The sequence below is a fragment of the Pistacia vera genome, unplaced genomic scaffold, assembly GCF_008641045.1.
Source record: "Pistacia vera cultivar Batoury unplaced genomic scaffold, PisVer_v2 Contig550, whole genome shotgun sequence".
Taxonomy (NCBI): domain Eukaryota; kingdom Viridiplantae; phylum Streptophyta; class Magnoliopsida; order Sapindales; family Anacardiaceae; genus Pistacia; species Pistacia vera.
This window is the reverse complement of record NW_022196391.1, coordinates 592,839-663,811: the sequence shown is the minus strand read 5'-3', so window position 1 is coordinate 663,811 and position 70,973 is coordinate 592,839. Positions and strand designations below refer to the sequence as shown.

The 70,973-nt window shown below is 34.9% G+C and overlaps 7 protein-coding genes and 2 long non-coding RNA genes across 12 annotated transcripts in view; 3 read left to right on the top strand and 6 right to left on the bottom strand.

The window, feature by feature from the left end:
* The window catches only part of LOC116107942, a 475-nt gene extending 127 nt beyond the window's left edge, over positions 1–348 (top strand). Inside the window, exons 2-3 of the long non-coding RNA XR_004124567.1 lie at positions 76–145; positions 246–348. This is a non-coding gene — a long non-coding RNA (uncharacterized LOC116107942). The remainder of the gene's footprint in view (positions 1–75; positions 146–245) is intronic.
* Positions 349–13,667: 13,319 nt separating this feature from the next.
* On the bottom strand, positions 13,668–16,067 carry LOC116107990 (gibberellin 2-beta-dioxygenase 8-like). Its single transcript, XM_031394273.1, has 3 exons — positions 15,595–16,067; positions 14,019–14,340; positions 13,668–13,898 (listed from the first exon to the last, which is right to left on the bottom strand). Exons 1-3 carry the CDS (start codon positions 16,065–16,067, stop codon positions 13,668–13,670), a joined length of 1,026 nt encoding a protein of 341 aa, XP_031250133.1.
* Positions 16,068–23,438: 7,371 nt separating this feature from the next.
* On the top strand, positions 23,439–24,188 carry LOC116107970 (protein NDR1-like). Its single transcript, XM_031394256.1, has one exon. It carries the CDS (start codon positions 23,499–23,501, stop codon positions 24,120–24,122), a length of 624 nt encoding a protein of 207 aa, XP_031250116.1. The 5' UTR covers positions 23,439–23,498; the 3' UTR covers positions 24,123–24,188.
* Positions 24,189–24,294: 106 nt separating this feature from the next.
* Positions 24,295–29,192, bottom strand: LOC116107971 (putative multidrug resistance protein). Its single transcript, XM_031394257.1, has 7 exons — positions 29,007–29,192; positions 28,725–28,779; positions 28,412–28,599; positions 27,740–28,197; positions 27,105–27,645; positions 24,896–26,847; positions 24,295–24,817 (listed from the first exon to the last, which is right to left on the bottom strand). Exons 1-7 carry the CDS (start codon positions 29,190–29,192, stop codon positions 24,445–24,447), a joined length of 3,753 nt encoding a protein of 1,250 aa, XP_031250117.1. The 3' UTR covers positions 24,295–24,444.
* Positions 29,193–31,671: 2,479 nt separating this feature from the next.
* On the bottom strand, positions 31,672–39,342 carry LOC116107996 (protein EMBRYO SAC DEVELOPMENT ARREST 30). 2 transcript variants are annotated; one of them, XM_031394281.1, is made up of 11 exons: positions 39,016–39,342; positions 38,697–38,915; positions 38,504–38,588; positions 37,582–37,652; positions 37,413–37,501; positions 37,067–37,310; positions 35,291–35,403; positions 34,856–34,946; positions 34,440–34,568; positions 33,704–34,254; positions 31,672–32,342 (listed from the first exon to the last, which is right to left on the bottom strand). In XM_031394281.1, exons 2-11 carry the CDS (start codon positions 38,865–38,867, stop codon positions 31,901–31,903), a joined length of 1,986 nt encoding a protein of 661 aa, XP_031250141.1. In that variant the 5' UTR covers positions 38,868–38,915; positions 39,016–39,342; the 3' UTR covers positions 31,672–31,900. The 2 variants fall into 2 exon arrangements, with proteins under 2 accessions (XP_031250141.1, XP_031250142.1); XM_031394282.1 differs by having other exon boundaries at positions 38,697–38,910.
* Positions 39,343–40,526: 1,184 nt separating this feature from the next.
* On the bottom strand, positions 40,527–44,912 carry LOC116108002 (probable glycosyltransferase At5g03795). 2 transcript variants are annotated; one of them, XM_031394292.1, is made up of 4 exons: positions 44,827–44,912; positions 43,431–43,613; positions 41,661–42,231; positions 40,527–41,155 (listed from the first exon to the last, which is right to left on the bottom strand). In XM_031394292.1, exons 3-4 carry the CDS (start codon positions 42,164–42,166, stop codon positions 40,669–40,671), a joined length of 993 nt encoding a protein of 330 aa, XP_031250152.1. In that variant the 5' UTR covers positions 42,167–42,231; positions 43,431–43,613; positions 44,827–44,912; the 3' UTR covers positions 40,527–40,668. The 2 variants fall into 2 exon arrangements, with proteins under 2 accessions (XP_031250152.1, XP_031250153.1); XM_031394293.1 differs by having other exon boundaries at positions 43,431–43,541; positions 44,827–44,849.
* Positions 44,468–47,839, bottom strand: LOC116108001 (probable glycosyltransferase At5g03795). 2 transcript variants are annotated; one of them, XM_031394290.1, is made up of 3 exons: positions 47,428–47,839; positions 46,272–46,839; positions 44,468–45,202 (listed from the first exon to the last, which is right to left on the bottom strand). In XM_031394290.1, the coding sequence occupies exons 1-3, from the start codon at positions 47,825–47,827 to the stop codon at positions 44,698–44,700; spliced, it is 1,473 nt and encodes a 490-aa protein (XP_031250150.1). In that variant the 5' UTR covers positions 47,828–47,839; the 3' UTR covers positions 44,468–44,697. The 2 variants fall into 2 exon arrangements, with proteins under 2 accessions (XP_031250150.1, XP_031250151.1); XM_031394291.1 differs by having other exon boundaries at positions 47,398–47,526.
* Positions 47,840–51,966: 4,127 nt separating this feature from the next.
* LOC116108006 lies at positions 51,967–60,118 on the top strand. Its single transcript, XR_004124575.1, has 3 exons — positions 51,967–52,141; positions 53,748–53,835; positions 60,005–60,118. It is a non-coding gene; the product is annotated as an uncharacterized LOC116108006 (long non-coding RNA).
* Positions 59,781–61,497, bottom strand: LOC116108005 (transcription repressor MYB5-like). The gene is made up of 2 exons (XM_031394294.1): positions 61,048–61,497; positions 59,781–60,628 (listed from the first exon to the last, which is right to left on the bottom strand). The coding sequence occupies exons 1-2, from the start codon at positions 61,326–61,328 to the stop codon at positions 60,007–60,009; spliced, it is 903 nt and encodes a 300-aa protein (XP_031250154.1). The 5' UTR covers positions 61,329–61,497; the 3' UTR covers positions 59,781–60,006.
* Positions 61,498–70,973: the final 9,476 nt, after the last annotated feature.

Here is a 70,973-nt window from a genome sequence, read left to right as displayed (position 1 = left end):
TCTTTATTTTAATATTTATTTTTAAAGTTGAAAAACAAAACATTAAACAAATTGAAGGAAAATTCTTGTTTTCAGTTTAGATCTTAACATGGCGCCTGTTGGTCCTCGATCCGGTGATGCTATCTTCGCCAACATGGAACGCGTGGTAACCGTTTGATTTAATTACTGTGTAATCTCTAAAATTTTTATTTGTGAAATTGGGTTTGTTGAATTGAATTGTTCGTTCTTTGAAATTCGTTGTGTAGAATGCTGAGCTTTTTACCTTAACTTATGGCGCCACCGTGCGTCAGTTACTCACGGATCTGGAAGAGGTCGACGAAGTTAACAAACAGCTCGATCAAATGTACGCTTCTCAATTTACTTCCATNAGAGAGAGAGAGAGAGAGAGAGAGAGAGAGAGAGAGAGAGAGAGAGAGAGAGAGAGAGAGAGAGTTAGTTCATATCTCCACAAAGGTTGGAAATTGGACGACACCTATATTGATATAACAGTTCATATCTCCACAAAGGTTGGAAATTGGACGACACCTATATTGATATAACATCTTTGTGGTCAGAGTTAGTATTCTTTCCTTTCAAATGGCATGCTTGCTTCTGATTGTGCGCGTGGACTTGAGTCGGCAAGAAATGGCAAGAAACAAAATGAAAATTGTTGATGCTTGATTTTGGACACCAACTATTCGCACGTGCAAAGTATTAAGCGAACTTAGAAATTGCACGTGAATGGGAAAATGAAATAAATAAATGAGAGATGATTTTTAAAGTGGTTCGGATGCTCAAAGTAAATCCTACGTCCACTATCTTTTTTATAAATAAAAGATTACAATCAAGTCACAAGTACCGATCAGAGAAATAGAAATACAGAGAGGGAGAGTGAGTGTTTTTTGTTATCAGAATAATGAGAGGGGAGCTCTCTATTTATAGTAAGAGGTTTCTGGGTAATGATTACAGGTCTGCTAGCGGGCAAATATCATATAGTTCCTACCCTACTTCCCATTGGCTGGCTGCATGGAAGATGTCCTTAAATTGCCCAAGGCTTGGGCAAGTGGGTGACTCCTAGCCACTTACTAGCTAGGTCTTTACTTGCCAAGTTAATGACAGCCTTACTCCTTTTGTCCTTAGATGACGTGGCAGTGCTTGGACAACATAATGCCTTCCTAAACTATAATTGGTCCTTGCTGACATAAGCCTACGTCAACCTTGATTTTTTAGGCTTAACAGAAGCCCCCCAGTTTTTAAGGTTCAAGGCTTGAACTTTAAGAACTTCATGATTTGACTCATCCCGAGGATCGCTTGCTTGAACTGCAAGTGGAGAATGGCTGAAATAACACGAAGTTCACGATTTTAGTCGACCATCAAACTAAGTGGAGGTCATGATGTGGGACATGGCAAACTGCACAAGCGACCTGAGATGATTGTCCCCTAAAGGTTCAGCAACCTAGGGTCGGATCTTGCTCAGTGCTATACCAACGTGCTTCAATCTTTGCCCATTGCTCGCAACCTGAAAACACTTAGAATATTTTCGCCGAAAATCGAAATTCACTTCGCTTCGAGCTCAATACATAGAGAAGAGTGTTTCATTCGAACGACCTCTTTAGATGTTATCCATTGTGCTTGACAGTTGGCCTAGTCAATAAAGTAAGATTTATCTGATAGACGTGTCTTGCACAATAAATATCAGCCATGAGTATTAAATGTAAGCCATGTTGAAACGACATTCTCTTTTAAAACAATAAATGCGGATGAGGGCGCATTTAATGCGGTGAAGATAACCAAGCCGACGTTTGGTGTCTCCAACAAAGGAAAACGTTGATTGATTTTCACGAAGCGTGAAGGTTACTCTTCACAAGGATTAGCGACACGTGATCGCATCCAACGGCTAGGAACGCATCTCGCCCAAACGTCGCTTGCAAAGGAAACCAAATGTCGCCTTCTTCCCTATAAAACCCTAAGCCCACTTCATGATTTTCATGGAACTCAAATCTTCAGAGAAAAAAATAGAGTTTTAGCACTCAAAAAACCAGTTCATCCTTCTTCCAGTTGATGTGCACTCGCCGTTACAACAGAACGTTCATCCCCAGCAACCAAGAGGTAAGGAAAATTCTTCCCTTTTTTCTTTTCATTCCTGTTAAAATTCAGTTCTTTCACAGCAATGGTGGGTTTGAACGCCTGGTAAACTTTATATGATGCACATTCTTGGGTAGTGTTCAAAAAGGAACGCTCTTAAGAATCGAAAAACTAGGGCACATATCTTTGAGAACTCATTCTCAAGGACGTTTAGGGTTTTTAGAGGCTAACGGAGGAAAATTAGGGTTTTTCTTACTCTTTCAAGTCATCGTACGAAACACTATGTATCGAGACTAGGTCACCTATATATGTCGCACCTTTTCAGACTTTTAGAGCAGTGGATGCTTTGGAGATGAGAGCAACTGCAGGAACAAGCTGCAGTCCCCGAGCACCTCCGTGGGTCTCGCATAGGCGGTGCTATTAGCAGCCACTACAGATGAGATTCAAAACGTGGTAGAGCAGTTTGCAATCAACATAAACATCTACCAGCATAGGTCGCACACTGCTTAGAACCTTGCAAAGGGAATGGCTGCAATCTCAGAAGCAATCTTCAAATGCAATGTGACGATACCTTTTCACCCTTTTATTAGATCAATCCTCGACCACTTCGAGGTTGCGCCATTCTAACTGACACCCAATGCGTATATGATAGCGATTACTATGTATATCGCATGCCACGAACACGAGTTCGGTGAACATTGGAACTCACATGGGCTTACTACTTAAAGAAAAGCAAGGACAATAATTCCTTCTACCTCTCGAAGCAATCTACAATTGAGGGAGGGATATTTGGTTACCCCAATAACGTTGAGGCTTATGACACTAAATATTTCTTCTTTGAGTATGATGGCGTTTGTAAATTTAGGGAGCCAAGTAGGTTTTTTTCTTTTATTTTCCAAACTGACTATCATTTTCTTTAAATCTCTTTTGGTAGTTAAGACTAACGGAATTTTTCTTTTTCGCAGAGAACAAGACAACCAAGTTGTTGGCTCTAGCAGATTTCAGCCGTATCGAGGCATTTGGTTGTTTACTCAATCAGAGTCGCGACGCAAGACTGCTCGTAACCACTGCCAACCTGTGAAAGTACGGATTTTTTAACCCCGAGGCATCTTTGGAAGCTCCAGCCCGTAAGTATTTTCGCATCCAGAAGAACTTTTAGCCTTGTACCAAAGATGACCCTTTTTTTAACACATTTTCATAGCGTGTAGTGACCATGCCACCAAGGGTTTTGAAGCCATCGACAAAGGTTGGGGGGTTTGTATTCCCCCAGGTCAACATGACTAAGCTAGCTGAATTGACCTCCGATGCCATCCCCACATGAGGGATACAGATTGGTGCCGAAAGACAACCACCCACGGAGCTACGCAAAGAAGCTCATCAGCCTATGGCTGCTCATGCCACGAAACAAAAAGTCATAGGCCATAAGACCAAGAAGATGAAGCAACTGACCGCCGAGGAGGAAACGGAGTCAAAGCTAGAGGGCTTTGGGGTGCTGTTGGAAAGAACTCAACCCTACCCTGTCACCTGCTTGGGAGTGCCCCCAATAGGCCCCTTAGCACTTTGGCGGCCCCCGGGAGCTCACGCAAGGGAGTGTGAGCGACCATGGCGGCCCAAAAGAGAGCGGGCAAGCAACAGGTCGAGGATGTACCTACCCCCTCAGGACCAAACCCGTTCGTGTTGGATTCCCTAGGGCAATTGCCGAAGCACTTGCAGCCGGTAATGTACTCCCTACTGGAATGCTAGCTTACCACGACCTTCTAGGAGTTTATGGCTTCCTGACCTACCAACCTAGTGGCTACTGCGCTCCAATTGCACAATCAGGTAAAACGGTAAGCTTTCTTCGAGAACTTTCTTAGCTTTTTATGATTTTGAGAAAAGGAAACTAACTTTTGTCTTTTTTCCCATGCAGTCCCTACTCGCCCTTATTGTGGCCCAATAGAAGATCGATATGGACTATGTTGGCAAACTCCACAAGCTGAAAGAGGAGAATGCCAAGCTAAAGCAAGACTTCGCGGCCATGGATGTAGAGGCTAAAGCGGCTCGCATCCAGGCAGATCAGTACTTGGCAGAGAGGGATTCTACACTTCGGGCTACTGACTTTCACCACGAGCTGAAGGAGGAGAATGCCAAGCTAAAGCAGGACCTTGCAACCATGAGTGTAGGGGCTAAAGCAGCTCGTATCTAGGCAGATTAGTACTTGGCAGAGAGGGATTCTACATTTCGGGCTACCAACTTTTGTCGAGCTCAAAAAGAGAGATAGGAACAACAAGGAGCTCTAACAAAAGATGGCAAGACTCATCAAGAAGCTGAGCGAGAGAAAGAGAGAAAGAGCTAAAGGTGAGCACCGATCTGCGAGGGCGGCGAAGGAGAATCGGGCTTAGTTGTGGGAGAATTCTGAGAAGAAGAAAAGGGTGATAGAGGCAGACCTCGAGCTGTCTTAGGGGCGAGTTGCTTAATTGACCGAGTAGATGAAGCAACAAAACCTTGAGCTCGAGAGGAAGGCTACTCACTGGGCGATACAGGCTATTTACAGCTTACAGCCGAGGAACCCAGATCTTCCAGACGAGTACTAGTCCATTCTTATCTCCATGCTTCAGCTTGAAGAGGCCGAGTAGCAGGAGGAACAGGAGCCTCCTCCGAAAGATGATCAGCTGAACATTCTCGAAGATCGAGCGGACGATCATCCAAAGGATCGGGAGGTCGCTTTCGAGGGGCCTAGAAATAAAGACCAATGATCACTCTCTTTTCTGTTCTTGTAGGTCTCCCAGCTTTTAACTTTTGTAACTCCTTGTCACCTCTTATACATATTTTCTCAATATATAAAAGGAACTTTTAGTCACTTGTGATAATACTTTTATAACTTAATCACTTCACAAAATAAATATAACTTATCTGACCATTGAACTTGCAAAATATTATAAAGAACAAGATTATTAACAAAAAGACTTGAGATCACGACACAAGTTTTTCTTCAAGAAGAAGCGGAACAATCTTATTCACAATACTTACAAGAAGAAAAATTTTACAAGTAAAAAGAAATTATCAAAGCTGTAAGCGAGTTCGGAATTACTAATAATAGGGGCGAAGATGCTCATCATTCCAAGCTCGCGGCACTTCGGAGTCGTTAAGCCTCTTAAGGTGATACGTCACAAGTCGTATTACCTTTGCGATGTGGTATGGACCTTCCCAGTTGGGTCCCAATATCTCCACACTTGGTTCTCTTATGCCAAGAATGACTTCTTTCAAAGCTAGGTCGCCAACTTGAAAGTCTTTTCACCTGACCTTCGAGTTGAAGAATCTTTTTGCCCGCTACTGGTATGAAGTTATCCTTAATCGAGCTTTGTTGTGGTGCTCTTCAACCAAGTCCAAACTTGCACATAAGAGTGCTTCATTGTCTACCTCATTGAAAAACTCCCTACAAAGTGAACCAGATCCTACTTCCACTAGAATCATCGCCTTGCAGCCATACGTTAGCGAGAATGATGTTTTTAAAGTAGAGGTTCTCGGAGTTGTACTATGTGCCCATAGGACTTCTGGGAAGTCATTAGCGCAATTCTTGGCCTTCAATATGTGTTTAATGGTCTTGTTGACAGCTTCAACCTGACCATTGGCTTGTGATCTTGCTACTGAGGCAAACTTTTTATGAATCCCCAGCTCGTCGCAAAACTGCTTGAATTCCTTATTATCGAACTACTTCCCATTATCAAAAATAAGTGTATGAGAAATCCCATAGTAGCACACTATATTCTTGATGACAAAGTCTTTGAGCTTCTTGGTAGTGATCGTGGCTAAAGACTCAGCTTTGACCCACTTAGTGAAATAATCCACTGTGATCGTTGTATACTTAATGCCCACTCTATCGATTGGCATGGGCCCAATGAGATCAATTTCTCACATAAAAAATGGCCAGGGATTGGTCATTATCGTCAGCTGGTGGGAAGAAGCTCACAGAACATTCGCAAATCTCTGGCACTTATCACACTTTTTCAAAAAGTTGAATGTCCTCGTGAATTAGAGGCCAATAATATCTATAACGGACAATTTTATTGGCGAGATATTGTGCAGCAGTATGATTACCACAGATCCCTTCATGTATCTCCCTCATGATGTAGTCTGCTTCACCATCGGTTACACATCAGAAGAGAGGAGTGCTAAACCCTTGCTTGTACAGCTGATTTCCGATAAGTGTGTAACGAGTAGCTCTAGTTCACATGATTCTTTCCTCAATTTTATCACTGGGTAGAGTCTCCTCTCAGAGATACTGAATAATTAAAATCATCCAAGAAGTAGATTCGGTCGTAGCTACAGCTTGCTCAGGCGAGCTAATGCTGAGAACATCGATGTACCGAACTGGAATGTTGTCCGAGACATCAAAGTCCAGCAAGCAAGCTATTTTTGCTAAAGCATCCGCAACAGAGTTACTATCTCTCAGGATTTGATTGATCATATAATGCTTGGAAGGCTCGAGCGCGACCTTAGCTTTCCTTAGATAGCTGATCATGTTCTCTTTTTTAGCTTGATATTCTCCCATAATCTGATTAACAACCAGCTGGGAGTCACTATAGATGTCGATCATTTTCTACCTCATTGCTCTTGCTAGTGGTAGACCAGTAAGTAGAGCTTCATATTCAACCTCATTATCTGTAGTTTTGAATCCGAACAGAAGGATTCCATGAATCCGAGTCTTTTTGAGGCTAAGGAGTAGAAGACTAGCTTCGACTCTTCTTTTGTTTAAAAACCCATCAACATAGAAGCTCCTAGTTGATAAGTCCTGAACAGTTTCCTAAACAACCTTGCCGGCTGGTTGTTCAGGTTCTTGATCTGGTCGAAGCCTTCGGCTTATGAAAAACTTGCCTGAGTGGGTAGTTGGTCAAAACATGGATGGTATGAGCATGGAAATAAGGTTGCAACTTCCTGGAAGAGATCAACAAGGCATATGCTAATTGTTCCATCTCCGGATACTGCGTCTTGGCATCTAATAATCGCTTGCTCGTGTAATACATTGGCCACTGAACTTTGTCATCTTCCTGGATGAGAGTAGCGCTAACCACATACTGAGAGATGGACAAGTAGATAAATAAGATTTCCTTGGGAAAAGGTCTGGATAGAAAATGTGGCCTTCCGAGATGTTCTTTTATGCTTTGGAAGGCTAGCTCACATTCTGGAGTCCACTCAAACTTCTTGTTGGCCTTAAGTATATTAAAGAACGACAAGAAACGATCTATTGCTCTCGATATGAAGCGACTGAGAGTTGTTATCTTCCCATTCAAGCTCTAAACTTACTTTCGGTTTGCGGGATTTTTCATATCTAAGAGAGCTTGGATCTTTTCTGGGTTGATCTAAATCCCACAGTGGCTAACCATATATCCCAGGAATTTCCTTGAGGATACTCCGAACAAACACTTTAGAGGATTAAGCTTCATTCTGTATCTTCAAAGTACATCAAACATCTCAGCAAGATATGCTATGTGATCTAAAGTGGCATGCGACTCAACCAGCATGTTATCAACATAGACTTCCATCGATTTTTCAATTTGCTCAGAAAACATACAGTTAACCAAACGCTGTTAGGTTGCCCCAGTGTTCTTCAGACAGAAGGGCATGACCTTATAACAATACAATCCCCGATTTGTAATGAACAAAGTATGCTCCTCGTTAGGCTCATACATCAAGATCTGATTATACCCTGAGTAGGCATCCATGAAGCTCAACAGCTCGTGCCTAGAAGTGGCATTGACAAGTTGATCAATCCTAGGCAAAGGGAAACTGTCCTTCGAACAAGATTTGTTGAGATCAAAGAAATCAACGCAAGTTCGCCGCTCGCCGTTGGGTTTCTTCACCAAAACTAGATTGGCAACCCAACTCGGATAATGAGCTTCTCGAATGAACCCGTTTGAGAGGAGCTTATCCACCTCAACTTTAAGAGTAGCATAGCGCTTCGGATCCATGGCTCTTCTCTTCTGGCGAATTGGCTTGACTGCACTGTCAATGTTAAGCGCATGACATATTATACTCGGGCTGATCCCAACCATATCAGCATGAGTCCATGCAAAAACATCGATATTCTATCTAAGGAAGTTCGTTAAATCTGCGGCGAGCTGAGGGCTGAGATTACTTCTGATTCTCAACACTCGCGTCGGCTCATTCTAATCGACAAATACCTCAGACAGAGACTCAACCGACCCACTGTAGGAATACTCCTCCTGAACACGAGGATTAATGCAATCTTCCACTAGACCCAGTTATGGTTCGATCCTACTAATCATGATTGCATACTCGGGAATGCCTATCGGCTTTCCTTTCCCTTTGCATACTATCTGCACTGCTCTCACATAACAACCGCTAGATTCGATCTGAGACCCTTTCATATCCCCACACCCCGTTAGAGTGGGAAACTTTATTTTCATATGATAAATGGAGGTGACAACCTTGAAACTTCGTAGTAGAGGTCATCCCCAAATGCCATTAAAAACGGATGGATAGTCTACCACTAAGAATTCCGTCATCTTGATCACTTTGTTTGTCTCACCCAAAGTGACGGGAAGTGCAATCGTTCCCTTAGAAATCAGATGATCCCTAATAAAACCATAGATAAAGATAGGGGCAGGCTTCAAATCTGCCTTGTCCAATTGCATCTCCTCAAAAGTTCGCTGAAATAGGATGTTCACAACACTGCCATTTTCCACCACCATCCTGTGGACTTCACACTGACCTATTTCAGGTGCGATGACGAGTGCATCCTCATGGGGATGATGCAATCGTACCACATCTTTCTCTGAGAAGGTAATCTCTTATTCTCTGCAAACCTTTGCAGGTTGCGACACCGTGCTCATAACTCTCACAGGCTCATGGCGAGCTTCCTAAGCATACCTTTCTTAGGCACCTCGAGAATCTCCAGTGAGGTGTGGTCCTCCAAAGATGATCCCTATGAAGTAGAGACCCTTAAGACCACGGTGTTTCTTCCTCTGTTCCTTTTGATGCTTCTCCTGAACGGGGGTCGAACCATTAACATACTCTATGAAGTACCCCTACTCGATGAGGTCTTCAATTGCTTACTTGAGAGCCTGACACTTATCGGTGTGGTGCTCATTATTCTGATGATTATGGCAATATTTCTTGTTATTTCTTGCTGAAGGGGGATTGTTCATGAATGCTAGCTCTCCGAGCAGGCTGGCTTCTTCTGACTTATCCAGAATAGTCAATACTAATGCGTTCAGAGGAGTATACTGATTCTTATCACGATCGTGATGAGGAACCTAGGCATACGATTTCTTGGGCTCAAACTGCTGTTTCTTCCCCTTCCGCTGATCGTCATTAGCCTATCTATGATCAGCTCTTCTACTACCCTCCCCCTAGTTAGGAGCACTGGTCAAAGGACCAGGGTCATGGTGATTGAAAGCAGCCATAGAATTCTTTATTCAAAGGTACTTCTCCGAAAGGTCGTAGAAGCGGGTGAGGAAAATGTCATCCTTGGATTGCAGCTTTTTCCATAGGTCGATCTGCGGGTGAACTCTCGCAATAATGAGAGTCCAAATAGATTCTTCAGGTATGTTAGCCACCTTGTGTAGCTCCTTGTAGAACCTATCAATGTAGGATTAGAGGGATTCATTCTTCTATTGTCGTATGTTGCTTAGATAGCTCAATGGCATTGAGAACTTCCTATTTGTTGGAAGTGTCTCAAGAATAACAAGTTTATCTGCTACCAAGAGTTAATAGATCCTGACGGAAGCGATCTAAATCAGCACTTGGCATGGGCAGTCAAGGTCACTGCCAAACAACGACATTTTGGTCAAGTTGGAAACTTGGTAAAGCTCCATGAGGTTGTTAAACTCATAGAGGTGATCTTGCGGATCAGAGTTTCCATCGAATGCTCACATATCTGGCATTCTAAACATTAACGGGAGAGGTGTAACTAACACTGCTGAAGAAAAGGGAGACGCCTCAGCGACCTGCCCACGCTCATTTTGCTGAGCTCTAAGCTAATACAAAGCTCGATGTAACTCTTCAATCTGAGGCAGCAGAGCTACCTAAGGATCATTTTCCGCAACGTGGGTTCGACCCTCACGTTTATGGTTGAGGAAAGACAGTAGATTGGACTCTTCCTCACCTTGATCGGAGGCTCCGACATATCTTGACACATGCTGATAGAGCCTTCTGAAGGCAATGAATGATTTGGGGAGTTATTCTGACCTCTTAAGTGGTCAAAACCAACCCGTGGGTGTTAGGAGTTTCTCTGCCTTGCACTCTTGTGGGGGTGCCCATACGATGTGGCGTGGGACAGTTCAGGATACGACATATCGCCAAGTCTCAAAGCACAAGTATTCTACCTGCTTCACGACCAGTATTTGCTGGTCCCTTGGAGCCCTTCGGCCCATTATCTGCCACCTGTTTTACCTTGCCTTTACACATTGTAGTGCACGCGGCATAGGCCTTCACCCATTTCCGCACTTTAACGCAACCTACAAACATTTTTGGCAATGGCACCACCTTCTAGGACTCGGGTGGTACGACCTGATCCAAACGGTCTAACCTTTGGTTAACCATTTGGAGAGCATTATTGAACCTCTTCAAGTAATCCATCATAGCTGAGTCGAGCTGTGAGCTCAAAGGAATGTATGTCGCGGTACTATGCTAAATCAGGGGCACTTCAGGAGAAGTGTCATCTTGTACTCGGGGGACCTCTCGTTGTTGGGGCTAGCTCGCTCGGTTTCAAAACCACAAGCCATTTGCTAGTGAACAGAATCGATTAATCAAAGATTCCTGATGAAAAGTGGATATTAAATCCAAACTGTTGATGTTGATTTTGGACACCAACTATTTGCACGTGCAAAGTGCTAAGCGGACTTAGAAATTGCACGTGAATGGGAAAATGAAATAAATAAATAGGAGATGATTTTTAAAATGGTTCGGATGCTCAAAGCAAATCCTACGTCCACTGTCTTTTTTATGAATAAAAGATTACAATCAGGTCGCAAGTAGCGATCAAAGAAATAGAAATACAAAGAGGGAGAGTGAGTGTTTTTTTTTATTAGAATTAGAATCAGAAAAATGAGAGGGAAGCTCTCTATTTATAGTAAGAGGTTTCTAGGTAATGATTACGGGTCTGCTAGCGGGCAGGTGTCGTACATTTCCTACCATGCTTCCCATTTGTTGGTTGCACGGAAAATATCCTTAAATCCATAGGACTTGGGCAGGTGGGTGACTCCCAGCCACTCACTATCTAGGTCTTTACCTGGCAAGTTGATGATAGTCTTACTCCTTCTATCCTTGGATGACATGGCAACGCCTGGACGGCATAATGTCTTCTTGAACAATGATTGGTCATCACTAACATAAGACTGCATTAGCCCTGATTTTTTAGGCATAACAAAAATGTTAATACAATTTTACAGCCATTATGTCATATATTAATTCAAAACCTGTATATTTAGACACAAAATACATCAATTGCTAGCCATAGTTTGGAGTTAATTTGTCAAATGCATATTATGATCATGACATGTCAAGTACGAGCTTTGGTTCCCTTATTATTATTATTATTATTATTATTATTATTATTATTATTATTTTGTAATACTATACTTTGTAACATGGTTATGAACTGTCGTTTTTTTAATCACATTTTAGGTTCAATATTAGGCGAACCAATGATCCACTACAGGAATACCTATCTGTGGAGAGGCCATAGCCAACGTCAGAAGCAGGCATCGGTATGGCTGCACTTTGCTAACGCCGAGGCGGCGTCGGTATATCCCAACTGCTAGCTAAAGGCAAAGCTTTTTGAAGTCCAATATCAATTATTCCCAATCATTTACTAAACATTTGATTATTCGTGTTATGCATATGATATTCCCTACGGTTCTACAATTTGATATCCAACACAATATGTTCATGGCTATTATATAAAGCATTTAATTTTAGCCTATAATTATTAGTTAATATGAGATACCAAGAGCCTAATTTTTGACGTAAAACATTTAACATATGAATTCCTTGAGAAAGCTGAGCGTCAGAAGCCCAAACGCATTGTCCAAAGGTCATAAATCTTAAATAGGTATGTTAACTTAAAACAGTCATACTTTTTTTGCGAGAAGAGTTACGGGACCCGTAAAATATCAACAGAAAGTTTGTTTCTAGCTTGACGTCGTGCCAACCCTTTACCTCAATTGAGGATCATTTTCGAGCCAAAATCCATTGTTTCGGCATGTTTTATGGCCGTTTAAATTTTCTGCATGGTTTTTCTATTATATTTAGAGTTTTTTTCTTATTTTATAATTAGTCAACATTTAAGATTTCTTCATTTAATTAATTTTCATGTTTAATTAGGATTTTATTTTCTTATTTAATTGGGAGTCTTGTTAGGTTAGCTGTCACCGCTCTATATAAGCATATTATTCGTTTCTTTTGAAGATATAGATTGAATTTTCAGATTTTCCTTCAACTTCTTGAATTAAGTGTTTTGCAATTGAGACTTATTTATCAATCTTAAAGGCATAGTCAAGTGCTAGTATCAATCCTAAAGACATAATCGAGTACTAATGTTATTTTACGCTAATCGCTGCGTCAATTTCCCACATGACAAGCATCCAAAGAATATTATACATAATATTTCAATTCAGTAACCGCTTAACATATATGTGTGGCCTGCTTAATTTTATGAAGAAGCCATAATGCCAGACAAGTTGCATATGCGTGCCTTTAGCTTAAAGATTGATCTTCATTAATTGCAATTAAGTGTTAAACATAGTATTTGCTTCAGCTCAATAGATTTCTATATATAGATTGAGATCCATCGACAGTTCACTCATAATTTTGCACCATTAAAAAAGAAACATATATGTACACACTGATCACCTCTTTGAACCTCCCACACTTCTCTTATCCTCCACCATCAATCTATCTCAGTGCTGTCATTTATCACTAAGACCAAATATTACTAGACACACGGTGATCATATTATATAGAGCAAACGACATATTCTCACCTGAGGTTTAGCGAAATCCCAAGTTAATACCACTAACACATTCCTAACTTTTTACTGTGACATAGCACATGTTAGCTCGCTAAAGTGTGTTGGCACTTTCTTTGGCCGACAAGGGTTATGTTAACAAAAAGCGACTCACGTTAATAATGTCTAAGTTGGTGTCTTTTTAGCTTTTTTTGACTGATTCTGAAGTCTAAAATTACTTCCGAGACCATCATTAGACTCTCCACAACCTCCTCTAGAAAACTTATACTTTCACTTGCCAACCTCATTCACCGTTTTCGACCACCTTTAATTGTCACTAATAGTGTTAAGGGTGAGAATCTGGAATAAATGCAATCAGGGATATCAACTTGGGATTTCACTAAACCTCCTATGAGAATATGTCATTTACTCTATTATATATTATCTAAGGTGACCAAATATGTTTTCTATCAGTAATGTTCTGTCGTCGCTAGCTAGCTCTTTCACCATTACTCCATGCCCTAAAATTAAATAATTTCGGGATTAAACTCATATGAACAGAAACATATTTGTATATATACAAATATGTGTAGATATATGATACACTTGCTTATAAGCTGAAAATTTTGTACATGTAAAGCTGAAAACTTCCTTCTTATAAGAGAAACCTTGAGAGCCCTACTTTTTCACCTGTAGTGATAACATCCTCCTTGACTTGCTGTCTATACTCTTTGAAGCTAAACTTTCTATACACCGCTCGCTTGCTGAAGCTCTCAATCGCTGCTTCATAAGACGGACAATAGAAATACGCCACAGAGAATCTTTCAACTTCTGGATGAGTAATCACTCGGTGTTCAATGCTCTTGTACGCTCCATTGCTCAATGCCTGCCCCGCATTAATATTTATATCTCAAGATCATCTTTTTAATGTTCTAACTCCACCGAAAAAAAAAAAAAGATATCATTGTATATGTTACTGAATTCAAGTAGTAGAATTATGAATTACCTGGAATAAGTCACCGATGTTGATGATTAGAAGTTGAGGATTAGGTTTAACGGAGAGCCATCTTCCGTCTTTCCTCAGTTGCAACCCTCCAACCTGGTCTTGATATAGTATAGTGAGAAAATCACTATCAGTGTGGGGCATGAGGCCATACACATCAAAAGATAAAGGACAGGAAGGGTATCTGTTCATTCGAAGATAACTGGAGCTTGGCGGGCAATAATCTCTAAAATAAGACGATTTGGCACCCAAATGTTGTGCCAAATACTCGGCCAACCTTTGAGCCAAAGAGGCAGCTTTTGTTGCAAACAAACCAATACTTGATCTGAAGAGTAGTAAAATACGTAATAAGCAATTAATTTTAACAACATTTGACTGATTATATTACACACAAAGCTTGTTATACATTCTGCAAAAGTATATGCAAATGGCATCTTATCCATTTGATCTATGAAATGAATTCATATTCGTATTTGGATATTATAAAGTACTTATTTTTTAGTAGTTTATTAGATTACTGCAAGAATCTCTCATCATATACACTAATTTTATGATCATATACTATGATGGTATTGATAATGTGGTATCACAAGTCAATGCATGTATACTACACATAATTATACATTTAATAATTAATAATATAGTTAACGAACTTTTTGGCACCCAAAACAATGGTTTAATGATATTTTCTCACTCATAGACTTTTAAAATACTATTTTATTACTCCAATTTATATTCTGATGGTAAATAGATAGCAAACTCGGTCCAAACTATTGAGACTTTTGAAGAATGGAGACTGACGAGTTTTTTTATGCTAGAATGTTGGATTTTGATAGTTATGATTGATCGAAATTCAACTTGAGAGGCAATTATACAAATTCTAATCACTCGATTGCCAGCGATTGGCAAGGTCGACAGAAGTAGGGTTTGAGGGGTTTTGATAAGTGATGAGTAAGGAAAAGAATAGTGGTAGTGTGGGGTCACAACGATGCTGAAATCGGAAACGGAATATAAATTTAGGTGATAAAGTGATATTTTAAAAGTTTGTGGGTAAAAAAGTGTTATTAAATCATTAGTTGGTTGGAAATAAGTTGTTTACTCCTAATAATAACATCCAACTTATTAGTTTGTACGTGATATAAATTATGTGGTATCTTTATCGTATTATATATATATATATATATATTTTCATGTATATGCATGCTTGTATTTATAATGATTGTAGCTAGAAATCTAAAAGAAAACTAATACCATGATATTTATTAATGTGTATTTAAATATATATCGCCTGCTGATACAATAGATCATATAGAACTGTGTTTAAAAATAAATAATACAGTATTATCAATTTCTTTATAAGATAAAGATGTATTAAAGTTAATCATAAGCCAATAAACCAAGTTAATTAATTGATCTCTTGAAAAAAAAAAAAAAAAAAAAAAAAAACTTTTAATTATCTTTCGCATGTTTTAGGTGAAGTCCATTTCCTTGTTAATTACGGTGATAAATAAATACATATATGTATATATATATAACTACAAAATTAAGCTAATTTAGCTGAAATTAAAGGTAAGTATACCTGGTTCTGTTGCATTCATCCAATCTCGAAATATCTGAAAGAGGAATCTGAAAGGCTTCTGACCATGAAAACTGCCTCAAACAAGTGGCTGTAGGGTTCCCCCAACGGTAGCTATTAGCTGATAAGTTCATGAAGTTTTCTTCAGCCTTTTTGCAGAAGGGCTGATGGAACAACTTCTTCTGCTCATATCGCATGTTGTTTAGAATTTTATGAGGAATCCCATGATTCACAACCTCAAAGAAACCCCACTCACTAGCAGCTTTACCCATCTCTTTTATGCACTCGTCAAAGTCGCCCTGGAAATTACTTGAACCATCCCTGCTGAAATCCAAACGAGAAAGATCAATCAGTGGAAGCTCACAATATTCCTCATCATCATCCATGCCAAACCTCTCTTCTCTTGCTAATTTCTCAGAAGGGTTCACGAAGAGAGAAGGGTAGGTTTCTTGAAAAGGAGGTTCAATATCATCCATGATGTGAAAGAGAGATCTAGAGATGGTTCGGACTGTCTTATTAAATTAACCAGACACCAGTCAAGATTGTATATGACCTGAAATGAATTAAATTATATATATAAGAGCTATCATGCACCTTAGCAATAGTGAAAATTCATTTGATTGATTCTTATGTTCTCAAACCGAGGGTACCAGTGTGTATATATGAGCAAATTAGGTTCAATATGTAGCTGCAATTGGAAAATAATTTTGATGCAATTCCTATTAATATTAATACAACCTCCTTAAAGTGACTGTGTCCCTCCATATGAGTATGGCTTTTTTTTTTTTTTTTACAAAAAAAAAAAAATGGCTTAAAATCAAAGTGCTCATATTTCTAGAAAGTAATAGAATTTAAAATAAAATAATAATAAAATTGTAGTGCTTTTTTACAATGCAATCGTTATTTGACTATGTGTTGTAACAAATTGATTTGATATGATTTACTTTGCTAATTGATTACACCATAAAGATAGATTGAAAATAAATCTCACAAATTAACTCAAACATATGCAAGATGATAATTGGTTTCTGATGAATCCAACAAAAAGAAAAATTTATTAAAAATCAATTATTAATTATAAAGCTCGCTTTGTAAGATTTGTTTGTCAACGTAATGTTATCTTTAATTACAAGATTAATAATACTAGATATACAAAAATTTTCATACAAATTAACGTGTCAAAGTGAATAGATGAAATTATATAAAAAAATCAACTTAATAAATGTTCAATAAATAAATATATATGAATGACGTGTCAATGAGTGATAGCACTATCGGTTTGTATATTTAGTAACGCTACTCTTACTAGTAATTAGAGTCTTCTAGTATGTAATCATAACAGATTGATTAACTTTAATTGAGGTTTATATTAAATAGTTGCCTCTTTGACAATGATACAACTACACTCATGAATTCAAACCTTTCACTCTAAAATCGTTTTCATAAAAGTTTTTTGTGATTCTTATCATGGCCTGCCAGCGCAAAAAAGTGCAGATCATGATAAAGAAAAGATATAAAGATTATACTGCCAGCACGTAAATAACAAAAATTTGTGAGGTTGCCATAAATATTTACGAAACATAAATGTGCAGAGACATATAAGGAGAGAGAGGAAGAGAATTATATATCACGGTGGTCAGGATGCTCCTGCAAAATGATCTTCGCAAAATAACGGTTGCTTCAACTCTGTCATCCCATGGCGTATATGAGAGTTACTGTGTGAATATGAGAGTTTAGAGAGAACATAAGAAGCCATAACTTCATATGTAAATGAAAAACCATTATACTTAGCAACTTACATTTGAGGATTTTGGTAGTGCATACAATACAATTAGGGTTTGGAGAGTTCACGGGAATTTATGGAGTTGTAAAAGCTAGGGTCGAGCTCTGCAGAGTGAGGATTTATGGCTGAAACACACAACACGCACGCTTCTAAAGAAAGAATCAAAGAACAGAGAAATTAAAAGAGCTGTATGTTGACAAGGCCAAAGATTCTTTGTTCAACTTGAAAATAAATAACTGGAAGGGTCGAGAGGTCTTTTCATCTGCAATATAATTTCATTTCATTGCTTTCTCTGTATATCATAAAAAGTCTCATAATGTATTATGAATTGACAACCAATTCATATAATTGACTACAATAATTTGCAGCAACAATAATCGCCACTGGATAGTGTAATAATAATACAGTAAAAAGAGGTTTCATGAATTTCTGAGTTCGAGTCGCTTCAAACACTAATAAAGGTGGCCAGTGAGGCTCACCCGATTGGCAATTTCACTATTAAAGCTTTTACTCGGTTGACAACTCTAAAGCTTCAAAGAAATGATTAGTTGAGATGTGTACAAACTGGTCCGAACACCCTTGATGATTACATAAAAAAGAAAAAAATCAACAATGTTATTAATTTAACATACCTGCAATTAATACAAGACCATTAATTAATTATATTTGCTTCAAGTTAATTATACCGACAATTTATACTCTCTGATGTATTGCATACATGTCATGTGATTAAAGCTAATGTGTTTAAAAAAATTTATATATAAAACAAAGAAAAATAATTTGTGTATTATTTTATAAAGATATTTGATAATATATCAATATCACATACCCCGCAAAACATAGACAAATTAAGCTGATGATTTAGACATATATTATTGCCTCAATTTGAAAATATCACTGCTCTGATAGTTAGACGTCGGCAACCAATTTAAAATTGTTTCATTTTTTCTACGATATAATATTTTATTCATTCGAAAAACACATCGACCTGGTATATTATTGTTGTTATTGAAATGTTATTAATATTTAAATATAATCGTTAATTAACTACTATTTGAATAGTCTAACAGTAAAAGAGCAAAAAGAAATTTTATGAACTATTCATTCGAGTCTCCCCAAACATTAATAAGAGTGATTAGTAGGGTTTTTATTCGGTCAACAGTTTTAAGATTCTAAAAGATTAGTTAAAGTATGTGAAAGCTGACTCAATCACTCCCGGTGATTAAAAAAAATATAGGGTGTGTTTGGTTCATTATTTTAGATAGGATTTTGGAAATAACATTGGGTAGTTAAATAGGGGAGTATTACAAGGTAAAATTTAAAAATTTATAAAAAAACCCCTAAGTTTACTAATTTAATTAAACACCCCAACATATAAAATGACAAAAATACCCCTACCACCTGCAGTGCCAGATTCCGGCCACCACCGCATGAATCTGGCCAGGAAATCGCGTTACGACATAGACCGGTCGGATCTGTATCGTAACGTGTCGTTATAGCCTTTTCCGGCCAGATCCACCACGGATCTGGCCGAAAAAGGCCAGATCTATGACTTGCTATGGCAGTCGAAGGCCAGAAAAGGCCAAAACGACGACCATCTTTGACCGTCAGCGACGGCCAGATCAGTGAATTACCGGCCAGTTCCGGTCAGTAATTCACCGTTGACCACAGACGGTGGTTGCCAGAATCTACCAAGTATGGGTTACGGGGGTATTTTTGTTATTTTTTTAACTTTTTTAGGGGGTATTTAATGAAATTAATAACCTTATGGGGTCTAAAGTAATTACAAAAAATTAGGTAATATTTATGGAATAATATGCCAAATATTATTTGGAGAATAGGATTAGGAATATGGACAGGAATAATGAACCAAACACGACTATAACTATTAATGTCCTTGATATGTAGTTTGAAAAATCACAAAATCATATTAAATATACATATATAAATCCTTTATATTTTTTATTTAATATATTTATAAAAAAAATAAACTCTTATAAAAATATTACCTTTACGTGTGTTTTAAGATTATGAATTTGATGCATAAAAAAATGTGTTAACCAAAATTTTTAAACCCCTTTATGGAGAGGCTTACGTCATAACCCATTTCACGTAATAGTTTCACTTTCATGTCTTTTTGGTCATCATGCCCACGTGAATATCATATGATAAACAAGTGATATTGTGCCACGTGGCTACGAACAAATGCACCTAAGTGGAAAATTATTTTCAGTGAAGTGAGTCCTCTTTGTCTTTTTCCTTTTGAGTAAACGACATATTCCCCCCCAAGGTTTAGTTAAAACCTAGGTTAATACTCCCACTTTCATTTATTCCAAATACCCACCCTTAAATTAACACAATTAGTGATTGTTAAGTTCTGACAGATGCTATTACCAAACTACCCTTCACCCCATTTCAAACCACCACAGCACCACTATAGCCAGGCAAACCACCACCACAACCCATTCCAAACCAACCCATCCCAAACCACCACCATAGCCATTCAAACCACCCCCTTCCAAATCCAACAATCGGCCAAACCACCACCACCACATCCCATTCCAAGCCACATCATCCCAAAACCACCACAACGTCCAAACCACCACCACAGTCGGCCAAATCACCCTATTCCAAACCCAATAGCAACCACAAAAAATCACACCATTTCAATAAGAAAAACAAAAAAACATAAGACAAAATACAAAAGCAAAAGCAAAAAAAAAAATAGAAACCCTAGGGAGAGAAGGCTTAAATCGGTGTTGAAAGGTGAGATATTGAGTACAGAAAGCATGGGGTTATTAGAGAGGGCTATTTGATGAGTTAAATGGTGGGCTTGATGAAGATTTTTGGTGATGGGGTCGCCATAAAGAAGTTGGCGGAGTGCGACACTTGAGGTGAAGGGTGACGGCGAAAAGGGGAGTCAAGGTGGTCGAGGAGGTAGTGGGTTGGGATGGTGAGGTGCCAGGGAGGAGGAGGTGTGGAGGGAAAAAGAAGAAGATGGGAGGCGGAGGCGGAGATAAGGAAGAAAGGGAAAGGGAAGAGGAAGAAGATGGGAGGAGGAGGCGGATTGGGGAAGAAATGGGAAGGGAAGAGGAAAAAAAAAAAAAGAGAAAGACCAATTTGCCCCTTCACTGTTAAAATAAAGGAAATAGTGTTAATTTAAGGATTGGTATTTGAAATAAATGAAACCAAGGGTATTACCTTGGGATTTCGCTCAACCTTGGATCGGAATATGTTGTTTGGTCTTTCCTTTTTATAGTGCCGCCGTCACATCTGGTGCTTTTCAAAATTCAAAGTCTTTAGATGCATTGACAAATTTAGCCTTTACTCAAATGATTACAAATGAGGTTAATTTCTAAGGAAAATAATACAGTCACCAAAAAGAGCGCACCGAATTCATGCACCAAATGATGTGATGCAATCTTAGCCGTCGATTAATTATAAATTAATATTAATCGACGGTTAGGATTTTGCCACATCATTCGATGCATGAATTTGGTGCACTCCTTTCGGTGACTGTAGCATTACTCAATTTCTAAATACATTCATTAGAGGTGGGAATTAGGCCACCCGAAAACCTAGCCCAAAAAATCAGTCCTTAGGAGAACTAGTCCTAGGACCAGACCAGGCCCAAGGGAGGAGGGCCCGGGCCCTCCTCCAAGGCCCAAACCTCCCCTCCCAATTTCCTTTTAACCCTTGTAAAACATATAAAACCCCCAATTTAATATGAAATTAACAATAAATATAAAGGTTAAAAAAAATTTTACAAAAAAGATTATCCAAGCCCATAGGACTGGTCGGTCCTTGAGAAATCTCATAGGCCCAAGACTGGTCCTTGATTATTTGGGCCTGAGCTACAAGGACCAAGCCCAAATTGGGCCCGAACTTGATGGCCCAGTCCTAAGACCAACTAGGCCTAGGCCTTTCCCACCTCTAAGTCATTCATATTATATTTTATATTATTTTAATTTTTAATTTTTAATTTTTGTATAAATCATAATCCTAACATTTAAAAATCATTAAAAAAATTTGTTTTATTTTATATATTTGTTTTTTTTAAATATATAATACTAAAACTATAGAAAAAGTAATCATACGACAGGATTAATCTAAATCTAAAGAAAAAAAATTAAAAAAAAGGTAATTTTGATAATTAAAATTAGGAAATTGGAGAAAATGGGTGCAAAAAACCTAATTGTTTTGAGATAGGGGAAAAAATGTGTAAAACAAAAAACTTAATTAAGTTTTAAATTGACGAAAATAAACCTAATTAAGCTTAGAAGAATATTTTCGATATAAAATGAGGTTTAAAGGGATTTTTATTTTATTTTATTTTAATCATAGAAGAGATGTATTCAGTGATAGGGGTTACTAATCAACTAGGTGGGAGCTAAAAATATAATTTATCAGAAGCACGATTATTTGGTATACCCTATTTATATTTTAAAATCTTTTTTTAAACATCATTTAATACCAAAATTACTCCTTTAAAGTTTAAACTTAAATCATTTTTAGCTCCCACAATTTTTGTCATTAACAACCCCCCTCTTTTTTTTTTTTTTTTTTAAAGTGTAAATAGTATTAATATAAATCATTAACACTAACACTAGCTTCCATACATATTCAAATTTCCTAGAATAATTTAGACATTATTTATTATTTATTGAAGATCTAAAACAAATTTTTTTTGTTTTTGAGGTTTTTTAACCAATATTCTTATTATAATGATTAGATTCTAATAATCTAATTCAAACAATATAATATAGAGTAATGCTACACTTATACCATTTTGTAAATATCATGATGTAACATATGTTACAACCACATAAATTCTATTATAATATTAAAGATTCAAAATAATTAAAAATTTGTGTGGTTGTGACATATGTCACATCATAATGTAATAAAAATTGTGTAAAAAAGTTATGTAAGTGCAGCATTACTCATATAATATTTATGATGAATTGATTGATTTTGTACTAGTTTTACTCCAAAATTTAAAACTAATGAAGAACTAAAAAATTCTTATAAGAATCAAATGCTTCCATGAAACGATTAATAATTGTCTTTGTTTCGTGAAGATTTACACATGCATTTGTATACGTAGAACAATGAAGTATTATTTATTTACTTTCCTGTAATTTGAATAGATAATATTGTTTAATCTTAGGGGTTCAAAGACGTATAAATTTTCTGGAGACAATTATCTGAATTGGGTTTAGATTTTCTTTCTATCTTCATCTAAACTCTAGATATGAATTGGAATTTGGAAGTAATCTCATATCTCTCTCTCTCTCTCTCTACTATACTATACAATGTGCTTATTGCTTAATACTATGCTATGTTGCGTGTCAAACATACCTTTCAAGTATTAGCTTCTTTCAAAACTTTCAAACAGATGGGTCTAGATTACTTATATTTTCTACATTTTGGCCCAATTTCTTTATGCCATTGCTAGGTCCAACAAATGCCTCTAATTTCATAAAATTTAACAATGTAATTTTCTTGGACATGATTATTTAGGAACTTTTTTTTTTTTTTTTTAATAACCGGAGTATCTGAGCCAGTTTGTTAATATCTAAATTAATCGTTAGAGCCCATTGAATACCTTATACCCTAGTGTCCATTGAATATGTTACAAACCCAATATTCTAAATTAAGTCACAAATGTAATAAGTTGTCCTAAGGTTTGAACCTAAGAAGTTAATTAAAAGAACAAACCTTCTCGACAACTAAGTTAACCCTTTGAAGTTATTATTTAGGAACATTATTTCTTCCTTTCTTTCTCTTTTTATTTCCGTAAATTCATTGTTATCCCACTCTTTTTCTTTTTCTTTTTCTTTTCACTCTTTTGTTCAAATATCTCCTTTTTCTTTACTCTCTGTTTGTCAACAAAAACATAATTCACAATTCCACCGTCACCTTCACCTCCATGTAGCTTTAGAAGAATCCAAAGTTTCTTCAGAAAAAAGAAACATTCTTTCCTTTATTATCAATCACACTTCTTCTTCTTCTTCTTCACAAACAGAGTCATTTACCATCCAATGTTGCCTTTGTTTTCCTTTTCTCGAAATCTATGAGAAAAAAAAATAAATAAATAACAGTCTTTATTTTTGTTTTCACCATGCCTCAGGGTCAGGAGCAGCGTCGTGGATGGTGCAGATGTTGCTGCAATTTGATTTTCTCTTTAGGTCTAACCTCGCTCTTCATGTGGCTAAATCTACGTACTTCAAACCCCAAATGCTCCATTCAAGACTTCTATCTTCCAGCTCTCAACAAATCTTTAAACTCTCCCCACAACACCACTCTTTACTTTACGTTAAAGCTTGTAAACACCAACACTGACAAGGGCGTTTACTACGATCCTGTGAACTTCACCATTGTTAACAAAGCAAATGCCACTGACTACATTGGAAACTACGTCGTTCCCAAGTTTTACCAAGGCCATAAGAAGAAAGCTAGGAAACATGGCAGTGTTAAAGTTGACAAGAGGGTGCTTTCACGGGTGGTTTTTTCTGACGGGACGGCGATTTTCAGAGTGGATTTGGCGACAGCCGTGAGGTTCAAGATCATGGCGTGGAAGACGAAGAGGCATAGGATCAGGGTTGGGGCTGATGTGATGGTCAATGATCATGGTACATTCAACGAGAAGAACATTAAGCTTTCTCAGGCGACAATGAGTGTGAGGTTTTGTAGAGAAGTGGGAGTTTTGTTGAATTTTTTGGTTTTTGTTTTGCTTAATTTATAGGAAAATTTGATAATCTTATGATTTTTTCTTGAATTTTAAGAACTTGATTCTTTTATAAGAAATTTACTGAAGAGAAATATGATTATTGGAAAGAAAGAAAATTTAAATATGTTTATAATTATATAAATCCAACCCAGTACTGAACGTAATCTATATATATATATAACCTGGAAAAAAAAGTTACACCTTAATAATACGCAGAATGTTGATGATGAGTCTCATATTTACAAAGAGCTTAAATGACCAAACCTAACTTCTGAAACAGGCTAATTGTAATATGCAACATTAATTGTTGGTGTACAGTCGGATTTGCTCGAGTTTACTAGTTGATGGAGCTGCCGCGTTGTAATTTAATCAGGGAATAGTAAGCTCCACCGCGGCCTAAGGACATGAGTTCATTGTGTGAACCTTGTTCTGCAACTTTTCCATTTTTGATAACAGCAATGGTGTCTGATTTCTGTATTGTGGAGAGCCTGTGAGCAACAACTACACATGTTCTGCCAACCATCATGTTTTCAAGCGCTTCTTGAACCAAGCTTTCTGATACACTGTCTAATGCACTGGTAGCTTCATCCAATAGGAGGATTGCCGGGTTCTTTAGGATGGCGCGAGCGAGTGCAATCCTTTGTTTTTGACCTCCTGAGAGCTGAACTCCTCTTTCTCCACAGTATGTGTCATATCCATCTTTCATGCCACTGCAAATAAACAACAGACATTATTAGCAAAGTCATTTGCTTCATTAGAAGTTGGTTTTGTAACAATATGTATCATACCTTATGAATTCATGAGCATTGGCAAGAACTGCAGCCTTCTTAATCTCGGATTCTTTAACATTCTCTTCTCCGTAAGCAATGTTTTCGCGGATGGTTCCAGCGAAAAGGGTTGGCTCTTGACTGACTAATGCAATATGTGACCTCAACATTCTTAAATTGTAGCTTTTTATGTCCTGTTCATCTATAAACACTGATCCTTTTTGTGGATCATAAAACCTTTCAATAAGCCCAATGATAGTAGATTTGCCAGAACCACTCTGTCCCACTAGTGCAACTGTCCTCCCTGCTTCAATTCTGAGATCCAGACCCTTGAATATCAATTGTTCAGGTCTAGCTGGATAAGCAAAGAACACATTCTTCAGCTCTATACGTCCCCTTATTCCTCTTTTCATGTCTCGATTAAATGTGCTATCTGGATCGATCTCACTTCTCCTGTCTAAGATAGCAAAAACTGATCGAACAGCATTGCTTCCTTTAGATAAATCTGAAGTCATGCTTCCAGCTTCTGCAATGACATAAGCAGTAAATAGCAATATCAAAAATGCTTGGAAAAGGTGCTCCGGGGTTATTAACCCTTGTGTCAAGAGTCTCCCACCATACCAATAAGCTAATGCTGTAGAAGCTGTGTTGAAAAATTGAGAACTAAAAAGGCCAAAACCAGAAAACCAAGAATGTTTAACACTCTCCTCTTTTGGACCTCTCAATGTGTCCTTGAATAGCCCCAACATTCTCTTCTGAGAAGAGAAGGCGGTTATAGTTCTATGGTTAATTACAGCTTCACTTGCTAATTGGCTTCCCTCCTTTTGTGCTTTTTGAGCTTTTCCAGCCATACTCTTCATCAAAACACTCCTTCCGTAATAGCTCCCTATTACTAATGGCTGTACTGCGATCATCACAAGTGTTAGCCTCCAAGACAGTACAAGTCCTAGTGCATAAGCAAAGATGGAACCAAAGATTGCTTGAACTAGTAATGACATTCGATCGCCAACAAGGGACCGAACCATATTTGCTTCAGTAGCCAATCTTGCACATATGGCTGCACTTGTATTGTCTTCTTGATCAAACCATCCTATCTCAAAAGTCATCAGCTTTTCAAGCAGTTTTTCGCGTACCCTTTTGGTCAATTTTTCTCCCATAACTGAAAAACTGTAGTGTTGGAGGAGACTGGAGGTGAAGTTGAGAGCTGCAATGCCTAAGAAAACGAAAGACAAGGTTCTTGATCTAGACTTGATCTCGGATTTTTCAGTGCGGAAGTAAATTGATATAAGTGAACCCACACAATAGGCATTAATGGGTTGAACTGCTCCGGAACCTATTGCAGCTATGCATCCTAGCAATGCTTGCCCCAACTCAGGCGCGTTCATTCTGAGCAGACGCCATTGGGAGGGAGGAGCATAACTTGATTCGTTTATGCCATCTTCAAAACTTCCATCATCAGGATCATACTGGATGATGTAGGAATAGGGTGTGCCAATGGAAAGAGCCGGGCTGAAGGGGTGAATAACTGGTGTGCTTGGGGCACTTGACCTGACGCTCATAGGACTTTGTGCAACGCTCATTCTATAGAGATTTCTTGCATCCATATGATGGTTGAATTCATAAGACGTGTCACTTTGCGATGACATCTGCTGCAGTTCTACCATCTGGTAGTATTCCCCACTCTCTCCGCGATTCATCAGCTCGTTGTGGGAACCAGATTCAATCACTTTACCAGCTTTAAAAACCATAATCAGGTTCGCTGCTCGTATTGTGGACAGGCGGTGAGCAATGATTATAGTTGTCCTCCCTACTGATGCTTGATCAATTGCATCCTGTACTACTCTTTCAGATTGTGCATCCAGTGCACTAGTGGCTTCATCAAGCAGCAGGATTTTTGGGTCCCTGATTAGAGCCCTTGCTATGGCAATCCTCTGCTTTTGCCCACCTGACAATTGGAATCCGAATTGGCCAACCTGGGAAAGGGTCAAAAAGATCATCAATGAAGTGTTTCAAGGTAAAAACTATTCTAAAGGAAGAGTAAAATTGCAAAAGAAAATATGATACACAAGCTCTTTCCTATAGTAGAAGAAAGAAAAATCCAAATCATTTCATTCAAAATCCTTCTATTTTCCATTTGATGTGTATACTTATCAAAATTGCATTTAAAAATTAACCAAAGCTCTAATCCTAATAGCAGTTGGTTGATTTCAGAGAGTTGAAGTTAGCTTACTTGAGTTTCATATCCTTCTGGTAACGTGGAAATGAAGTCATGTGCATTGGCAGCTTTAGCCGCGCTGATCACATCATCCATAGAAGCTCCTTCCTTTCCAAACAGGATGTTCTCTATAATAGATGTCGCGAAGAGGACTGGTTCTTGATTAACGAGACCCATTTGTGATCTCAGCCACTTCAGCTGAAGTTTCCTTATTTTGTATCCATCCAAGAGAACTTCTCCTTCAATAGGATCATAGAATCTTTGCAGCAATGCAATGGTAGTGGACTTTCCAGAACCACTACCGCCCACAAGACCAACAATTTTACCAGCTGGAACCCTTAGATTCAACCCTCGTAAGACTGGTGTTTCAGGTCTTGATGGATAACTAAAGTAGATGCCCTTAAATTCAATCTCTCCTCTTACATATGACAAAGCCTTACCCTTTCTATCCTCTGTGTCTATAGCAGGATTCCGGTCAACCATTTCGAAGATTCGAGTAGCTGCAACTGTTGCCTCGGTTATGGAAGCTAGATTTGGTAGTGCACCCAAAATACTCCTGCAAACACACAACAGAAACCATGAGTTTACAACTGAAATAAGTTCACTTATGAAACCTATCATTAAGATAACTTATAGGAGAAAAAACTCACAATCCTCCCATGATTACATTGATTCCAGCTACAAAAATAGAGCCACCTTTTTCTCTTTTCTCAGTGACCAAATAAGTCCCCACCCAAGCCTGAAAAGCCCAACCTACATAAATCATTCCCATGCTTCCCATCAACAAACCCTTAATGAAACCTTGCTTTATTCCCAATTCCATAGTTATCTGAAGAGCATTGCTGAACCTATTTAGTGTTTGATTCTCCGCGACAAATGAATATACAGTTCTTATGGAAGAAATTGCTTGTTCTGCAATCCCGCCAGCAACTCCATAAGATTCAATCATTTTCATTATAACTCCCATCATCATCTTCCCGAACGTGAGTCCAGGAACAATGAACATCAGTGTCAAAGGGAGAGCTGCTAATGTAAGTCTCCAAGAGAGTATGAAGGATAATAGGAGGCAGAAGAAGAAAGTTGACATGAATGCAAGGCAATCGGGTATCTGCAAACACGAAACGAGCAAATTATGACTAGACCCTAGCCAAAATATTGTTCATTTTGAGGACATACAAAAAGGTAAACATTGAGAATGTATAGCCAAGTCCATCTAGGTGGATAGGCTCTAGGAAATTATGTGTGTGAAAATATATTGATCCAACAAGCACATCTTTCTATTGATGCAACTTATAAGAGGTTTAACAGTACTAAATCCATACCTTTTCGCATATGGCAACTTGGATTGAATTGGCATCATTTGAGATAGTTGAGACAACTTGGAAAGTTGTCGAAGAACCTTGTTCTTGGGTGTCAAAGAAACCTACTTCTTGTCTCAGAACAGCTTTCAGGTATTCCATTCTCATTTTAGAAGTCTGTCTCTCTGCTGTTCTTGTCCAACAAATTCCTTCTGCAAAAAATAAATTCCGACAATAAGGTAGTTAAGATCCAGTTCTAAGAGCTAATGAGTATTTCTTAATCAATTATTTTTTTCTGGAAGAGGTTTGTTGAAGTAATCAAATGTTCCAATCTTACCAACAAAAGCAGAAAGACCAACTCCAATTGCAACATATAGCAGCCTCAGCGCATACTGAAATATAAAATTTACAGTAACTAAGTAATCAAGTTCATGGTACCATGGTTAAATATTCATATTTTAGACCTTAAAATGAAGCAAAAGATGAATATGCTAGCCACCTCAACTCAAAGAGCAAGGCAGTGAGGGAAGTAATGTGCATAGAAAATATAAATGAAGTATGCTGAAGGAGCTAATTTTGTTATTGATTCTGTAGAAGTGAAGCTGTTAAATGAACAAACCTTGTCTACATCATCATTAGACAAAGAGCTGTTTGCAGGATTTCCATAGTCATTGATCACACTGCTAAGAACAAACATCATCAGAGGATATTGCAGTCCATCTCCAATGCTTCCCATTGTCCCTAATAACATTAACAACTTGTCCTTGCCATCCGCGAATCGAAACATACTATCTTTGGCCCCCATATTTTTTTTTTTTTTTTTCTCTCAAATCTACTATCAACTTCATCAATTCTTCATTCTAACAAAGATTGCTTTTTATATCCAGTGTTATGTTCCATGTACTTCTGCTAGTCACATCTCATTGGCAGGCCTTTATATGTTTATGTTGTCTTTATTCCATTCACTTCTAATGCCAATGCCATATGGAGTTAGTTAATATGTTTTGAATAAGCCGGCGAGGATTAATATATATTTTGTCAGGAATATTGATTCTGTTTCCATAATTCCACCAAGATATATTAATAGTACCCAGTACATTCATTCTGTGATCTTGTTTACTGTCTATTTGTCTTCATGCTAATCCAAATTCTTGGCAAGAATTGTTGTCAGATTTTCTGTTTTCATTGTTGATGTCATGTCTAGCTGGAATAGACCTTGATTTTGACAATTCTGAGGGCAATGACTAGGTGGAATTTTCTTCTGCAAATGTAATGTAGGGCCAGAATTGCTGTCAAACACAAAACCTGGCCTGCAATTTGCACCCTCTTCCAAAAATCAAGAAACAAATTCTTAGCATCTTTACGGCCGATTTTCGGATACGTGTACTCTTGAAAGATTCCATCTTTGCCTATAATTTGAAACTTTCAGCTGCATAAGTTTTTCTTGTTCAGCTTTGTCCCAATGCCTTTCTGTTTTCCAATTCTAATGAAATGAGCCATTAAAATTATACTTTTCCGCACAATTTAAGGCAATCTGGCTTGGATTTTACAGGCAATCAGATCCATTCTCTTAAAACTCATTGGAAGGTAAAAAAAATTAATCAAGGCTCTGTCTAGCCTAAGCAGAAATTTTTATTGTTTTCTTTTGAATGATTGAAACATGTTACAATATAAAAATATATAGTGGTATGTCAAATGGAGTGTTGGGAAGCAGTAATTTGGTGCCCTGTCGAATTCTAGTAATGCTGCTAATGCACATAAAACAAAAGAAAAATCACTCTTTATAGGCTGCACTTTTCACTTGTTTTATTTATCCATGGCCAGTGGTGTATGATGATGCTTTTGACAAGCAAAATTTAACATTACCCAGGTTCAAGTTGAGAGATGCTCACAAGAAACAAGTAGTAAATAAGATGCTTCGCTGTCTTTAGTAAAATGATTTAGTTAAGTTCAAACACATGTTGAACTTTAAACATCAACGGGGCATTCACGAATTAAGAAGATAAAAAGTCGTTTTATGTAGTACTCACCTCTAAGAGCATATTATTTCTTTCACTATCTTTGATAGGAGAAATTGGTATTCAATTCATGGTTTTATGTATCTACAATAGTAGCTAATATATTATAAAAGTTAAAAGAGTAATGACATATTCCCACGTAAGGTTTAACGAAATCTTAAGTTGATACCTCTGATTGTATTTATTTCAGATTCTCATTCTTAAACTAACACCATTGGTGACTATCAATGATGATTGGAAACGATGAGTAACGTCATCAAGTGAAGGAGGTTGTGATGAGTCCAACGGTCGTCTCAAAAGTGATTTTAGACTTTGGAATCGACCAAAAAACCACCAATCGCTACTAACATGAGCCATTTTTTGCTAACATAAGCCCATCTTTTGCTGAAGAAGGTGTTGATGCACTTTAGCATGCTAACGTGAGCCACGCTATAGTTAAAAGTTTGAAATCTATTAAAATAAAAAAAACAACGTTACTTTAGAGGTGAGAATCTAAAATAAATGCAATCAAATGTATCAACTTAAGATTTTGCTAAACTTCAGGTAAGAATATGCTGTTTGCTCAAAGTTAAAAACATTAGATAAAAGCAGTTAGTATATTCTTATCATTTAAGTTGTTATGTTTATCTAATGATACAAAAAGACTTAATACTCATCTTTATCCAATCAAATTTCACAAACTAAATATTCAACATCATGAAACCCCTTCATGGCATAGAGTTGTAACCTGCAGAATCTCCCAGAGTTTTGCAGGAAACATAAAGCGGAAAGCTTTAGAAATTGTCCACTACACTACAAAAGGAACCCACTTAAAAGCTTTAGAAAGACTATCATAAAGCGGAAAGAAGAGAGATCAGCTTCAAAACCTAACCAATTAAAATGGATGAAGATAAAAGAAGTGTCATCAAAGTCTTTTAAGATATTAACAACATAAAGCACATTAGGAAGGCATATGACAGTGTCATGCCCAAAAATTAAGAGAAACATCACCAAGAAAAAAATATTTGTCTCATCATTGATATTCTTCCGAAACCAAATTTACACTCTTGACATGAAATGCAGTTCTCAATATACAAAACAAAAATTCTTGGTACCTCAATGATCACAACACAGAGATTCAGATTTAGATGGTAGTATGAAACTCTAACATCCACATACAACTTCCCCACTATGGAACATTCCCAGTTTCCCAAAAGAAAAATGACCTATTTCTGCTATGCCTGTAATCATCTTGTACTCGCTGTATTAGTCTTTCCCACCTCTATGAAGGTATACAACTAATTTTCTATTCTGTAACTGGAGAATTTCTTGAATGTACTCAAAAAGAATAAATTTGAATACTTCCGGTACTATGCTGCAAGTGTGAAATGAAATAAAATACCTTTGTCTGTTACCTTCTATCCCCAAAAGAATTACATTCCAGAAGAAAAACCGGAAACTGAGTGCCATTGCTGTTGATAATAACAGGAAATCTTATCCTTTTTTGTATTAAATTCTAGTCATTAGGATCCCATTCTTCATCACGATCAAAGGGTAAAGTTGCAGTATTTTTGCCATCATTATCATCAGATTCCGGCAGTTCAGTTGCATATTCATAATCTAAAGATTCACTATCATCATTTATTCCACGTGCCTCCAAAGAAGCAGCTTTTTCTTGACCATGCTGTATCCATTTGGGGCATTCATCTTCACCACCATACAGAAAACGACCACCATTACCTTTTATTTGATTTGGGACCTTAACAGACGAAATCCTACAAGAGCATTCTGGAAGTGGATGTGACAAAAATGACCTTGGTTTCGAAACCAACGATTGCCTAATCAGGCCCTCTTCAGCCAAGCTTTTGTTCAGATGTTCCTTCACTGAAAGAGTCCAATTATGCTTGGGATGGTACATATTCTCACGAGTAATTTTGAATAATTTGGCAATAACTTTTCTGATTAAAAAAAAAATGCAAGTGTTAGAGAAGTACTATCAAGATGCATAAAATCAGAGCTACCAAAGGTAATCTAATCTTTTATTTAAAAAATAAATAAATAAATAAATATTTTATCTGATAAAAAGTAGGTAAGTCCAATAAGAAAAATAAGCTAGATTAAGCCAAAATGACAAGATGTTATCAAAGAATGGTAACTATCCATTAATTATGCTCACATCTACATTATCTAGACATATAATAAAACTTAATAGTTTTTTTACTTGAAGCTGCCAGTACTTTTTCCATAACAATCAAAAGAACATTATAACTTTTTGGAAAAGTCAAACTGAACAAGAACCAACTGCTTTGTGCTTTCTAAATCATCAGATCTAGCTGAATATTGGTAAAACACATGCACAATTATGAATCCAGAAGTAGACATCATGAATTAAGGTTTTTTTTTTTTTTTTTTTTTTTTTTTTTTTTGGTCGGTATATAACTGATGTAAATCATTCAATATTTCTTATTTTGGTACGAAGGGATAATACATCAATCGCACCAGAAACCAATGCATGTCATGTAGATTATTCAATTTTACAACCCACCAATCACATTAATTATAAAGATAGATGAGAATGAAAGATACCATAGGTAACACAAAAACATTGGCTTGGCTTATGATAGACTAACGTGAACCTCAATTGTAAGATAATTTTATCATTACAAAAGGCCAAATATTATGGCAGCTTTTATTTGAATGCAAATGTGTTAACTAGAACCGATGTTAATTCTGAATACAGACCATAACATACATGTATAAAATACATTTATTTCCTATCCATAAAACCAAAAGCTATTGTATTTTTTTTTTTTTTTTTAATCTCTTGCTATTTATTGCATTTATTCAAAAAAAATGTTGATCTGTCAATATTTTTTACATTTGAAACAAAAATACAAGTGAAACTTACATTTAAAAAGGACATAAGTATAAAATTATTACTTTTCATATGTTTTTGGTTTGAAAAAGCAAATGATCCACTTACATTTAAGAAAAAATACAAACTCATAACAGTCTTTGGTATTGCATCTCCATATTTATAAGTCAATGGATGCATGTCACATAACTATTTGATTTAACAACCATCAATCCTATTAAACTGTAAAGAGAAAATGAAAGAGAAAAGAATTCATATATGATATTAGTAAATAGACTAGTAGTGTGCCGTAATCCCCTGGTATTCTAGATTTTTTCCTACCTAACTCAAACTTGTACTGAGACTTAAGAAAAAGAATCAAACACTATCACTATCACTATCTAAGCATTGCATAAAAAGCATCAAGACATCAAAATTCATGACATGAAGTTATGCTCATCTTACCTGTCTGGCCTATATGTTCTAGAAGAAGCACTCTCGTAAAGCCTTTGTCCCATAACCAAACTAGCAAAATCAGGCCATTTACCATCATTGTGAAAACCAGGAAAGAATGCATCAGCTTCAACAGAGATAATATAATCAAGAGCATCCCAGAGAAACCTGTGTGCTTGCATCCTCAAATCCATAGCAGAAGGAATTGGTTCCATGTCAGTCTCAGTGATCCACCCGTACCAACCTTCTTTTTCATGTCGATAAATGGGTCTATCTGGAGGTGGAGGAAGAGGTCGAGGCCGTGGACCAGCCTTATTCCACTCTTCTTTCAATTGTTTCGCACTTTTGGCAGGAGGTGGTTGAGAAAGATCTAGTGGAAGTGATGTTTCGGGACCAATAAGGTCAGACAATTCTTTCTTGCTGCACAAGGAAGTGCGATCCACTAAATTGGCAAACATGGCACGCAGAGGGATAAGAACACGTTGACCACCAAAAGTTTCAGAACCTGCAAGGTATATAATTGTTTTAGGAGAATAGCCCATTGCCCGAAGGAGAACTCCAACCTGAAAGGTTTGAATGTCAAAAAATCCTGTCAATTACAATGTTCCATGCGGTTGTTGATTTGCAAAAGCTTTCACAAAACCCAAGGATTAAAAAACTTGGAATTATAAGACCAGTCCAGTAAACTAAATACCAATTAAGGCTACAAACTGAAATGCTCACATACATCATTAAGAATCAGGCATACCTCTTCAGGCATTAGGGGACATGAACCATTTTCCCTACGCAAGTGTGAGTCTACGCTAAGTTTTTCTTTAACAATCCCTTGTTTGATCATTTGAGCCCTTCGGTGTTGTATGAGCTCAGTGTGAACATCCTAGAAGAAGCACCAAGTTATACGATGACATCAGGAAAATTACTGATAACTTGATGAAGATGTTAATTCATTCTTTATTGAGCTATTATGAGCAGAAACACCCATGAAATACATTAAGAGGAAAAAAGCACTCATACTACTTGTTCACCTTCCATTTTAGATCTAGCAAATAAAATGATCAAAAATATGGTGAGACTTAAAAAAGTAAGGAACAGATAAAGAGTCGTTTTAAATCTTAAAAAATGGTAAAAAAAAAAAAAACAAGGGAAAAGACTTAAACGACCAACCTGAAAAAGTTCTGCACAACCATGATACGCCAAGGTGTCTCTCACTAAACCAGGATGATAAGCTAGAATTGGATGGCCCCATGATCGTAATCTGTGGATAGAAAATTAGAAAGATCAGATTCATCAACGGCAGCGAAACAATTCTGGCATATGCTAAGAATTCTGGTGTATACTAAGAAACAGAGAACTCAACAACCATAAAAAAAATAGATTTGTTTCCTACAAAAGAAACAATCAGTTTCAATTTTTCAGTATACAGCTCCACTGCCTAGCTGAAACCTAATAACTTCAACAAGGAAAAAACTCAGAAATGTTTCCTTCTAAGAAAGGCAGCTAGCAGATATCTTCTAACCGCAAGTAGAAGTGTATTCCTCAATCTTTAATCTTGCCACATGCAATAACATCCTGGCAGTAAGGGAAGCAGGAAGATTATACCTCTCTACCATACGCTGGCCAAGAATCTGAATTCCAGGACGAAACTGGAGAGCATGGAAGGCAACCCTGCATCTAAGTCTCTGAAACTCAGACATGCTTGGTGGAAGAATGGACTGAAAAGAAGAAAAAAATTGCTTTAATAGGACTCTTTAAATCATCTAAAATCATGAATTCTAACAAAAGATTTACTCTAAAACTTTACTAAGAGCGTAATTATACAGCTTCAACAAAATAGATTACAAAAATATCATCCATAGTCAATTCTTGAATCCTAGCTTTGGCCAATAACCATTGCTTAATAAAAATTAAAACCAATATGAATACCAATCATAACAATCTTAGAACAAGACAGAATGAGACAAAAGTGACTAAAACCTACTAGGAATGAAGTTCTTCATCAAGCAAAGCAGGCGATAATAATTTACAAGTTTGGTCAGCATCATTTTACAAATTTTTTTTTCGAAAAACCGTTTCATAAAATGAAGAAAAAAAAAACTGGATTTTAAAAGCCTAGTAGAATACTTCGGAAACAATTTTTGGAAGAATAACAATAATGAGAATGGTTTTATCACTAGTATTTTAGAACAGAGAATGAATTTTGTGTTCTTCAAATCATGTTTTCAAAAAACACATGAAACAACATTTTGTTGCCTTCAAGTTTAAGACTAGCTTTCAAAAAATGAACATTGTGTTTTCAAATCATAGTTTCCAAACATTGAAGCAAACATGTTCAATTATGTGTTTTTGGATTTGTAAAACAGAAAATGATTTTGAAAAATAGAACCAAAATGAAACCTAAATTTCTCGAGTAGGGTAAAAATTGTCAATACAACATGTCCACAAGACCAGTTGCTATATTCATCAACCTCCACACACAAGGCAGAAGAGACCTTCCTCTAAAATGCTCCAGCCTATCTAAACAAAATGTGAGAAACGATTGCCCTAGATACAAGAAAGATGATAACATAATTTCTAGCTTTCTTCATTTATGAGCTATTTTTTCCTATGGGAGGCATTGAGATATTAAACGAAGACTCCTAAGAAAGGAAAACACACAGCAACACAAAATTACTAGCAAGGTACAAAAGGAAAAAAATAATGAGAAAATTCAAAGAAGGTTACATCGAAAACATCCAAATGCTAGTAGAAGATTTGATATCAACAACATCAATAATTGAAATAGTGACACTGGAAAGTTACAATGCTGCAAATAAAAAGCAGCATAGTTCATATATAATTCTCCAAAGAAGAAAATTCTTGAAACTCTTCTACACACATATAGAGCCTAATTGGTTGAGCTCATTTACTGGCCAAATGGGCTTATTCTAAGTCAAAAGCACTTTTGAAATGTTTTTAAGTTGTTTGATTGCATTTCTAAGAACTTATAAAATTTTAAATATGTTATTTTACGACTTATGGGAGAAGCTCAAGATTTGAGCTTACTCAAAGTGCTGGAATTTGAAAAGTATCCACGTTTTATTTTATAAATTTGGCTTGATCTTTTCTTGTATATTGAAACTACTCCTAGTAAATTGATACAAGAAAAGACTCTTTTACATTGTCCTAACTGAACAACTAACAAATTTTTAAGCTATATTTTCATAAGTTCTACTCCAATAAGCTCTTCTTCTATAAGCTCAGCTCGAATAAGTCATATCAAACAAACTCATAATATGTAATCTATAATAGAGGAAACTCAAAAGTTCCATGAAGAAGAGAATACAATTTGCAGAAATGGTTCACTAAATTATTCATAATTTTATGATATTAACCAACCTGCAGGCATCCTCCATCAGTAAGAATCAATCCAATAACTTTGGATTTCTTTAATTGCGGTAAAATTTCTTTGATATAATAATCCAGAGAAGCTGAACTTCTGGGCTTAAAATTAGGGAACTCGTTCCTCTTCCTTGCTGCCTTCAAATTTTCAGGGAGGCTCTTCACAATGATTATATCATTTGTGAGTGATGCTATGAATTGCTCTTCATCGTAGAGATAGGAAAAACTCTTGAACTTATAGCTGCATGTCAATAGAAAGGAAAAGAAGCGAGAAAACTATAAAAGCTACTAGCACCAGAGACTTACATTTAAACAAATGTTTAAGAAAGCTAGTTTAAGACACCTGATTCCCTTTGAGCGAAGACTTTCTTGAATCTCTGGAATGACAAGAGTAGCATTTAGAAGCCTGGATATGGTGACAAGATCACATATCTAGAAAATTAACAAAAATGTTATGAACTCCCTATAGAAATTATAACAAAGATAGTTCTTATATGTCCAATGAATCATACCGAAGATCTTATCTTCTCAAACCCACCAAAAACTTTTGCATAGATGAGACCATTGCTCTTTTCACTTGGAGCTGTATACAAATACAAAAGAACAGGTATTAATTAACCAAGAGGAGAAGTAGTGTTGCAGTTAAAACTATAGAGTTAGCAATTAACCAAAAAAATGAAGAATTATGTTAATTAAAAATTAAAAGTAAGGATATAGTCAAAGATCGTAAGAATTTATTGTTTTTATTTTTTTATAAACAAAAAAAGTATATTAATAATGAGCATCAAAGTTTACACAGGGGACATATCATACAAGATCAACGACATTAAAAGATCCCGTAGAATGCAAAGTGATTGAATCTTAACATCTTAAATCAATGTTTGTGTACCATTCTTCCCTCACAACCTAAATGAATAAACTACATAAAAGTGAGTCTGAGATTTTACCAAAGTAAAACTCCTCTTTCAACCACATACAGAGTTTACAAGGAAAGTAAAAAGCTATGTAATCTATTACATTTCTTTTGAAAATTCTAAAAACTTTTGGGGAAAGAAAAAATAAAAAGACAAAAGAAGAAAACAATTACAAAGCATCCTTTCAATCATTTACAGGTACACCATCTAACCAAAGAACAATAACTCATCAATAATTCATCCCAAAATTACTTCGCACTAATGCAAGGATCAAGAAATCATATTCTGAATGACTACTTAGCTTAATAAACTTCAGAATTATGTTCTTACTCTCGAAAGAAAGAAAATCAATTATTACTGCAGATAAAAACCATTTCACAATACCTCCTTCAATCAAATTATCAGAAAAAAAAAGGGGGGGATACAACCAAATAAAATGGACAAGATTTAAAAAAAAAAAAAAAATGAACCAGCATAGGTAGATATATAAATGCATAGCAAGTTGAAGTAAACCCAGTACCAGGATAATTGGTCCTTGGGTTGGCATATGGCTGCAAAGACTCTAACGAGTTGATAGGCCCCCATAGCTTCTTGTTCCAACGACCCTATTAAATAACAAAGCACAATAGCTAACAAATCAACTAAACATCCCATCCATGCATAATTACACATTAGTACAATAAATAAATAAATAAATAAAATACCAAACTCACCTGAATTCCAATCAAAGAACCAAATTCCTGGCGAAAACCAGCCACGGGACTATATTGCACCAACCCCATACCTGAAAATTTTGTGATAGAAAGGTGCACCACTAGAGATGCCATTGACATACCAAGCACAAATAAAGCTACCCATTTTAGCTTTGATTTGAACAACATCATTTCTCATCAAAGAAATTCAATCCTGATATACAACAACAAAACCCTGCACTACAAATTTAAAATTCAAGCAACAGAAATCAAATCTTGATAAAAAAACAGAAAACCCAACAAACTAGTTACATTGTAAAGAAACGCGATATGAAGTTACCTGGAGAAGGGCAAAGCTTCAAGTCAACTGATTTAAATTAAAAGAATAAAAATGAAAGTTTTGGGTTCAAATTTTGACTTTCTTTTAGTTTTCCCACGACTTTCTGGGGAACCAAACATGGGGTTTTGAATCTGGGATGACAAAGGGAGTAAGAGAAATGGAGAGTGTTTGGAAGATGAGAAAATATTTTCCGAGGAAACGTTACATCTGGCAGGGGATTTTGTAGGGTTGGTTTTGTTTGAGAGTGAAAGTGAAGTGAAATTTGATTGGATTGGATTCTGAGTTTTTCTGTTTTAAGTAATCTTCTGGAGACTGGAGTTAACTACTTGGTAGATTCATGGAAAATAATAAAATATCCTTTGCGTCTTATCGAAGAAATAAATAATTAATTACTTAAATAATTTTTCACCCTCTACATTAATCTAAGTACATGTGTCCGGACAGAATTTTTCTTTTTTTAAATTGATGGAGTTAATTGTATCAATTATTAATTAAAAAATTAAATTATATATTTTTAATAATTAAATACATTTAAAAATATATTTCCATTTTTAAATTTGTATTATAAATCTTTTTTTATCAATTAGTTTTTTTAATTTTCCATAACCAACCTCACCCCTAAAGTTCTTATTGGCCTAAGAAAATGTTGCACAATTCTCTTTTTTTGTTTTTCTTTGTTTTTTTTCAATGATAGAGGGTGTTTTGTCTAGCCTGCATTGCGTACCTCAACTAATTTTGTGAGATCCTGCAATCACCAACCAGGTAAGAGTTCTAATAATTACTTTTATTAGGCGCTAAGGTGAATCGAGCTCAAATAATCACCTCTATTAGCAGGTGAGGTAAATAAGAGCTCTAGTGGTCACCCTATTAACAATCGAGGTGAATTGAACTCTAGTGATCACCCCTATCAGCAGTCGAGATGAATCAAGCTTCAGTAGTCATCTCTATTAACAGTCGAGCTCTAATGGTCACCCCACCCCTATTAGCAGTCGAGATAAATCAAGCTCAAAATCTCTTAAGTAATATACCAAAAAATCCTAGTTGACTACTCCACCACGCAATGGTGGTTAATGTCGCACAATTCTCAAATTATCATTGAATATATATAGGTTTGATAGATACATATATTTTAATATATTTAATATATTAAAAAAAGGTTCTAATTAGTTTTTAAAATCATTTTAACTTTATTTTAATATGGGTGAGACTGTAAAATCAGTCAAATAATGTAATTAACACATGATAAATCTCAAAATTCAAATTATAAATGCCTTTGATTTTTATTTTTTTGTTTTTTTTTTTGTTTTTCTCCCTTAAAAAACAACTGCGGTTCAGTTATATGGTTAAGCCTTTTTAACATATAATTAAAATAAATAAAACTAGCTTCTTATACAAATGCAAATTTAGGTTTTGTTCATAATCTGGCCTCTTTCAGTGCTTCCAGAGGTCCCCTGGCTCAATTTTATCTGAGAAATTAAAAAGATATCTGCAAAATTTTGAAGACTAACCGCTTTGAACCAGATTCTGAGCTCTCTCTTTATGAGAATTTTATTGCATAATAGTGGATTAAACACAATGTTTCAAGCTTCTGTAGGAGTACAAAAGCTAAAAATTTGATAAAAATGCCATTTGACATAAATTTCTGAATGGAGTTCACACAACAGAAGAAATCCTGACAGCACTTCTCCTGAGCCACAACTGATACATGGTTGTGTAAAATGCATCATAATCAACCGGTGGAGTATGCCACTGGAAATGTTTACGCACCTTCAACACATTCCTTCGTAACATCAAATATTGTTCAGAGTTTATACCTTTCAGGATTTTTTTCAGTGATGGAATGTCTCCGTCTTCAAGGACTACTGAGAAGCTCTTCCAATTTACAACGTCCGCAAATGGAAGATGGTAGTGATTAGCAATGATCACTGGAACACAACCGTAAAGTAGAGCATCAGAAGCACGGGCTGTATTTACTTCATAGCCTTTGACATGGAGGCAGAACTTGCTCCCAAGCTGCTCTTCAGCAATATTGCTAACCCAGACAGAATTTGCTCTGATCTCAGTATCATTTCCCCAAATTCGATGAACCCTTTCTCGTACTGGAGAATTGTTTCTTCCAGCAAAGAATGCAAGCTTATTCCTGTATTCTCATTTAACCAAAAGAGTAAGGAAGTCGCAATCAATCAAAGACAACGGTAATAAAATTGAGATTTTCTAACATATTTTCAAAGTTTAATGTTTTCAGAAGTTAAAATAGGTAATTCTTGATGCATGTTATCGACCTGTTATATTATTTTTCTTGAAAGGACAAAAAAAATATGCACAAACACTAAACCAGTAATGTAACAGAACCTATTTGTCTTGGACTAGGTGCATCTAGGCTACAAGTACTCTAGCAAAGTCATGTTGAAGAACTAACAAGAAAGGATGAGCTTTTCCAACTTTCGAGACGTGTTTAAAGAGCTATGTCATCCAACGTCAAAATTACCGAAATTGAGAAAGATGAGACTGGATCAACAACTGGAGTTGCTTTTCATTTCATTTTTCATGATTATTTCTCTAAAATGCATTATATTGTCAATTACAAACACAGCATTTGTCCAGTACAGAACTAAGGATGAACAGCCATTGAAATGAAAGTTTACCTTTCTGATGAAACAAGGTTTTGGGGATCTTCTTGCGGTCTATTCCAAATTTGTGGCATAGATGCATCCTTATGAGGAATGTACGGCGATACAAAGTAGTTTGCAGAGCAAACAACTTGAATGGCATTGAGTTTCACAGAAGCTGCTTGTTGTGCAGCTTTCTTACCAATGGAATGACAACAAACATAAAAATGATCTGCCCCACCTGTTCGATTCCAATAAGGGTACCTTTGACTGATGTTGAAGACGTAATCTCTGACAAAATATGGGATACCTGGTACGTCAATCCTGGGGTCATGCCGCATCTTTACAATTGAGAAAGGCATATAGAAAAGATCTGCCTCGCTTGGGTCCTCTGTAATGAAGTGGCTTTTCATCAGAACATTCTTGAAATAATGCTCACTCGCATAATTACCGGTAGGCTCTTCTTGTGTGGGCAAGAGTATATTTGCAAAGGGATCATCTTGGCGGTGAGGATATACATATATCTTAAAGCTCCTATTCATTTCTTTATAGTCTTTTAGAAAGACATCACCATCATGGTAAACCTCGTTGTCACTTGCAGAGATCCCTGAACCACAACAACCAACCATTTTTAAATTGCAAGGCTAGGAAATGAATGTTTATTACAATTGACTGAAATATCATGAATTTCTCTCATAGATAAATCTGGGGAAACTACATCAAATTGGATACTCTAAATATCCTATGTGAACCATGAACCACAGACACGCATGCACCAATGGTTTGTGCTATGTTACCGCTTGAATATTGGCAAACAGTTAAAACAACAGAGCTGCTCTCATTATTTTGTAAGTAACAAACATCAGAATAATTCTATCAGCTTCGCCAGATGCTTATCATGTCATTTAGATATCCTTAAAACTACGAAGAGAAAATACCACTACATTGGTGGTTAAAATTGATATATCTAGTCTTAAAATTTCAAACATGAAAGTTTTATGTTCTTTTATCATCTGCATACTCGTACAAACTAAAGTAAACAAAAGAAAATCATAATTTCTTCCAGCATCCTTAATACACTAGTACTAACAAAAAATCCAAGCCAATGCTCATAAGAAACTAGAAAAATGCAGTAAAAGAAGGGGCCAACTGATTACACAAAAACCCAAATGCTAAAGCACAAATCTCAAACTTTACATGTAAATACCGAGCACTCAATTTTTGGGAATTCATAAACAAATCTAGTAAATACAAACAATTTTATCCTCATCAAACACTAAGAATATATTAAAGAACCAATTAGTATAAACAAGTTCTTTTTCCTTTCACAAAAAATGGAATATGGAAGTGCTATGTCTAATGATTTCATTTCTTCCTTACAATCCTTATTCTCTTACATATATAAAAAGAAATATCATGCGTAATGTGAGTTCTTCTGGATTTATATTCTATCTAACAAGTGCATGGACTTAGATGTCATTTATTGTACATAAACAACATGAGTTCTACACTATATAAAGGATGGGAAGGAAACAGATTGAAACTGATCCCATAATCATAAAATTCAAAATTCACATACTATTTATGCTGCTAACATAGTCTTAGTTTAGCAATATAACATGACACGTAAGGTAGAGACCTCTTGTTTTATTTTCAACAAGCAAAACCAAGAAAAGAGAAGCAAACAAAGTATTTTTTTCAATCCAGCTGATTCCCCAGCAAATCCAATAAGCACTAATAAAAGAATGCCAGTTAACAGTCAAAAATAAGAAAAAATGAAAAGAGAGAAACACAAAGCTGACATACCTTTCAAACCCAACTGACGGTTATCCTCTGTCAACGTAGCAGTTTCCAATGATTCAAACAAGTTTTTTGAAGCATTGTGAAGTGCAACTGGGATGGTTTGTCGGGTTACAGCTGAAATCGGTAAGTGTCCAATTAAAGATTCTCGATTACGCCTGTATTCTATTTGATCAATTGGCAACAGCTCTGAAGTTTTGGATATGTAGATGAGAATGACATGAGAGCAAACAACAGCTAAACTTAATAGTATGAGGAACAAAATCACTTTAGAAGAATGTTTCTGGCGTGGATAAGAGATACAACAGGTTGAATAACCCATTGAGAAGAAGAAGATAAGTAGTTACAAATGAAAATCAGTAGCCTTTTTATAAAGGAATACATGGTTTAATCCATACTTCAAAGGAACTTAGAGACAGCAACATGCACTAAAAATTGTCAAAAAAGATTGTCTAGATCAGAAGAACATTAAAAATCAGGTAAAATATCTGTATGATTGGCTGTTTCAAAAATTAATTTCAAGAAATGTTGAATAAAAGGTATACTTTCACTACACATATATTGCAATGCAGCTTTTTGAAAAAATGGAGCATTTCATTAATCACTTGTACACATCTGATACCTCTAATTCCTCTAATTCATTTTCGATACAGATTTCTGAATCATTTGCTGCCTTTTGCATGCATCAGCAACCATACATGGCTTTTGTGTACCAACTACCAAGTATCAAGTTATGATTGAGCAATGTAAATAAATTAATATGATAAATTGTTGAGATTTCAGAATGTTATTACCATCATGAATAACCAGTTACATCATATTTGCCTCTTGTGTTTTTCATGAATATGAGAAAATATTCTATCTCATTTAACAAACCTTAACCTATCAGAGAGTTAAATTTTACTACTCTAAAAGGTCCTAAATCCAAGTCAACATTATATAAAATCTGCAAATAGTAAATAAATTCATAAAAGAATGAAATGCTACAAATTGACATGCTAAAGGCGCTATTAGTTACAGAACATAAAAAGAAGAAACAAAAGTTAAATATTGGAAACATAAACTCAGGTGCCAAAGAAGCTATTATTAATAAAATAAAAGAAGTTAAAAATTCCGTTATGTATAAATTATAATCAGTTACAAAACATAAAAATATTAGACTTTTAACCTTGTAAGCTACTTCGGGAATCAGGAGTAAAAAAATCAATCAAAAAATGTACAAAGTCCCACCAACTGGACCCACAAAACCACCTTTGAAAATAATATACAATCATCAATGGGAATCAATTGAAGAACTCAACTGAACCCTCAGAGAACTTCGTCTGAGCCATAACTCATACATCACCATGTAAAAAGCATCATAATCAACAGGTAAAAGATGCCACTGAAAATGTTTGCGCACCTTCATCACATTGCTTTGAAGCAATAAATATTTGTCAGAGCTTATTTCTTTAAGAATTTTCTTCAGCAATGGGATATCTAGAGTAGCGACAACAATTGAGAAGCTCTTCCAATTTAGTACGTCAGCAAATGGAAGATCATAGTGGTTGGCAATGATCACAGGTACACATCCGTAATATAATGAATCTGCTATACGAGCTGTATTTACTTCAAAGCCTTTGACATGAAGGCAAAACTTGCTCCCAAGTAGCTCATCAGCATAAGGTGTTGTGAGCCGGCCAAAGTGAGCATAAATCTCAGAGTCATTTCTCCAATATTGAATAAGTTTTTCACGAACTGGGGAGTTGATTGATCCAGCAAAAAATGCAAGTTTCTTCCTGTAATTCCATATTTGAAATGAAAGTTAGATGACAAGATCTCAGGCAGCATGCCAAAGGCAATAAAAGTGGACAACAATTCCTAATTAATAAAAACAAATTTAGTCCCAATACTAGCGTGTATCCATAATTTCATTCCTTTGAATCAGTAACAGAACAATATCCTGAAAATAAATAATTATCTTTATATCAGCTGAAAAAAATCTTCGGTGTTTTTTAAATCCTGAAAAATTCCTTCCTGAAATGCCAGGAGAAGTGAGGAACTCTGGGAATAAATCAAAAAGGGACGATATTTCCTCAATGCCTCTGAGAGTACAACAGTAGTTAAATTTAACACATACACAAAGGGCAGTAGCTAAATTCACGATAATGGCGAATGTGGTTTGAACTTTAAAATTAATTCGCAATGTAATGGTCCATAAAAACGTTTTGTTTGTTTGCAGGTAAAATATGGCATAGACATGGTATCAATCAAACACTCAATACGAGTTAGGCAAGTAAGTAGCATCAATTTCACAATTAGGATTCAACACATGACAAATCATGAGCCAGAACTGGCTCCATTTGAAAATATGTTTATTTTCTAAAGTCAAAAATATGAAGAGGTTCTCCTACCTCTACATGAGTAGAGAACTTTAATAACTATACATAAAGAAATGGACCAAAAAGCACACATAGATAAACATTTCTTCTTCATTAGATGTGCATGTGCTCAAGGACATTATCAACCAGCTATATCAGAATTCTGCTAGAGTAAAGGACTGTTTTGATACACTGGTTTACTTAGAATGAGTCCTAGTGAATGCACAGTCAAGTAAACCACAAATCTCTTGGTTGCAAAGACTTACGCTTCCGCTGATGATAAACAGAGACACAATAAACAGACATTATAAGAGGAGTAATAAATCACTTTTGCGTAACCAATTGTAGAAATGAAAAAAAAAACTCTGGCAAATGATACCCATAATTTATACTGAATGAAACTATGCCAAAGACAAAAGTTTACAATCAGAATTTTAGTGAGTCTAATTTGTACTAAATGAACAACATATTGGAACAAGTAGTTCACCTTTTAGATGAAGCAAGGTTAGGGGGATCTTTTTGTCTTGGCCAAATTTGTGGCAAAGATGCATCCTTGTGAGAAATATAACCTGATAAAAAATAGCTTGATGAGCACACAACTTGTATCGCATTGAGTTTAACCGTCCAAGCTTTGTCCATAGCAGATCGTCCAATGGAATGACAAGCAACATAAAAATGATCAGCCCCCCCAGTCCGATTCCAATAAGAGTACTTCCGACTGATATTGAGAATGTAATGTTGGATAAAATCTTTAATTCCCTCTGCACCAATTCCCGGTTCATGCCGCAACCTTGCTATTGAGAAAGGCAAAAAGAAAAGATCTGCTTTATTCGGATCCTTTGTGATAAAATGGCTCTTCATAAGGACCCTCTTAAAGTAGCTTTCACTAGCATAATTACCACCGGGTTCAAAATTCACTGGCAAAAGTACACTTGCAAAAGGATCATTCCGCATGTGAGGGTAAACATATATCCTAAAGCTCCTGTTCATTTGTTTATAGTCTTCCAAAAATATATCTCTGTCATGGAATACCTCCTTGTTATTCATATAGTTCCCTGAACCATAAAAACCAGCAGTTTCAAGATTTTGGGTTGAGAAGTCTTATGTTCTCAGTAAACTGACAACAGCAAAATATGGCCATAAAAAAACTGTAAGAAGTTCAACAATACCAAATGGTTTCATTCTATTTTCTGATTAAAATGATACATTATATATTTCTCTCCTTATCATGCATTTCAGCAGCACAAATAGAAGCCAAAAATTTTCATGCTTTTCTCCAATACCCTTGATTTAACATATAGAAACAGAAACTGTAAGCTAATATATACCAGAAAAAAGAATGAAACAAAATCCTTTTAGCACAAAAATTCAAACTTTCATACACATTGAACCAATTTTAAGCTTCAAAAATACATGTCTCCCACTCTCTTTCAACTTCAACCACAGTGTGAATCAAAAGTCTCAATCTTTAATGGTAGGACTTCACAAAACACAATGTGGGAAATTTATTTCCATCAAAAGATTCTATTTTAGCAAAATCATCAAAACAGATAGAGAAATTCAACAACCCGATAAATAAACAAAAAAAGACAAATTGAAAAAGCAAAAAATACCCGCAAACAAATAGTCTTCAAATCACATACCACGTGATCCCAAATGATATCCGACAGAGCGTTGACTCACAGAGACACTCCCACCACCACCACCACCACGGGGCAAATCAAGAAACAAGTGGGTGTCGTTAGAAACGTTGTGGGTTGGGGAAGGTGAGTGTTTTGGGTAAACAAAACGAGTGAATTGTTGTTGGTGGTGAGTGAAGAAGAAATGAGAAGTAGTGGAGATGTTAAAGAGAATAAAGAGAGTGGTAATGAGAGCTAAGGTTGTGGGTATGAAGAAGAAGGTTTTGAATAAGGATCGCTGGTGAGAGAAGTAGTGGAATATTAATGAAGAGTCCGCCATTGATTGTAAACTTAGTTTCAAGTAACAAAACACAAGGCGAAATTCTTCAAAACAAAGACTTAAAGAAGAGTGAAGCGTGCTCATTGGTATTTCATGTCCCTTTCATGTCTTCGAGTAACTAATACAACAACATTCCGAATTTTATGGACTCAAATTCCACAATAATTCTCAATACTTTATTAGACTTTTTTTTTTTTTTTTTGGGGGGAAATTATATCTGAAAATATTTTAAAAAATTACCCCAATTCAAATTCTTATTTCATATAATTTTCTTTTCAAATCAAAACCTACTACACCTCCCTTTTAGGGTAAGGGTAGTTTGAGAGTTTCACGGTAGTAGTTACGAGGGTAAATCACCATAGCTCTTTTGAGAATAAACCATCATAGCGATTTTGAGAGGTTTTTTATAGCGGTTTTTAAAACACCCAACCTATGTTTGGGAGTTTATTTTCCAGCGATTCTGACAGTTTTTTAAAATAATAAATTTACATATATGTCCATAAAAATACCCAAACTTCAGTTAGTACTTAGAAGTTTTGTTTTTTCAATTACAAGGTAAGGGTTTTTTATTTGTTTTCTATTTATTAATATTTTATAACTTTAAATGTGATAAAGTTTTTTTATCCTTCTTTGTCATTCTTTGCAGATCTAGAATAATTGAAAAATTGTAGCTCAACTTCTCCAAAAAAAAAATCTAGAAATGAGATTTTAATAATTTTTTTTTATGATTTCTTAAAATTATTTTATATTTAATATGGTTGGATAATATGGTTAAGTTTTTTTTTTTTTATATATATAATTGGAGATAGTTTTGTAGTGGATAGGGTATTTGTAGAATAAAATTTTAAAACCAACCAAAACACCCCAATTTGAGGTGTTTTATAAATGCCTCAAAAATACACTACACTGGTTTTGGGGGATTTTTAAGCCAGTCAAAATCAGTGCATAAAAAAATCTGACAACTAATGGTTTTAGAACACCTCAAAACCAATCTAAGTAAAAATCTCTCAAAACAAGTGGCAAAAAAACTTTCAAGCAAACCCTAAGGGGCGTTTGGTTGGGGGTTATATGGGATTACTAGGGTAATGTCATCTTATATTACTTGATTACTATATTTGGTTGTCAAGTAATATAAGATACCGGTAATCTTCAAATACCAATAGTAGTTATTATTGGTAATATCGGAGGTAATCTGATTACTTCCATTTTCTTAGGTATTCTGAGATTACCAGGGTTATCTTTTTTTGTTACAATTTTATCCCTTATTAATAAAAAATTTGGACAATAATACCCCTACTTTAAAAAAAATTTACATTAATATCCTATTTCAATTTTACTCTTGTGTAATTAAAATTTTGGACAATAATGCCCTTATATTTAAAATAATTTACAGACCACCACTGCCACCCAGCCACCACCGCCGACAGCCGGTCAACCACCATGGGCTGCCGCCGAAAAATCACCAGAGTCACTAAAAAGGAACGAGATTCGGTGGGAGACTCCGGGAGGCTTCGATATGGTCGTTTTCGGCCATATTGATGGCCGAAAACGGCCATATCAGGCCAAATCTGGCCGAAATAGATCTGGCCGTTAACGGCCAGGTCCATGGCCGTTAATGGCAAGATCTCATCCAGATCTGGCCGATAATGGCCAACGATCTGGCTGTCTGGCCGGAAATGGCAAGAATAGATCTGGCCATTTTCGGCCAGATCTGGCCTGATATGGCCGTTTTCGGCCATCAATATGGCCGAAAACGGCCATATCGAAGCCTCTTGGTCACTATCAACTGCTGATGGGGACTTTTAGAGACTTCCGACGGTGGTCTGCGGTGGCAGCAGGCGGCGACAGGTGGTCGGGCTGATTTCGTAATAAATTAAAGTTTTATATAATCGGGGGTGTTTTAACTAAATCTAAAATATTGGGGGTTAAAAGAAATTATTCAAAAATTAATAATAAAAATAATATTATATTAATATTTGAAAATGGGACAATTTGGTAATTTAAATATCATATCCACTAATTTATTCCCCATAACTAAACATATTAATATAACATACCCACCAACTAACCAAACACATTTTTTTAAATATTCCCAGTAATCTTCCAAGGTAATCTATCTTTCCAGTAATCTAACATTCCCAGTAATCTAACATTCCTGAACCAAACGCCCCCTAAGTGTTAAAGCACAAGTCAACCAGGACAAATATGTAATTTACAAGGAGTTGACACCCCTTCAATGGTAGCATCAACTAGAAATACACCGTATCTAGAATTGAAGCCCCTTCAAATCGATATATATATTGATTTAGAATATTTATTTATATTACATAATACAATTAATTATTCATGCCATAAGTTTTACTTTTAATATCTGGCTATAATGTATAGTTTAGATATTTAAAAAAAAACAATATATATATTTTGTTTATATTCGGGGTGTCCAAGCCAGTTTGCTTGCACCTCAACTAATCATGAGATCCATTGAATATCCTACAAGCCCAATGGGCAACATAAGACACAAATGTGATAGATGACCACTTTATAAAACTCAAACTCAAGACCCCTGGATAACTCACCCAAAGAGCTAAAGTCTTGCCGCCAGACACAAAGCTAGTGGTTAATATTTATATTTTCAATATGGTAGAATATGTTACATTTGTTTGGGGGTAAGGTTTGGACCTAAGCATGCCCTGGCGTTACACATCGACGTGAGAGAAGGTGTTAGAAGTTGAATTTGTCTCACATTATTAAATTAGTATTCTGTTATGGTATATATATGTGTGGTTAGGCTTACTCCCCCTTTTGCTAGTTTTTGGGCTTGAGTTCTACCCAAGTTCATTTATCATATCAACTTTTAAATCTAAACTATTACAAAATAAATAATAAATAGCACCGTTTACTTTAATGTTTATGATTCTTAGTATTTATTGGTGATGGTATATAACAACGGAAACTACAATAATTTAGTGGCTTGACAATTTAATAATTTGTGTACATTAGATAAATAAGATGAGGTTGATCTATGCTTTATAACATATATTTTGATTTATGAAATACAATATATTAATCCAAAAAAAATATAATTAACAAATTATTTAAGCAAGTAATACATCAATATGATTCACAAAATCTGGCCCCATGATTTAATTATTCACTTAAGAGTCTCTTTAAAGAAAGGTTTAGGTGGCCTATCTCTCAATTCTTACAAAAACTTTATTTAATTTAGGTCAAAACTCAAACAAGAATTTTAATAACATTAATTTATTCTAAAAGAAGTGCTTCTACATTATAAATTAAACAATATTTATCTTATAATATCACTCTTCATAGTTTAATAAATGTGGTGTGTTTAATGTTGAATGATCTCATATGAAATAAACCCATAATGGTTAGCTAACAGTGGGATCTAGTTGTTATTGGAGTTTTTTTTTTAGTAAATTTAGAAATAGGATGATTTCGCTTAAGAAACCCATAGAGAGGCCCAAGAATAAGACAGAAAAATCCATAAAAAATTCTAAAAAAAATCAATAAAAATAAATAATACATTATATATTCAATAATGTCACCCATCCGTGGATAGCCCAGATAGTTAGGGCAAATTGGGGATAGTGCAGATAGATGCACGATCTCAAGTTCTTTTAAGTGGGAGATCGTGACAGTGGGTTGCTGTATTAGTTTCTCTTAGAGATTAGTTGAAGTACGTGTAAATTGACTGGTTACAAAAAAAAAAAAAAAAAAAAAAATCAGTAACGTCACCCCTCCATTAAATCTCTAAACATATTCTTGCTTCTCTTTATCTTATGGATTCCTTTATCATAAAAATAGTTAATTTTACAAAAAAAATATTAGTGACATTACAAACACATGCTCAATATGTACAAAAATCTATGTGCAGTTGGAAAGCTAGCTAGGTCACACTGACACCAGAACAACAGGCAAAGCATTAGTTTGGACCAAATCACCAAATAAATAGCCACAGAAGGGTAGGTCCATCTGTCTATTATTAGTCGTTCTCTTCTTTGGGAATTGAGAACATTGGTTGGTGAAGCTGAAGGTGAAGGTGAAGTATTTGACCAAACACTAAACCATGTGACACTAATCTAACACCCTATTTTGCTCTTACTATTTGAACTATAGACACCATCCAGTATTCTTTTTTTCTTTTCTTCCTCATTCTCAGTGACTTTCATTCATTCATTCATTCATTCATTCAGTTTCTTTGGTCCTCGGTTGTCTTTTTTTTTTCTTTCTTCTTCTTTCTCAGTGACTTTCATTCATTCATTTTCTTTAATCCTCTTGTGTCGATCGAATATTTGAATGGACTGGAACGAGAAAGGGAATATCGGTGGAGGTTGGGTGTAAAATTTTGCCTGCTACAGATGACATTAAAGTTTCCAGGTTGGTCATCGACTGGTCTTCTTCTTGTTTTCCTTGTAGCCATTAACATTCATGCTGAAAACACTCTCCTTTATGTGTCTTTTTCTCTTTGTTTAAATATCATCAATTAATGGGATAACTTATGTTGTTTACTTGTGATATACATTAATACATATATATGCTGCTTACCATGCAAAAAACTTATGTCATCTAGCTCCTTCATGTTGTTTCCTGTACCTTGAGAGGCAGAAACTCTGATTAATTAATCAAAAAGAAGAAGGTTGTCCCTTCTTCTTTTTGATTAATTATTTTCAAAACATCCTAAGCTAGCCCTTTGGCATGCATAGATAGAAAAATGAAGAGTAAAATTAAAGCCAGAAATGGAGGGAATCAGAAAAATTAAAATAATGTTTCATATATATACATGGAGAAGTAAACGTGCTGAGAGGATTTTAATTAATTACGGTAAGACAAGGAAAATAATTGTTAATTAAATTTGGTAAGCTTTGTTTTGTTCAGGTGAAGTAGGTTATAATTTTTATTTCTGTAAAATATTGACTTAAAACTTAACATGAAAGTAATTTTAAGAAATAAAATTTTTATTTTCAATTAATTGTTTATACATAAAATTATTAAATTTCTTTTATATTTGATTATATTATATAGTATAGTGTCCCAACTACCCTGGATTCTGATTCAGGAATATTCCGAAAACTGAATTACCATTATAATAAAACAATTACAATTATTTATGTATTTATTTTGGTATTACATGAGAAAAAGATAGAGGCCACACAATATAAATAAGGTCAAATACGATGTCGCTTTAGTGCATTTAACATTATTATTTTATCATCTGCCATTCATACTTCTTTTATTTTATTTTATTTTAACAAATATATATATAAAAAGTTACATTTATGAGCAATGAAGATTAGGTCTAGAAAGTAGAAAATATATTGATGAGCGATGGATATTTATTTGCATGTGAATAATGAAGATTAGGTAAACCAGTTTCTCTTTCACGTCCATGAAGATTAGGTGAAGTCTTCCCAATTCTTTTTTTCTTTTTATATATATTTTCCTTTCTTAGGTTTCTCACATTGATCATTTATATGCATGGAATTAATTAAGAGTTAGTTTGAGATTGTTGTAGTTATAAATTTAATCAGTTTTTACTAAGCTTTCCAAATAATTTTGAATGTGTTTGGCAAAACATATTTTTTTTTAAATTGCTTTACTAGGCATAATGACAAAAAATAATATAATTTATTTTTAAAAAATATTGGATAATTATAAAATTGTACAACGGTTTAATAAATATTAAAAAGAATATATATTAAACAAGATATTATTTAGAAAAAAAATCAACTAGAATATGTCGACAATGGTAGGTCAATGGTAGCAGTTGAGTTCAGGCAATCGCATGTTGCTCCTCACAGTCGATCCAGTTAGAACTGACATGAGTTGATATGTCAAAATCCGGTGAACTTGATCAATTAGCCGAATTAACTATTTCTTAATTTAGTTCGTAGAGCATACTTTCTTTATTATTCCAATTTCCTTTTATCAAAATGATTCTACCCGCATGTATTGTTAATTAATAATCATATATGTATATTTACAGATTTAGTGGATCAAATATCATTTTTTTTATGTGTATAAAAGCGAGATGGGACTGAAGACGTCTGTAAAAGGCACCTTCAAAATATCAGGTATGAAAAATCATTATTTTATTTTATTTGCATTTTATAGGTATGATATTTTGTATTATTTTATATTCACATTAATCGCATTTACAATATACACATAAAAAAATTTAACTCTAAAAATATATAAATAATAATCTTTTGAAAAATTTCTTTGCTTTTTTATTTTATATATTTTTCAAAGTTATATTTTCATTTATTTTATATCATTTCAATAATATTTAATTATAGTCCTCATAAAATTTATGTAAAGGCATCCTTATTAAAGAATTATTCAAGTATTATAATATATAACATGTCTAATACTATACACAAAACCGATTAACCAAATCGAAAGAGAAGATTAAGATTAATAATGTAGTGTCTAATGCTATACACAAAACTCATTAACCGAACAAACCAATTAACCAAACCACGCATACCAAGCAAGGTTTTCATCTTCTCTTAAATGTATTTTTTTGTTTAATTGGTTAGTTGAGAAATTCTAAGAAGAAATAAAAATGGTAGTATATTATAAAAATAATTAAAATCTAAAGTAAATCAAAGGTGTGTAGCTCCCTTGGATGTTGTATTTCAAATTTATTTTCTATTTATAAATTCCTAAAAGAAATTGAAAATGCTTGTAGTACATATACTGGGATTTTAAAAACAGAATTGGACAGACTAAATTCTTATATAATTAATATGCATGTTTTGTATAATTTGGTCTGTCGTCTCTTACTTCCCTAGGGTTTAAAGAAATGTCAGGAAAACCTCAAAGGTATTAGAAATCATCTATTACCTCCTCTTATAGTTCATAATTTTGATTGTTATATTTTACGTTTATAGGGAGGTAAGTGATGGTTTTGTCAAATCTAAGAAGAGGTTATCTATGATTTCTTATATCTTAGGAAATGTTGGAGATAATAACTAAAATACTTTATGTTATGCCTAAAAAATCAAGGCTGACGTTAGCCTATATTAGTATGCACCAATCAAAGTTCAGGAAGACTGTGCACCGCCTAGGAGCTGTTACGTTGCTCCATGATAGAAAGAATATGGTTGTCACCAACTTGGCAGATTCAGATTTTGTCTATGAGTGATTAAGGCCTGAACACTTGTCCAAGCCCCAGGTAATTTGAGGATATTTCTTAAGTTACCAGCCAATGGGAGGTAAGAAAGGACTTGCACGGCACCTATGCACCATCAGATTTGTAATCATCACCTTGAATTCCTCTACTATAAATAGAGGACTTCCTCTCTCATTTTAGGGATTCTGATCCTAAACCCTCATTCTGATTGTAATCTTTATTTTCAGAGCAAAGATATCCCATGAGAAAGAGACTACTTGATATTCTCTTTGAAAACTCAATTATTGTACCTCTGCTTGATGTTCGCTATACACGATCTTTTGTAATCTCTCATAAATAAAAGAAACAGTAGACGTAAGATTCGCTTTAGACATCCGAACCACTTTAAAATTCATATTTCTCATTTATTATTCAATCTTTGTATCTGATCATAATCATTTACATGTAATTTCTAAGAACAGCTTAGCACTTTACACATGCGAGTAATTGGTATCAAAATCAAGCATCAACAGTTTGACGCTAGAAGGAGGGGCATGATTCACATAAGCTCTCCATGTTTTTCCAACAAGCCTCAAAATTTTCACGTTATCAGATGTGAAAATCTGTGCCTAATAAAGTCTAAATCTGGCAATGTGATAAACACGAGTTGTAGCCCTCTGAGTTAGTTTTCCGATGGTCCAAGAATCATCCAAATTTGAGGTCTACAACTCAAGTTATTGTCAAAATACTGAAACTTATTCTAGATCATAGCTCTCCGATCGCGTGACCAGGTCCTAAATCGCACGCATCAGAGCTCTCAGATCGCGTGGCTATATCACAGATCGCACGCATCAGAGCTCTCAGATCACATGGTCAAATTATAGATCATACGCATCAGAGCTCTTAGATCGCGTGGTCAAATCGCAAATCGCACGCATCAGAGCTCTTAATCGTGCTTCCGAGCACTTAGATCACGCATTCAAGATTATTGAGATCATGCATTCAGATCATTTAGATCGCGCCTTCGAGCACCCAGATTGCGCTTTTGAGCACTTAGATTGCTGATCTCGAGTTTTCAAATCAAGCTTCACACTTTCTAATAGAACTCTTTGTGTTCTCAGATCAAGCTTCGCACTTGCTGATCAAACTCTTTGTGCTATATTCTTTATGAACGAATTCCTTGTGTTCTTAGATCAAGCTTCATGTTTTTTTATCGAACTCATTGTACTCTCAAATCATAAAGAGCTCTCAAGCTCTTAGATCGTAAAGAGCTTTCAAGTTCTCAAATGAAAGCTCCTTGTGCTTCATATCGAGTTCCTTATGTTGTCTGATCGAGCTTATAAGCTCGCTCATTTACTTAAGATCACATGTTGTGGATCATTCAGATCGCACGCCTCAAGCTCTCAGGTCGAGCCCCTATCAGATCGTGATCAGCTCCTAGCTCTCAAATCGTGATCAGCTCTTAGCTCTAAAATCATGATCAGCTCTTAGCTGTGAGATTGTGAACAGCCTCAGGTTGTGTTCTCAGCTCTCATATTGCTACTAGTTGCCAGCATTAGAAAAAACGTGTAGAAAACTCAAAACAACCTCAAAACATGTCAAAATGGTGGGCTTCGGCCTCGAAAATGGCCTCAAATAGGTTCCCCTATTGCCACGATGTAGAGCTCGGAACAAGGTTTCTGTGGATATCTTACGGGCTCCAAAACTCCTCCTGGATCAAAAGTTATAGTTGTTTTAAGTTGGCCTGTCCATTTAGGGTTTCTAAACCGTGCATTTAGGCTTCTGACGTCAGCTCTCTTCAGGAATTTATCTCCTGGACATTTTATGTCAGTTCTTAAATTGCGCTCAGCTTCGGATTGCTCCAAGCTCTTAGATTGCAATCCTAGCTCTCAACACCCAATTATGCCTGGCATAGTTTGAGCTATTTAGTTCGAGACTATAGCCTATAGTGCAACAACCATTTAGATCTAAGACATGAGTTTTTGAAGTGCAATTACGCACTCCAAAAACTAAGGGGTACTGTTGTGCCAAAAATACACATTAGTATCAGCACCACCAATCAGAGTCCAACAAGCACTTAAAGATTAGGTAATATTAGCTATCAAAAACTCAAACTGCCTCTAAGAGATATTTTATATCAATCCTATCCCATTTTAAGATAAGAATTAAGGAGTGGTCCTCACATGTCAAGACAACTTGCAAAAACACTCATTACATTGACCTCAAATGTATAAATGGACACCTCTGTTCATGAAAAAGGGGCTGGCTAGGCATATGAGAGCTAGACAAACATTTGAGCTTTGTTATTTTCTCTCTATAAACAAAGCATTTCTCTATTTTTGTATATCTTACAGGCAATATCAAAAAAATAGTCAAAGAATAATAAAATAACAGTGGATGTAGGATTCACTTTAAGCATCCGAACCACTATAAAAATGTCTTTTGTCAATCTATTATTTATGTTTCTGCAAACATATATAATCTCTACACCATAATCTACTCTTACAATCATTCAAGTGTAATTTCTAAGAACAACTTAGCACTTTGCACGTGTGAGTAGTTGGTGTCAAAATTATGCATCAACACTTTAGACAACTGAGATTTGAAAATTAAGCATGCAAAACTTTTATTTACTTCATCAGAATACTAATTAAGGTGGCATTTTTTTTTTTTTTTTATCTGAAAGCTAAATAAGTCCTAAATTGGAAAAAAAAAATCTGAATAAATATGAAAAATATTTTTGTTTTTTCACTTTTAATGTGTGATTACAAGTGTTGAGTTGTTAATTTATAAACGACATGTTCCCACTCGAGGTTTAACGAAATAGTAACTTGATACCTCTGGTTTCATTTATTCCAGATTCCTACTCTTAAAATAACATCATTTGCTAAAATGGTCATATACACTGTATCGAGACGCACGTTAGCACGCTAAAGTGCGTCGATGTTTTCTTAGACAAGCTCATGTTAGCAGCATCCAAGCCAGCAATTTTTGGCTTTTTTCGGCTGATTTCGAAATTTAAAATCACTTTCGAGATCACCGTTGGACTCCCCATAACCTCCTCTATAAAATTTATACCTTTATTTTTTGACCTCACTTAACATTTTCGAACCACCTCCATTCTTGCCATCTTGTGAGATTAGGTTACTTCTCAAGCTTTTTTCGATCGATTTAAGCACAATCGACCTCTCCAGACTTCACCACCAGCTTCTCCACCATCAGTTGATTGTTGTGATGTGTTTTCTGGTTGTTGGTGACTCCCAAATCGCCGAAAATTGAAGCCATAATTAATGTCCATAACCTGCTCTATTAAAGTCCTCGCCCAGCTACTACCCATAAGCCAACCTCATCACCACCAAATTAACGGTGTTACTTTAAGGGTAGGAATCTGGAGTAAATGAAACCGGGGGTATCAATTTGCCATTTCGCTAAACCTCGGGTGGGAACATGCCGTTTACTCTTTTTGTAAATGTTAAACATCTTAAAATTAGCATTTTGACATATATGTCATTGTTAAATGTCATATTATATTTTAAAATTTACATGTTTAAAAAATAATAAACAATTAAATTGTGAGAATCAAAACAAAACAAATGTATGAGTTAAAGATAATTATATTATTTCATTAAAAATCTTCAAAGTAATAAAATTAAGAAATTAGGTATATTAATAAAAAAAATATTTAAGAAACAAAACTACATTATATTTATTTTAGCAATTTACTCTATTTTATTAATATTATTGTTCATTTGCAATTTTTTCTAGTAATGATAGAAAATATGATGAGTTGATATAATGTTTGATGAGTTAATATATTTTTTTTTTTTTGGAAATTGTAACAAATTGAAGAATCCGAAAGAAAAGATAATTAGATTTGGAATTCAATGAATTTAATAAGGCTATTATTGATTTAAAAAAAAAACAATAATAATTAAATAATTTTAGATGTCTTGGTATCAAGATAAAAGCCAAAAAATTTTGCTTAATAATTTTTATCTTACAAACTAACATAAGTTAAAAAAAATTAAAATAATACAGTATAAATATATGAATCACTCAAATTTAATTACAGTAAGACTTAATAATATCAAAATAATAACAATCAGATAATATATTTTTTCTCATAAACTTGACGTGACATGTTGATTATTGGTTTTTGATTAAATTTTTTTGTCTACTAAAATCACCTAGTAATGTGGTGGGAGCGTCACGTTGGGGTTGGGAGAGAAAGTTTATGAAATCCATTTATCAACATGATATTGCCCATCATAAAATACTCTTAAAAATACAACACTATTGCACGTATATATTCAGTCTGATATGTAAAGTACAAAATCTACTTCCTTTTTTCATTTTATAAAACAGGTTTTATTGGAAAACAATTAAATGAAACATCAAACACGAGCAAATGACCCTAAGATTTACATCATTACATGGAAAACACCAAAGCATTTAATTAATTGAAGAAACTGGAAGTATTGAAGAAACAAACAAGTTGCAGATGTTATATAAAGCTGTGCCTAGTAATAGGTTAAACGTGCAGATAAAGGATAACTTCATACAATTCTACATGCAATACATTAACGTAGATCTTAATGAGAGAAAATCATTAAAACAACGGCAGCAGTAGACAATTGGATTATGAGAAACAGAAGGGATTAATACAGTAATCAACGAAGGGAAGAAAGAAATTAGTGGTGAAGAAAGTTTTAAATCTCTATACACAAACACCGTATAAACTAATAAATATTGAATACGTTTAAACTGATATGGCATAATGTGCTTGGCTCAATGATCATACATTTATAAACAAAATAAAATATAATAATGCAATAATAAATTATATATGTGTGAAATGGTATATATGAAATGGTCCAATAAATGTACGTAAATACATGCTTAATTAAGTATTCATATCCATTATAAAAAATTCAGCATCAGGTTTGTTTTTTTTTTTTTTTTTTTAAGGTTTTACAACAAAGAGTAATAGATCTTAAATAAGAGCACAACAGCATGCAAAAGAAAACCAAGTCTAGTAAGAGTAATATAGGAGAAAAACACACCACAACCATAAATCATAGAACTGATCAAACCTATATTTAATCTTTGATTCAATTCGTTTGCAGCTTCATGCAAGGTGATGGTGACGAAGATGGTGATGGTGATGGTGATCCAACGCTCTTTCTTCCTCACTTAAATAAGTCATCGTTGATGCAACTTCACCTTCCCAAATGTTACCATGACCACTACTCGTGAGGTGATGAACTGGGTTTGGCTGCTGCAGCTGTTGGCTCACAAACATCGTGTCATTGATTAGAGAATCGAGAAATGAAGAGAATGTATCTTCGTTATAGGTTTCGACATAATTTTCCTGGTTGATGTGTGCAGAGTGGCTATTTGGTAAACCCATCATGAAACCATCCATCTCCATTTCGTTATCCTCCACTTGATGTTTTTGATTATGATGATGAAGATTGGTAATGAAGTTTTCATTGCTTTCAGTAGCTGTTGCTTCTGTGTCTAAAGATTCGGGATTGAGATTGGGATGAGTATTAGGGTTAGGGTTTGAAGTTAAAGCGAGATGATCATTATTTCCGATAACATCTGAGGAAGTAGGTAATGGGTCTAACGGCTTGTGGGTTCTTGGATCAATTCCTTGATTAATCAGCTTTTTGCTAAGATGGGTATTCCAATAATTCTTGATCTCATTGTCAGTGCGTCCCGGGATTCTTCCCGCTATCAAAGACCACCTGAGAGTAAGAACATGAAGGTTGACATTAACAAATCATTCATCGATAAAAAAGTAAAACAAGTGAACTCTTGACGCTGGATACAAGGAAAGTCAGTAAACTGTGAACATCTGATCGTATTCACGGTTTATGACCGATAAGGAATCCCTTTTTTTCTTGTAATGCGCGTGATCATCATCTGAATATTGATGGAGAATTGAACGATTAATTTGGGGAAGAAATGATTAAACACCAAATTACCGGAAGAAAGAGATGAAGCACAAAAGCTCCTAGTTCAAATTCATCTTGCAGCAGTAGAAGATCAATTGGAAGAGATTCATATTGGGTTAAGAAGAACCGGAGATTGACGGAGCTCTTATTGGCAAATAACGTGATTGCATAGAAAATGAGAGGACCGGAAGAAACAGAACAAAGAGTACCTGTTCCCGAGCAGGCGATGGAGGCGAAGAATGAGATCTTCTTCGTCAGGAGCTATGCGACCTCTTTTAACACAGGGTCTGAGATAATTCATCCACCGGAGACGGCAACTCTTGCCGCAACGAAGCAGCCCGGCACGTTTCGGGAGCGTACGCCAGCGGCCTTCACCTTCTCTCTTGATATAATTGGATAAGATCTCGTCTTCCTCCGGAGTCCACGGGCCTTTCTTGATGCCCACCTTGCTACAACACGGGGTTCTAGTACCAGAAGAAGGGTTTCTCATATTAACTGCTAATGAAATTTTCAAGCGTTGCTTTCTTTCAAGGACTAGTTTGTGTGGGAGGTAAAGCTCGATGGAGGAATGAATTAATGAAGAAAATAAAGATTAGGGTTCAAGGTCGGGGATGGAGAGAGTGTTTTTGCAGATGTGAAGAGGCAAAGATGAAGTAAAGTAGTAACTAGTAAACGAGTATGATGCAGACACATCCAACCTTAGACCCTACACACAGTAGAAGACTGCTCAAAGATTACATTCTTTGGCATCATTTTGATATATTTGAGATAATTAAGTAGAATTATTTTTTCATCTATTTTTTAAATTTTATGACAGCAAAAATAAAGATTATTTAATAGTAATATAAATCACATGTGGGTAGCAGAAAACAGCAGCAAAACAGGTTACACATTATTCTATTATCCTCACTTGTCGTGATAAAAATCATAAAATATATATATATGCATTAATTAGCATAAAAAAGGTGAATATATTTATTTATAAAATGTCATCTATCAATTGTGTGCGTATAGCCGTATAGGTCAAAAGGAAAAAGGTCAATGTGCATTTAATAGTAGAGTAAACGATTTCTTTCCAACCAAGGTTTGCCTTTTTTACCCTTTCTTCGTTACTATCCAAAATCAATTCCGGTATCAAAAATTATCCGTCACCGTCATTTGAACTTTTAAAGTCTTTTCTATAAAACTTATTTTACTCTAATATCTAATTTTTTAATAATTATCAATCATCATAAAACTAAAATTTTTTATTCTTAATTAATTTTTATCTGATTTTGATAAAAAATATTTTATCAGTCACTATCATTTGATCTATAAACCTCTACTCTATAAAAATTTTATTACCTTAATTCTTAGTAACTTACCGAATACTAGATAAAAACAGTAAAATATATTTTTGATATTAATAGAATATAAATATTAGGTGAGAAATAAGGTATTTTAAAATTTTTTTTTTTTTTGAACTGTTAGTAAGGCAAACTTTAGGGAGGAAAAAGTTGCTTACTCTTTAATAGTACTGTATTTTGATTGCACGGGCGGCTGGCTGGTACTCTTTGACCAGTCCGGCTGTCCCCATATTAATGGTCTTTCTGTTTCCAAAAATTTAGAAGAAAAAGAATCTTCTCACTTCCTAAATTTTGTAAACAATTAGAGAAAATAAAAAATAAAAAGAAATTAATGTGAAATTGCCACGTCAGATAATAATTTACTTGGTTGGTAATGCTTGCCCATTTGCTTAAGCATTAAGTTTTGAATCAGAATTTTACATCTTTTATTTTATGGATAATGTGCATTTGACCTTATCCATATAATGGGTCCCATTTCACCGGCCTACCAAATTATCATGTCTTTTTAGGACTAATGTTTTTTTTTTCTTTTTTTTTCCATTAAGTAAATATATGATTTAATTGATTGTTAATTGAAAAATATAATACTAACAAAAAAATATCAGATAATATGAAAATTAAAATTTATATGTATGATTTTAATAAACAGACCCTTGCTGTCTCTTGCAGGTTTCAAAAACCCGCAATTAGATCCTGCGATCTGGGTTCTTTCATCTTCTTGGATGAACCTTCACGCCGCCAATTTGGGCATTCGCCAAAAAGCCTGGAAGCGCCCGGGACAGCTACCTCGTAGGCCGTTGTGGCCTGGCAACTCATCGGCTACCCAAATCCGCAAAAAGTTGCCATCTTTCAAAGGGCCAAGCTGTGAGTTCCACCATGAAAGGCAAAAATCTTAAATCTCATTTATAGTCATCTTTAACTTATCTTAATTCTCAAAATGGCGCATTTGTTTAAATATCTTATTCGTATTCTAAATCAAAATAAACATTTCTTTCTTATTTTTAATTTTTAAATTCTACAGTGTAATAACTACTTAATTATCTCGTAATATTTATCCAATTTTATCTAATAATAATATTTTAAAAATACTACTCCAAATAACTAAAATACGCGTTTGTTTTCATATCCTATTCATATTCCAAATCAAAATACATATTTATTTTCCTATTCTCAAAATCATATCCTAAATTATTTAACTATTTTTAATTTTCAAATTTTACCTCATAAGAACCAGCAAACTCTACGTAACAATAATATTTCAAAAATACTACTCCAAATAACTAAACAAATGCACCCCTTGTTAAAGACATATTTAGTCATAAAATCACATTACTCAATCTAATTGCCCTTGATAAAAGACTAAATGACACATTCCCAGGTTTAGTGAAATCCTAAATTGATATCCTTGATTGCATTTATTCTAGATTTTTACCCTTAAATTAACACCATTAGTGATTCTTGGAGGTGTTTGGAAACAGTGAGTGAGGTCGACAAGTGAATGTATGAGTTTTGTAGAGGAGGTTATGTGGAGTTCAATGATGGTCTCGAAAATAATTTTGAACTTCGGAATCGGTTGGAAAAAGCCAAAAATCATCGGCTTGCATGTTGCTAACATGAGCCGCTTTTTACCAAAATAAGCCAGTCTTCTACCAAAAAAAGCATCGACACATGTTAAAACTTGTTAACGTGTGACACGTTATAGTGACACATGTTAAAACTTGTTAACATGTGACACGTTATAGTGAAAAGTTGAGAATCTATTAAAATAAAGGGTTTAATTAAACATTTACACTATTAAACCATACAATTATACTTGACTGGATAGTCAAAGGGTGAATATTAAAATATATCATCATTTTTTGATTTATTAAGGGTATAATAGGTAATTCATTAAATTTTGCAGTTAGACTTATCATTTAAATAAAACCTGTACATTTTAGGAAAATATGGCTATTGAGTTGGTATGTCCAAACCCCTTTTTCCAAATTTTATGTGTTATTTAAGGACTAAAATGCCCCTTTACCAATTAAGTTTATATATAAATATCAATGTTTTACTTAATAGATTATATACTATCAATTTGATCCATATAAAATATTTAAAAAATACATTGCTCGAGTTTGCTCATATGCTTTCCGAAAAAATGCATTTTCAACCCAATTTAAATTGATATATCTTATATATATATATATATATATATATATTTATACACTAAATATATTTTCCACATTTCAATATTTCATATATCTTTTAACATTATATTTTTTTTCTTCAAATAATCAACCAAAAAACGACGGTATTTATGTGATTAAGTGTGAAAGATAGGGTAGAATGAAGTATCCAAAAATCATAGGAGAAGTCTTATATGGTGTTTTTTTTTTTTTTTTTTTTTTTTTTTTTTTTTGTGGTCTGAACTGAGTAAATCTGTCTGAATGCCAAAAATTCAAATACCCATCTCAAAAAATCCAAGTGCCTAGATGCAAAATCCAAATACCCACAAAATTTCCTACCGAAACTGCAAAGTTTCAAGAAAAATCCAAGCCAAAACTGCAAGTTCAAAAGAGGATCAAAATACCCATAAAATTTCCTACCAAACTGCAAAGTTTCTAAGAAAAATCCAAGCCAAAACTGCAAGTTTCAAAAGAAGATCAAAATACCCAAGCAAAAAATCAATTCAAAACTGCAGCTTCAAGCAAAATCCAAACGATCACGGACTTGGTTGAGGCTGTCGTGGATACCTTGATAGGTGGCGATAGGTCTACTGGGTCTGGGAGTGGGAGGGAAGATAGGGGCTGCTTTGTGATGGCAATTTGAAATCCAATAATGCTTCAATCCACCCTTAACTTGCCGTAAATTCAAGAAAATGCAAGAAGTAAAAGAAATCAATTAACACAAGCATTAAAGTTGTGGTTGTCTTCAAATAGATTCGTAAATAAGGGAGCTGTTGGGAGTGGGAGGGAGGTTGGTGGGTGGGGCAAGGTAAGGGTAAAAAGCAAGGATTGTGCAGGTTTGATTCCCGCAGACTACCGGTAGACCTTTGCCCATGATTTAACTGTGGTCACGGCGGCAGATACTTTCTCCAGTATTAGTCAAAGCGTATGTAAGCTGGTAAGGTGTATCTCTGTTTCTCAAAAAAAAAAAAAAAAAAACATACAAACAAATGAAAAAGTGATTTGGGCTCCGTTTGTTCACAATTTTACCTTTTTGAGAAAAGTTTGATGAAAAAAGTAAAAAAAAAAAAGATGAATTTGATTGGTGTTACGACGTAAAATTTATAAATTAATAAAATATCTCATATGTTTATTTTTTTAATAAAATACTCCTATAATAAAATATTAAAAGTTAATAAAAACACCCTCAATTCATCCATCAAATATGGACAGTCGGCCACCACTACCGGAGGATGGCTAGAGTTGCCATATCGGCACATGATCGACTGGATCTTGTCGGTCGTGCATCGATATGGCATTTTTTTTATCATATCTGGTCGCATTTACTCGTCAACGACAACAAAAAATACGAACGTTGTTGATGATCAGCAACGACCATATGTTGGCCGCCGTTGACGTCTGGTTACGGCCAAAGATCTGACCGTCAACGGCCCGATCTTTGGTCTTACATCTGGCCTTTTTCGGGCAGCTCTATCGTGGATCTGACCAGAAAATGCTAGATCGGTGCACTACTGGTAAAATCCAACCGGTAGTGTGCTATCCTACCAAATTCCGACCAACTTCCGGTAGTAGTGGCCGGAATCTAGTATAATGTGGGTTTAAGGGTGTTTTTACAATTTCGAAAAAAAATATTTAGGGGTATTTAATTAAATTAACAAATTTAGTGGGTTTAAAAAAATTTAAATAATATTATATAATATTATGAGTTTTTAGACATTTTACTGTTTAACTTTATTGGAAATACTAAAAGTAGTATTCCCAAACTTAACCCAAACGAAGCCTTAATTTTTTTAGGGTCTTTAAAATTTTCAGGGTTTTTAGTTTTTCTTTTTAGGGTAAAGCAATTGAAAAGACAAACTCACCCCTAAAGAGCCATGAAATTTTCAACGGATTTGTAACGACGTTAGCTATAAGGGTGTGTTTGGTTTAGAGAATGTTATAATAATGGAAAGATAAATTACCTTGAAGATTACTTAGAATGTTTAGGAAAATATGTTTGGTTGGTTGGAATAAATTGGTGGGTATCTTATATAATATGTTTGGTTGAGAAGAATAGATCTGTGGGTATGTTATTTAAATTACTGAATGCCCTCTTATTAAATATTATTATTTAAATTATTAATATAACCCCCTACATTTAAAAACTTAGCAAAAACGACCCCATAATAAAAGTTTAAAAAATCAACGAATGCACCCCCTAACAACCCAGCTAGAGCCACCGCTGGCAACCACCGCTGACAACCCAACGACACACAAGCAGCAGGAAATGTCCTCCATGCATCGCTTTGGCCATTTCTAGCTAGATCTGTTACAATTTGGCCATTTTCGGCCATCAATATTGCTAAAAACGGCCATGTCGGTGACTCCCAGCAGCGGCCAACAGTGGTGGTCTACAATTTTTTTTTAAGTATAAGGACATTATTGTCCAAAAACTTAATTAAACAAGGGTAAATTGTAATTGTTGATTAATGTAAATTGTTGTCAAAATAAGGGCATTATTGTTCAAAAATTTTATTAATAAGGGGTAAACTTGTAACAAAAATAAAATTACCAAGTAATCTTAAAATACATAAGAAAATGGAGGTAATTAGATTACCTCTTATATTACCAATAGTAATTACTATTGGTTTTGGAAGATTACGAAAATCTTATATTATAATTACTTGACAACTAAACGTGGTAATCAAGTAATATAAGATGACATTACCTTAGTAATCCAATATTACCTCCAACCAAGCACACCCTAAGGGTGGTATCTTAATAATCTTCAAACCCGTGAGGGTAGCGTTTGTATAATACCCCTAAAGTCAATATCTAAGTTTCAGTTTCTGAAACCTCAGGGATGATAAGTGCATCCATTTTCTTATTACAACTCTTATAATATGCAGGAACCAGATGCAAGGTTCGTTAATCGTGGCGATGGTCGACAAATTTGCGGAATCTATTTTTCAGTTTCTATAATGGATCATAAGAGTTTGAAGAATCTTATATTTCAAATATTTAACAAATTAAGCCCTACCTAATCTCTTTGTAAGTCTCGAAATCCATTAACAAAATTAAAATGTTTTTTGTTTATTTTTCAACTTTTTTTTTTTAATGACTGGGATGTCAGAGTCAGTTTGTACATATATCAACTAATATTCGAGACCCATTGAACACCCTACAAATCTAATATTCTAAGATAAATCACAAATATGATAGTTGATACCATAACGGTTTGAACCCAGGAAGTTTTAACCACTAGACCAACCCATTGGGGTTTTTCTATTCTTTTTTAACTTGTGGAGCTCAAGCATGGGCCTGGCCTTAATGGGAGCTTACATAAAAAACACAACTCAGATTTGGGTGGGATGCAGCATATGGACTCTAAAGCAATATATATTTATATTTTGCCTGATGATGATTGTGTCTCAAAGATCCTATGGTCCAAACTGATTCACCTGACCAAAAGAATAAACATTTTTCCAATTCGCCAAACGACAGAGTCCCACCCAAATTTTGCCAGAAAGAAATTTAATACCCAAAAATTTTGAAAATGACAAACATCAACTTTCTGTTAGGTTCTATTAGTAAATTCCATATGTTGAAAGACAACAATGACAACAATGAGGAAAAGACTGAAGTGGCGTTGAGAGTTTGATTTCATATTTTTTTACTAATTTATGTCAATTCAACTCATTCAATTATGTAGATAACCACCAACTTTAATTAAATTACGAGCATGCCATCAACTATTTATGAGTTAATGAAATGACCAGTTTGTCCCTATCATTTTGTAACACTGAAGTCGTTGGAATTTTTAAAAATTGAAACATGACCAATTCGTCCCTGTTTTGCTAGCAAAAATTTAAAGTTGAGTTGGTGGAAAGTTTAAACTTGTTGTGCAGTCCCGGAGAAGAACAAGAACATTTATGGCTGAAGGTAACCAACATAAACGAGCAAGATTCATTTGTAATGAAGTTCTTCATGAGTTACAAAGAAACCAAAACTATGAATTCAATACAGCAGAATGTCTTAACAGTTAAGATATACAAAGAAAGCAGAAGCAATTTGCAAAAAGCTTCTATTACCAACTCTTAATTGTTGTGTGAACAGACCTAAGACAGGCTAAACCACCCAAAACAATGCCTACATATCAGGCCATTCTCAAATCAAATATTAAACAGGCACCAACTCCAATTTCTTTTGAAAACAGTTTACTTCCTGAATGCTGCAATCCCTGAAGCCGAAGGCCATAATATCTGAAAGAGGTAGATGAGATGCTTCAAGTGTGATGCCCACCTGATAGTGCCAATTAAATTTGANCCAACCTCATCGTACTTTATATCACCAATGTCACGAGCCTGTTATCGTTTAAAAAAAAACCAACATCAGAAACCAAAATTAACGAACAAAAACAACAAGACAATAAGAGAAAAAAGAGAAACAAACCATGAAGACACGTTCTTCTTGAGAAAGAAAAGAAAGGTTTACAGAGGATTTGGCGAGAAAGTTAGAACAGAAGGAAAGGAAAGACAGTGACCGTAATTTGAAAATTCCGTTAGTGCATGGATTTACGAAAGAACAAGTTCAAGACGTAGATACAAAGAAAGAAGAAAGGTAAAAGGTCGTTTATATATAGTTATATACAACACCAATCAGCCTAAATATAAAGTAATTAACTTGTAATTCAAGTTCATGGTTCATTAAATAAATTTGACAGATGAGATCAAATTATAATAATAGAATAAGTTATATTTTATTTTATACAGTTAACAGTTTGTAATGTTCAAAGAATGTGACAAGAGCGGGAGTAAGTTTATCTTATATAATAATCCTATTATTAGTAATTAATTAATTTTTGTTACGTCATAATCAGGTTGATTAGTTAATTAATTAATTATTATATACAACTTGTGTAAGTGGACTTTGAATAGGCCCAACTGTATTAATTGCTCTTTCAATTTTCAACTGGGTCAATGAATTATATTTTAATAAATCTAATTTTAAATTGAAAAAAAAAATCTTAAAATCTGAGTATAATTAAACAATGAGATTTGATGATTAATTTTTAAAAAATAATTAAGTAATTATTCAGAGAAGTGTTGACTGTACTGGTATCATCTTAAGGAATTAATTAAATATTTATAAATTGAAATTACATGTAAATAAGTAGTGATGAGATGAATAGTTAAACGACTGTTGGGAGCGCGTACAAGTTCAAAAAAAGTACAGAGAGAGAGAGAGAGAGAGTGGGAGACGGCAGGTTTGACCTTATACAGTTCACCACGTTTATGTCATTGTTGCACGCTCCAACTCGGATGCTTCCAGAAAATAATATTATAATCCTAATTCCTAAATATTATTACCATAAATTTATCTTAAAATTTTAAATATTTATTATATTTAATAATTAATTTGTGGGCAGTGGGCAGTGGAAAAGCAATCACATTTTTCATATTTAAAAGGCTAAATTGGAAAATGTAAAAGCACTAATTATTTCTGATAAGTTTTAGAACTTCTAAGCATGAATGTCCAATCAAATATTTGTTTGTTTATTTTTCAATTAATATAATGTTCTTATTTTGAATTGGGTTTTTTCTTTAAAAAATAAAAATAAAAAAAATCCTCATTGATTCCAAATTCTGTGGCCCTGGTCAAATTATTTGGCTTGTCTTGATCGATAATTTGATATTTACCCAATTTGACTGCAGGCCCTGCATCAATTGAGTGGACCTTCATGTTTGGTTCCTTCTCCTGTTTTTGTCTACAATTATTTGTGTTTTATTAGTAAAATTTTCCCACTAAAGGACATGGAGAGAGACCCTTTATATTTATTTATTTTTCAATTAATATAATGTTCTTATTTTGAATTGGAAAAAAAATAAAAAAAAAATGAGAGAAAAAAATGAAAGGGAAGGGTCATATGTATACAAAGGAAAGTCAATATAGATGTCACATATCTTCCTTCAAAGCAACAAGTGACATATATACAGTTGGGTTTATTTAATTTCCAAGTGTTACCACTTGTGCATGATGTAAGAAGCATTCATGGGTTTGTATTTCTTTGAATTCCATTTCATTTTTCATTATTTTGACTTTCTTTACACCTAAAACTTCTCAGTTGTCTAATTTATAAAGTGGGCTTTTATGTAGGGTTATCTCTGGCCTCCCCGGAGGTTTCAAAACAGGGAGATTGCTGCAAATGTCAAATGAGGGAATCAAATAAGACAATGAAATGCAAAAGCAAAAGCAAAAGCAAAACTTATTTCTTCTTTATCCCCAATAAATTAACTAGAAAACACATCTCTTATCTATTAATCCAATCCCCAGATAGCAAATTCCTAGCCATTTTATGAGGATACAACTGTGTTGTGCCAAAAATACACACTAATGTTAGTATCACCAATCAAAATTCAACAAACACTTAAAGATAAGGTAGTATTAGCCATCAAAAACTCAAACTGCCTCCAAGAAATATTTTATATCAATTCTATCTCATTTTAAGATAAGGATTAAGGAGTGGTTCCCACGCATCAAGGTAATTTCCAAAAGCACTCATTACATTAACCTCAAAGGTATAAATGAGCATCTCTCTTCATGAAAAAGGGGCTAGCTGGATATATAAGAGCTAGACAA

Bases quoted from the DNA above. Each gene is read 5' to 3' on its own strand.
- LOC116108005 (XM_031394294.1), bottom strand. From the start codon at position 61,328: ATGAGAAACCCTTCTTCTGGTACTAGAACCCCGTGTTGTAGCAAGGTG. The intron at 60,629-61,047 runs GTACTCTTTGTT...TCTTACTCTCAG, and splicing joins CATCGCCTGCTCGGGAACAG to GTGGTCTTTGATAGCGGGAA.
- LOC116107970 (XM_031394256.1), top strand. From the start codon at position 23,499: ATGCCTCAGGGTCAGGAGCAGCGTCGTGGATGGTGCAGATGTTGCTGC.
- LOC116107996 (XM_031394281.1), bottom strand. From the start codon at position 38,867: ATGATGTTGTTCAAATCAAAGCTAAAATGGGTAGCTTTATTTGTGCTT. The intron at 38,589-38,696 runs GTGAGTTTGGTA...GTTATTTAATAG, and splicing joins GTTCTTTGATTGGAATTCAG to GGTCGTTGGAACAAGAAGCT. The intron at 37,311-37,412 runs GTGTCTTAAACT...ATTGACATGCAG, and splicing joins CTTCGCTCAAAGGGAATCAG to CTATAAGTTCAAGAGTTTTT.
- LOC116108001 (XM_031394290.1), bottom strand. From the start codon at position 47,827: ATGAGCACGCTTCACTCTTCTTTAAGTCTTTGTTTTGAAGAATTTCGC. The intron at 46,840-47,427 runs GTATGTGATTTG...TTTATGGTTCAG, and splicing joins ATATCATTTGGGATCACGTG to GGAACTATATGAATAACAAG. The intron at 45,203-46,271 runs GTGAACTACTTG...ATGGAATTACAG, and splicing joins AACCTTGCTTCATCTAAAAG to GAAGAAACTTGCATTTTTTG.
- LOC116107990 (XM_031394273.1), bottom strand. From the start codon at position 16,067: ATGGATGATATTGAACCTCCTTTTCAAGAAACCTACCCTTCTCTCTTC. The intron at 14,341-15,594 runs GTATACTTACCT...ACTACTCTTCAG, and splicing joins GATGAATGCAACAGAACCAG to ATCAAGTATTGGTTTGTTTG. The intron at 13,899-14,018 runs GTAATTCATAAT...AATGCGGGGCAG, and splicing joins ACATCGGTGACTTATTCCAG to GCATTGAGCAATGGAGCGTA.
- LOC116108002 (XM_031394292.1), bottom strand. From the start codon at position 42,166: ATGAATAGGAGCTTTAAGATATATGTATATCCTCACCGCCAAGATGAT. The intron at 41,156-41,660 runs GTAAACTTTCAT...ATGAGAATACAG, and splicing joins AACCTTGTTTCATCAGAAAG to GAATAAGCTTGCATTCTTTG.
- LOC116107971 (XM_031394257.1), bottom strand. From the start codon at position 29,192: ATGGGGGCCAAAGATAGTATGTTTCGATTCGCGGATGGCAAGGACAAG. The intron at 28,600-28,724 runs GTAAGATTGGAA...TATTTTTTGCAG, and splicing joins TGGTCTTTCTGCTTTTGTTG to AAGGAATTTGTTGGACAAGA. The intron at 28,198-28,411 runs GTATGGATTTAG...TCGTGTTTGCAG, and splicing joins AAGTTGCCATATGCGAAAAG to ATACCCGATTGCCTTGCATT.